Genomic DNA, 72,089 nt, shown 5'->3' with positions numbered 1-72,089 from the left:
AAAAAAAATAAAATAAAAAGGAGAGGGAGTACTAATTTCATGATGGTTCCACTTTTCCCTCCAAATGGGGTAGAGTATACCATTCATTTCAAATCATGTGAAGGATAGGGTCATTTTGGTCTTTTGATCAAACCATTTTTTGAGAAAAAATTATCAAATCACATGGGGTGCCACCCATTTTCCGTTTATATGGTTGGAAAAGGTAACAATTTTAGATAAGTCCAAAATAATTGAGGTGGTATCTAGAATGGCAATAGGTCGGGTGAGACCAGGATTACACTCTCCGTTTTCGATCTCCAAAGGTATAAAATTCTCAATCTCCGCCCCCGATTCTTGATAGGGAACCCATCACCCCCCTGCCCCGTCTCTTAAAGGGGATCGGGCTCTCTGACCCCGAAAAATCTCCGACCCTTTTTTTTTTTTTAAATTTTGCATATCCCATTTTATTTATTTATTTATTTTTGAGACAAATAAAAATAATATATATAAAAAGATAATCTAGCAATGTCTAAACATAAGCATTCAAACAACAACAACATGACAAAAAAGTCACAAAATAACACCCACACCACCAAAAAAAAAAAAAAAGCACTTGTGAATTTTTCAAAGTAGCATGCACAACCAATATTATTACTTAAACCTTACAATGGGTCAAAAAATCCCTAGAGAAACACACACACGCGCGCGCGCGCGCACACACACACACATATATATATATATATATATAGGGGTATAATAGTAATTTCAGGTCGAGGCGGAAACGGAAACGAGGAGGGAGCCGGAGCCGGAGCCGGAGCCGGAGCCGGAGCCGGAGCTGGAGCCGGAGCGGGGGCCAGGGCGAGGGAACCTATCACCGTCCACAGCCCAAAAATTGTTGAGGATTCATTTCGAATACTATCCCCAGCACATTTGGGGCATTTTCAGAGAAAAATCGTTTTAATCAGGGTCGAGGGGTTGGATCCCCGTCGGATGGGGTTTAAATTGCCATCCCTAGTAATATCTGCATATTTTTAAATGTCAGGAAGTCATCTACAACATTTATGTACGAGCACGGAATAATTCTTCTCGTATGGTCCTGTTGATCAAGTTTGCACTTCTCCAAACAACGTTGCTTTGCCACCTGAAAACACAAACGTGAGCTAACCGGCGGGTGTGTGCCGGAAACCCCTCTGATGCCTAAGTCAACAATTAGACAATAGACAATAAACTCTGTGTATTCTAGAGTAAGAATTGGGATACCTGTACAAAGGTCTGGTCATGAGCTTTTATAGACTCTGCTTAGCACAATCCTAGTAGGATTCCAACTCTCCCTATGAGAGTCCTCCTAGGAATCACACACCCTACTCACTACCAACCAAGTGAGATGGTTTTGCACAATCCTAATAGGACTCTACTCTCCTTAGCAGAGTCCTCCTAGGAGCCACACTCCTACTCACTGCCAACCAAGTGAGATGGTTATCTCCTTTATATAAGCTGCTGCAACCACACCGAGCTAAGTTACCTCGGTCACACACTTAGGTAATGATGTAAATGGCGCCTGGTCGTGCTATACCAAGACCAGCCGAGCTATACCAAGTCTGACATCCTTTCTCACCAATACCTCTGTTAACCACCAAGCCCACTTATTTCGGTTGACTCCTTTACCTCGGCTGACATCTTTACCTCGGCTGACACCTTTACCTCAACTAACATTGCGGTCAACTAAGTTACTCCGGCTCTGTGATACTTTAAGCACCACTGTCAGTCTTGACTTTGAGATGACGCCCTGCAGAGCTATCCTTTAGCTCGGTCCTCCTTCTACTGATACCTCGGCCCATAGTTCGGCTCAAACCCAAAATATGAGATGTCTTCTTGGCCTAAGACCGAGCTATACCAGCCCTTATCTCGGCCCATTATGCGGTCCAAGTCCCAAAGAAGAGTCTTCCTAGCTCGGCTCAATTTGTTTACAAATTACCCTCTCAATTTCAAAACCACAAGGGGTTAAATATTTTTTTTGTGCTTTATTAAAATTAACAAAAATATGAATGATTCAGTTCTTTTTTTCTGTTGTTTTCAACTTTAATTGTAAATTGAACCGTACTAATCAATAATATAATTTTTTTGAAACACAATCAAATTGTTCTTGTATAAAAATATTTAAATATATATATATATATATATTTTTATATTCTCATAATGTAAATAAAAATTTTAAAAAATCAATAATAGTTCAGCACTTGAGACTGCTATCTTGAGTTTAAGTTTGGATTAATAGATGGTAAAATTTGTAGATGAAAGTGGTCTATAATGAACCACAAGAAGTTGATATAATGGACAAAACTTGCGGTTTGCGAGTGTGCTTTTCTTTAGATTTTAGATTTAGGCCTCGTTTGGCAACAGATTAGTTTAGTTAAAAAGTTAAAAAGTTATTCAAAAAGTCAAAAAGTCAACAACTCATACTAAAAAGTCAAAGATTCTCTTTTCTCTCTACTTTTTGCACATCTTTTCGTAAAAAATCAAAAAATCATCCCAAACATACTAATTTGTTTTAGCTCATATTTTAACCAACTAACCAAAAAATTATTAAATTAGTCTGTTCCTAAACGAGGCCTTAATACTCACTAGTTATAATATGTTTTTTGAATTTAGCCCATACACCATGTTTGTTTTGGCTTTATATGGAGTTCCGCAAATGAATGGTAGAATTAGGGTTGTTTGGTTTTTGAGTTGGGCTAAATAATCGCAAAATGATTAAAAAATAAGTTAAAAAATTACAAAAAGTCAAAAATCACAAAAGGATAAAAAAAATTCATTATTCCAAAATTAAAAGCCAAAAAAATCATTTAACAATACCAAACGAACAAAAAAATTTCAAGTTAAAAAAATCAAAAAATTAATTTAAAAAACCATTGCCAAACGAAAGTTTAGTCTCTCAAGATTATGGACTGGACGTTTATTTTGGCTTGAAATGGGTCCCATAAGTAGATGATGTGATTAATTTTTTAAAGTCAAAATACGTACAAATCCATCCAAACATGTAATTATTAAAAAAAAAAAAAAATGGTCGATAGTGTGGATGTCCGCGCAGCCGATAAAAGCTCGTAACGCGGAAATTCGATATTTTTCAGTTTTTTCATCATTCCCAACCTTATCCTTAAAATTTCATGTCTATACAAAAAAAATATATATAGAGTACATAATTTAGGTTGGTATATGTCGGACTCCTACCCCACTCTGTTCCACTAGAGACAGACCCTTCTTTCACCTGTAAAAAATGGACTTTGCTCCAGGCCCCAGCACTGCCAGACCCACACACATTTGTGGGAGAGGGAGGAGAGAGAGGAAAAATAAAAAATAAAAAATAAAAATAATGTGTGGCTATAAATTAATTGTTGATTATGGAGGTCAAAAATTATGTGGGTCTCAAGTATTTTCCGTAAAAAAATTGAGGGTTGCTTTGGCAACTTATTTTTTGGTTAATCTTTTAATTTATTTTTTTTAGATAAAAAAATAAGGTTTTTTTTTTTTTTAACAAGATTTGGAGAGTTTACAACTTAACCAAAAAAAAAAATTATTTTTTTAGTTTAAAAAATTAAATAAAAAAAACTATTTCATACATAATAGTTATTTATATTTTTATATAATAAAAAAAATTATTCTTAAACACATTAAGTGTTTTTTATTAAAAAATATTAAATTAAATAAAAATAAAACAAATATTTACTATATATTTTGTGCTACTTAAATGGTAAGGCCCTGTTTGTATTCAGAGATAGAATGGAGAGGATTCATAGTGAGGGGATTGTTAGTGAGGGGATTAATAGTGAGGTGATTGATAGCGAGGGGATTAATAGTGAGGAATTGTTAAATTATTTTTATATAAAATAATAAAACAAATAAAAAAATATAAAAAATTAAACATTATATTTAAAAAAAATTCTCAATATATAAAAAATAAAAAAAATAAAAAAATTTCTAATCCCCTCAGGCCCCGCTTGTTTGGGGTTATAGGAGGGGATTGGATTTGGTAGTGAGAAAGGGATTGAGAATGGAGTCCGGATCCTCTGCCATACTTTCCTACCATGCTTTCCTGCCATGCCCCAAAATGACGTTGTTTTGGGGCAAAATTTCAAAAAAAAAATAAAATAAAAATAAAACAAAACAGAACCAGAGAAGGGGAAGAAGAAAGAAGACAAGAACGACGAAGAGGCGTCTGCTGGGTTCTGCTGGGTTCAACAAACATCAAAATTTTGCAGATCCAGATGACGATGATGAACAAAATTTTGCACTTTTTTTTTCTTTTCTTCTTCGTTCTTTCTTTCTCTCTCTGCTTGTATTGGAGAAGCTCACTCTCCTTCTCTGATTTTGATGCACATAATAGGAGAGAGAGAAAGAGTGAGAGAGAGAGAGAGAGAGATTGGGACTTGGGAGGAGTAGTGTACAAGTTTTACACACAGCATTCATTCATTCAAACCCCCAAAAAGAAACACAAGGGACTTGGGATCTTTTCTGCATTTGGGTATTTTTCTCTCTAAAATTGACCAAAGGAGAGAAAACCAGGTGGGCATTCCTTTCAATCCTTGTTCCACTGAACCCTATGATATATATGCATTTCTCAAAATTTTCTTGGGTTTCTTGTAATTGATGAGTAGGATTTAGCAACAAAGCTTGGTTTTCTTTTTACTTTTCATCTTCATTTGCAAAAACTCTCATTTCTCAGAACTTTAATATGTGTATCATCCATGGAGTTTCCCCATCTGGGTTATGATGCATCTGTGTAAATTTTGGTGTATGTGTTAATACATATTTAGATAAAGATGATCAAGGGGTTTTCCCATTTGGGATTTTGGGTATTACAGAGGATCTTCACATTTTTTATTATATTTTTTAGCCTATGATTTGTAATATATATATATATATATATATATGTATGTATTGTAGATTTGTATAGATATAAAGATATATATACATATATATATAGGGATGGTTTCATATATATAGTATAATTTTTTATTTTTAACAGTTGAACAGCTTCAACAATGGCGGATCTGGTTCTGTTAATTTGTAATATATATATATATATATTGTAGATTTGTATGGATATAAAGATATATATACATATATATATATATAGGGATGGTTTCATATATATAGTATAATTTTTGATTTTTAACAGTTGAACAGCTTCAATAATGGCGGATCAACAATGGCGGATCTGGTTCTGTTTTGTTTTATTTTATTTTATTTTTTTTGAAATTTTGTCCCAAAACGACGTCGTTTTGGGGAATGACAGGAAAGTATGGCAGAGGATCTGGACTCTTGAGAAAGGGGTGTTTGTTTTGAGAGATAGGGAAGGGATTAGTAATCCCTTGGTATTAGTAAGGAGGAGGAAGGGAGATTGGTAAGGAGGAGGTAGAGATGGTATTAGAAAAATAGTGAGGGATTAAAAAAAATTATTATTTTTTTATTTTTTATATATTGGGAATTTTTTTTAAATATAATGTTTAATTTTTTATATTTTTTTATTTGTTTTATTATTTTATATAAAAAAAATTTAATAATTCCTCACTATTAATCCTCTTACTATCAATCCCCTCACTATTAATCCCCTCACTATCAATTCCCTCACTATGAATCTTCTCCATTCTATCTCTGAAAACAAACGGGGCCTCACTATTTTTCTAATACCATCTCTACCTCCTCCTTACCAATCCCCCTTCCTCCTTACTAATACTATGGGATTACTAATCCCCTCCCTATTTCTCAAAACAAACATCACATTATCAATTCTCTTCTCACTACTAAATTTAATCACTTTCCTATAATCCCAAACAAATGTGGCGTAAGACTCTTCTTCAATGGACACAAGGTCCAAGGTTTGAGTCCTATCAAAAGTTTGGAGACGTGGTACAATGAGAAGCAAGTAGGCTTAGACACTCCCTCACATAATGGGGCTGTTTGGGAAGTGATTTGGCCGGCTATTATAGCCTAAAAAAAAATTTTAGCCAAAAAGTCATTTTGCAATCTTTTTTTTAAAAAAAAAAAAAAAAATAGGCTTGCACAGCGGCAGTGTAGGCTGTGCCTACACTATCAGCTACAAAATTTGATTTTTAGATGGTAAATTACGGTTTTATCCCTTGACAACAATTTAAAAATATATATTTTTAGGGGCAAATTTGTCATTCTAATTTCAAACATCATTTCAACACATTTTTCAATACAACAACCCAAATAAAATTCATCTCAACTTCCCAAACACAAAAACTAAAATAGCCTACTAAAATAGCTAAAAAACTAAATAGCCTACTAAGATAACCACTTCCCAAACGAGGCCAATATAGGGTAATGCTAGCGACCTGTAACATTTTCCCTTAATATAATAGGGTAGATATTATGTCATTATCATTATTAATTAATAATAAAATTGAATACGAAAGGTCAATTATATTTTTAAGATATAATTATAAAAAATTCTATAATACAACCTTAAAAAACGTGTATCACAATGACTTTTGTGATCTTTTGTAAAATTATAGTATTGGTTATGATTTGATTATAATTGATTATGGTGTTAATTATGACGTCTTGTGATTTTATTTTGATTATGATCAAAGAGATTTTTAGTTACACCTCAAATGGTGTTTGATATTGGTTATGATATATTGTGATCGTTATTTTGATTATCATTAAAAAAAAAAATTGATTATGACTTAAATCGTGTTTGGTTATGATCCATTGTTTTTAGTGAATTTTTTTTATTAAAAAAAAAAATTAGGTAACTTTTGGCTTATTTTCAAAACTCAACTTTATTTTTAAATCATGATTTGGATGAAATATGTTAACTAAATATATTTTCAAAATATAATTCAAAATTACTTCCAAAACTCTTCTTTTCTCTCTCTCTCTCTCTCTATATATATATATTATTAATCAATCAATCACTTTTTTTTCTCTCATCTCTCCTCTTTCTTCTCACATTCTCTCACATTTTATACATTAATCAATAAAAAAATATAAATTATCTCAAAATTATTTTTAAAACTCATAACCAAACAAATTTTCTCTTTTTAAATCATGATTCAAAAACTCAAAACTCGAAACACAACTCCACACTCAAATCATAATTCTAAAACTAAACCAAACGAACCCTTAGGTTTTTAGATTCAACTTGACAAGACAAACTGAAAATTTATAATTTTTTTCAAAAATTTCAAAAAATTCTAGAAAGACAAAAATAAGCAATGTTTTTTTTGCTTATTTTTGCTTTTTCAAATTTTTTAAAAAATTAAAAAAAAAATGCTTTTAGATTTGTCTCGACAAGACGAACTGGAAAAGTAAAAAAAAAAAATTGAAATAATTTTTAAAAAAATTACTAAAGACAAAAAAAAAATTAGGAAAAAGAGGTGGCTTTTTTCGAGTTGCCAAAAGGGTGATTAGGTGTAACATTTGTGATATTAACACCATAAATATCATAATTTGCATATAGTATGCACTCCAAAAGAAGTGTGTATCAGAAATTGACCCTATAATTATATTTTCATAATAATTTAGTAACTACTAATGATATCTATTGCATTCAATTTGATTTCCTTTATTAATTTCATTTTGTTTAATTATATATATATTATATTCACAACATTGAATTCTACAATGAGCACTTGATCTATAAATTTAATTTTAGATTTTTTTTGTCCAAAGGTCTGCACTATATTCATAAGGACAAACTCCTGCAAAATAACTACATTACCTATGTGTATATATATATATATATAAATGGTTTACATGGTGAAAACGGGACAAACCAAACTCTCTCTCTCTCTCTCTCTCTCTCTCTCTCCATTCACAGATCGTCGTCTCTATAATGTCGCTAGAGTCCGACACCAACATTCCTCTCTACCGACTGCCATCACCAACGATCAACTACCTTCATCACATCATTTTTCATCTCTCTCTGTTGCCGCCAATCTGCTACCGCTCCACCATCCCTTGCGATTCTCTGAGACCCTTTTAGATCTATCCTCTTAAACGCTCTATTGTACCTAACAGCGATGTCAAACATTAAACCCTAGCACCGATCGAGCTCAACCGATACACTGCCGCTCCATCATTCCCGTCGATCTGTCGATTTGAATGAAGTGAAGGATGAACAACATGAGAAACTGCGATGGCGAAAGCCTGAAGAAGCCCTTGAAGTCAAATCTCTTCGCCATATTATCAGCTCATACCACACTATCTCAAATCAATTAAATATGCATAGCAGTTTGAATTAACATCAAATGAGAGTAATTCTAGGGTATATTATTTTCTACTGGTTAAACATGGTCAGGTCAAAAACTAGGGTTTTGTTATAGGAACTACCTAGATTAGAGATGATAGGAGAGAGAGGAAATACTAGAACAAAGGATAAACTAGGGTTTGATCATTGCCTTTTTGGCTATTTCTCTTCTTCCAAGAACAAGAAGTAGCAATTCATATGCCCAAATAGATCACAACATAGATCTATTTGAAGTGCCTTGAACAGATTTGATCTTGAAAAAAGGATTTCAACAGATAAGATTTAATAAGTTTTTTTTTTTGTTTTTTTGAACAATTGTAGTAGTAGTTGTTATTGTGATTGTGGTCGTCGTGGTGTTAGATCTGGGAAGCAAAGTATTCTAATAGATGGTGCATTCAAAAAAATTAGACAGATCTTTTTAACAGATAGAAAAAAAAAATTGAATGGATAATTTTTTTAACAAATAAAAAATGTGATGTCCCGGGTTTTGGGTTTGAATAATTATGTATAGTGGAGTAGCATGTAGTTCTTTCGGTGTTTCGTTCATAGTTTTGAGTCGTTAAAATTTCTTTCTACTTTTATTTAACCTCTCTTAATGTTTTCGAGTTGAAAATTTTGAGTTTTGGGAGTTAAAACTTGCTTTGGGGTGTAAAATCTTTTTCTAGGCTGCCTGGCAAAACCGCTCGTACAGATTTGTGGAATTGCTCGAGCGAAACCACTCAGTGAACAGGGTTTTCTAGGCAGAATTTTCGCTCGTGTAGAATTAGGAACTATTCGAGCAGATTTGGGTGAATTTTCTATGTCGTCTCTGGACCATTCTGCTCGTGAAGAGTAATACCAAACCGCTTGTGCAGATTTAGGATTCCACTCGTGCAAAATTTGAATTGCATATGCAGATTTCGGTGCGTCAGTCTCGAATTTTGTGTCATTTTCTCTCAAAACTGAAGTCAGAAAAGATATTTTGACCACTTTTTTAGCTCTCTCTCTCTCTCTCTATATATATATATATATATATATCCATCTTTGCTCTCCCTTCTCTCTATAAACCCACCACATTTCAATCTTCTCTCTAAGATTTAGCAAGATCTACCAAGAATTTGAGAGAGCTACTTATACCAAATCGAATAGGGCGACGAGGGCTACGTTCTCACTGATCAAATCGAGTTTTCATCAACAACCATTTTTTAGGATTTTTCTCTCTTTCCTCTTCCAAACTTGAGGTAGAGATTCTCTTAGAGTTATATATATATATTTTTGCAATTTTACGTTGATTTTGAAACTTCCGCTTTTAGTATTGAACTTGATTTTGGTTTATGAGTTCTTGATGATTTTAAAAGTGGGTTTTCTCAATATTTTCTAAAAACTCTTGAGGGTATGAACTATATTGTTAAGGAGAGACGTTGTCTTGGAAAAATCCTTTCAAAAATGAGGAAAAACCTAGTTTTGTGGAAACCCTATAAATTTGGGAATTTATTTTGAGAAATGATAAGATGTTGTGAAATCTATGGTTGTTTAGTCTTATGGTGAATATGTGATTGAGATATTCATATGATTGTGTATAAAGAGGAAATTCTAAGGAAAGAAAATGAGAAATGTTAAAATTGAAACTTGTTGTATAGCTTGTTATTGGTTGGTCTTGAAATGACCAAGTGGAAAAATAGAGATTAACATGTAGAGAATACATGAATGTTGAGGTTGTTATATCACCTTTTAGAGTTATATTATGATGATTAATATATGAAAAATGCTTGAAGGTTAATGTTGTATTATTTATCTCTTGTAATATATATGATATTGCATTGATAAGAGGTGTGGAAAGTGATCACAAATGGAGCATTGTGTAGGGAAAATTAAAAATGAATCATGTTAATGCGTTGGACATTTTTGCATTGCCATGTCATTTTAACATTGATGTAATTGAATTTAATTATAGCATTGGAAAAAGGACATTGTTTTGTGAAATATTATCATATTAATTGTCTTGGGGTAAATATATTGGTAAGTTTGGATAGGGAGTATAGTTGGTATTGGTTAAGTTGGCCTGAGTGTCCACGGTAAAAAAACCGAAAATACGTGTAGAGGAGGTACCACGTGCCTTCCTGTTAGCTACAGGTAAAGTGGGGATTTAGTAGTGCTTATTCTGCCTACTTGTAGACACCAACTGAGGGATTACCTAAATCATATTTACTGCCACGTTAAATTACATTGAAATTATTGAATTACTAAATTTTTCAAGATTACATTGTGCACAAAGTTTTCAAAAGATAAAGATATATGTTTTTTAATATGGTTTGACATATGCATTCATTCCATGAGATTGTATAAAATGTATATACTTTGTTAAGATTTTTTCACTAGGCTTTGTGCTCACCCCTATGGGATTTTGTGTAGGAAAGGATGTGGTGGTTCCTCCAAGTTAGAGGCGTGGAGATATGTTTTGAGAGCACAAAGATTTTTTCTTTTGTTATAATTATTTTTGACAAGCCAAGGGCTTTATATGTATGGGTTTAAAAAAACTCTCAACAATCATTGTGATAAGCCTTCGTCAGTTTGTAATACCGATGAGTAAACTACATAATATCGGTGACTATACAAACTAACGAAGTGACTACAATTTGTATGTAATAGTGGCCAAAAACTAATTGTTCATTATCGGTTTACCATTATCTCTGCTGTGAGTCCACCATCATCTCTATTGTCAGTCTACAACTAACCTTCTTTTTCAAAAGTCTTTTATAGTATGACCGTATTGTAAAATAATGGTGGAGAGAGATTATTGATTAAGTGAAACCCTCGAATTCAGGGGGGAAAAAAAAACACTAAGAATAATAATCTTCTGTCACGCCCCAAAAATTTAATCAATAGAGATTCAGTAACTTCCATTGTTTAATGTAAACAAAAACCAAATCTCAATATTAACATTATCCTCAAATCTCTAACATTTGTAGTCATTAAGCATCAAGAGATATACAACGAATGTTCCACATGTGGTTATGTATTCAACATTTCCAAAATATGAATCTATAGCATGTAGTAAGGAAGTATAGTATGAATTAATGCCCTAAAGGGCTACAAATTCCAAGGCTTCGGCCTGATTACACAAAAGTGGTTTCAAACCCATACACATAAAGCCCTTGGCTTGTCAAGAATAATTGCAACAATGAAAAGTGTCTTGTGCCCTAAAAATATATCTCTAGGCCTCTAACTTGGCGGGACTACCACATCATTTCTTGCACAAAATCCCATAAGGGTGAGTACAAAACCCAATAGAAAAACCTTAACAAAGTGTAACATCTCATGGGATAAATGCACATGCCAAACCATGTTTAAAAACATATATCTTTATCTTTTGAAAACCTTGTGCACAATGCTATCTTGAAAATTTAACAATTCAATAATTTCAATGTAGTTCAACAGAGAGGTAAATACGATTCAGGTAATTCCTAGGTTAGTGTTTGCAAGTAGACATAACAAGCACTACCAAATCCCCACTTTACCGATAGCTAACCGGCAGGCACGTGGTACCTCATCCGCGTGTGTTTTCAGTCTTTCACCATGGACACTCAGGCCAACTCAACCAATACTAACTACACCCCCTATCCAAACTTACCAACGTATTTACCCAAAAAAAAAAAAAATCAATATGATCTTTTTTCACAAAACAATTTCCTTCCTAAAAAATAATACATTTCTTTCAATGCAATATTCGAAACCAATTGTATCAATGACAAAATGACATGGCGCTGCAAAAATGTCTAATGCATTAACATAATCCATTTTCAATTTCCGCCAACACAATTCTCCATTTGTGATCACTTTCCACATCTTTTATCAATGCAATATCTTAATATATTACAAGAGATAAAATAATACAACATTAACCTTCAAGCATTTTTCATATGTTAATCATCATAATATAATTTCTAAAGGATGATATAACAATCTCAACATTCATGTATTCTCCACATGTTAATGTCGTTTTTTTCTTTTCCACTTAGTCATCTCAAGACCAACCAATAATAAGCTATACAACAAGCTTCAATTTAACCATTTCTGATTTTTTTTTTTTCATGGAATTTCCTCTTTATACACAATCATAGAAATATCTCAATCACATATTCACCATACTACTAGATAACCGTAGATTTCATAACATCTTATCATTTTTCCAAAATAATCCCCAATTTCTGCGGTTTCCACAAAACTTGGTTTTCCCTCATTTTTGAAAGGATTTTTCAAAGACAACATCCCTTCGTAGCAATATAGTTTATACGCTCAAGAGTTGTTAGAAAACATTGAGAAAACCCACTTTTAAAATCATCAAGAACTCATGAGCCAAAATCAAAGTTCAATATTACAAGAGGAAGTTCCAAAATCAACATAAACTTGCAAAAATGTATATATAACTCTAAGAGAATCCCTACCTCAAGCTTAGAAGAGGAAATGAAGAAAACACCTAAAAATTGATGTTGATGAAAACTCGATTCAATCGGTGAGAATGTAGCCCTCGTCACCCTTTTCGATTCGGTATAAGAAGCCCTCTCAAATTCTTCATAGATCTTGCTCAATCTTAGAGAGAAAGTTGAAATTTGGTGGGTTTATAGAAAGAAAGGAAAGCAAAGATGGATATATATATATAGAGAGAGAGAGTTGAAAAAGTGGTCAAAACACCCCTTTGGCATTAGTTTTGAGAAAAAAAGGGCATGAAATTCGATACTAACGCGCTGAAATCCGTGCGTGTGGTTCCAATTCTGCACAAGCGAAATCCCAAATCCGCATAAGCGATTTGGTATTGCTCTTCATGAGCGGAATGGTCCAGAGACGACCCAGAAAATTTACCCAAATCCGCTCGAGCGGTTCCTAATTCAGCACGAGCAAAAATTCTGCCCAAAAAACCCTATCCACTAAGTGGTTCCACTCGAGTGATTCCACCAATCCGCACGAACGGTTTTGCTAGGCTGCTCAGAAAATGATTTTACATCCCAAGGCAAGTTCTAACCCCCAAAACTCAAAATTTTCAACTCCAAAGCATTAAGAGATGTTAAGTAAAACTAAAAAGAAATTTCAACGACTCAAAACAATGAACGAAAACCGAAAGAAGTACATACTACTCCACTAGACAAAACTATTCAAACTCAAAACCCAAGAGATCACAACCTTCTCCCTTGAGGAAATTTCGCCCCCGGAATTTGGTTACCTCTTTCGCTAACAAGTCCAAAGAACAAGAACAAAACAACAATAAGACTCCGAGTGGTAGCAACCACATAGGTGACAAAATGAATCCATAATAACAATAAATCAACTATAACATGGAGATCTCAATCTCAACAACATCATTTTACTATCATTATCAAAATCTTTCCATGGGCTAGGGCCACAATCCAACAACCTCTAACATGATAATCATAAGCACGAGTTCAATAACAATTGTAACAATCCTACAATAGTTCCCATGCTCACAAGACAATAACAATTATAACAACAAATGGTTTACAATTTCAACTATTTATTTTCAAACACAAGAGATATTACAATTTAGAATAAACTAAGTGTTCTCAAACAAATCCAGATACTTGGAGTGGACTTCTGCTTTCTGTTCCCAAGTTGCCTCCTCCACTCCATGGTGCCTCCACAACACCTTCACTAATGGTATGGTCTTGCTCCTCAACACTTGTTCTCAGGTATATAAAATTTGAATCAGTCGCTCTTTATATGAGGCATCCATATCTTCCTCCAAATCAACCCAATCAAGTACATGTGAAGGGTCGGGTTCATACTTCCTAAATATAGATACATGGAACACGTTGTGAATCCCAGAAAGTTGTGGCAGAAAGGCCAAACGGTATGCCACTTATCCAATTCAATCTAAAATCTCAAAAGGCCTAATAAATCTTGGAGATAATTTACCACTCTTATCAAATCTCATCAAACCCTACATCCATGAGATTTTAAGAAACACATAGTCACCAACCTCGAAAGATAGAGGCTGTCTTTTCTTATCGGCATAACTATTCTGTTGATTTTAAGCTATAGCTAACCTCTTTTAAATGAGAGAAACTTTTTCGGTCATCTCTCTAACAATCTCCTAGCCCAACATCGGTGCATCAACCATCTCAGCCTAACAAAACGGTGATCTACAAGGTCGGCCATACAAGGTCTCAAACGGTGCCATCTCAATACTAGCTTGATAACTATTATTATAAGCGAACTCAATCAACGGTAGGTGCCTCTTTTAAGAACCCTTGAAATCAAGGACACAAGCTCTAAGTATGTCCTTCAAAATCTGAATAGTACACTCCGACTGCCCATCAGCCTGAGGATGATAATCGGTGCTAAAAGTCAACTAAGTTCCCAACTCCTCTTGAAGGCTTTGCTACAACTGGGCAGTAAAATGAGGATCTCTGTCCGAGAGAATGGTCACAAGGACCCCATGAAGTCAAACTATCTCTCTAATATACAACTCTTCCAAATGCTCAACTGAGTCGTCGGTGCACATCGGAATGAAGTGTGTAGACTTAGTCAACCTATCAACAATCACCAAAACGGCATCATTGCCCCGTTGTGTTCTACGAAGCCCAACTACAAAATCCATGGTAACATGTTCCTATTTTCACTCGACTATCGGTAAGGGTTGTAGCAAACTTGCTGGCTTTTGGTGCTCGACCTTCACTTGTTAACAAGTAAGACATTTTGAAACAAATAAAGCGACATCACGCTTTATTCCCCTCTACCAAAACTGGCGACTAAGATCATGATACATTTTTGTGCCTCCCGGATGTAACGCAAGGCGTGAGTGATGAAACTCTCGGAGTACCTCTTCTCGACAAGATTCCAGCAGAAACAAACGGTCTAGATATCTCACACTTAAGTTTGAATGTATGTTCAAACCCTTATCTTCCTTCCCGTTGGAGATCCTATCAAGGATTGTCTCCACCTCATGGTCACCCTCTTGTGCCTCGATGACTCTACTAATCAAGGTAGGTTGAGCAATCACAGTAAACAAGGTAGCACCCACGCTAGACTTGCCCAATTGCAAATTAAACTCACCGATATCACCTAGCATAACCCATTTCCGAATGGCCACACTTGCCAAACTACTCACGAATTTCCAACTCAAGGCATCGACCACTACATTAGCCTTTCCCAGATGATAGTGTAATTTGAAGTCATAATCCTCCATAAATTCTATCCATCTCCGTTGGCGTAATTTCAAGTCTTTTTAGGAAAACAAGTATTTTAGCCTCTTATGATCGGAGAAAATATCAAACTTCTTACCATACCAATAATGCCTCCAAATCTTCAAAACAAAAATTACCTTCGCTAACTCTAAATCATGGGTAGGGTAGTTTTTCTCATGAAGTTTCAATTGTCGTGAACCATAGGTCACAACCTTCCCTTCTTGCATCAATACAAAACCAAGTCCATCCTGGGACGCATCACAATACACGGTATAACCCAAACTTCTTTCCGGAATTATCAAGACCGGTGTGGTGGTCAACCTAGTCTTAAGTTCTTGGAATTACTTCTCACAATTCTCGTTCCATACGAATTTGACACCCTTCCTTGTTAACTTGGTCAACGGTGTGGCTAGTCTAGAGAAGTCCCTTACAAAATGACGATAATACCCGGCTAACCCCAAGAAACTCCAGATTTCAAAAATATTTTTAGGTTGTTCCCAATCTTGCAAGACATCTATCTTAGAAGAGTCTATAGTTACTCCTTCTCTTAACATAACATGCCCTAAGAACTTCACTTATTTCAACCAAAACTCACATTTCTCAAATTTAGCATATAGTTGGTGTACCCAAGCAAGTCAAGCACTATCTGCAAGTGTTCCTTGTGTTTCTCCTCGGAGGTTGAATAAATCAAGATGTCGTCCACAAACTAGTCTAACGGGGTGTTTAGGAACTTGGTTTGTGAGTTATTTTTGGTTTTTTTTCACTACAAGACAAATGTTTTACAAAACCAAAAAAAATAAATCCAAACAAAGTATCACATCAAACCCCATAATCATTTCACTTTTTCTTTCACAAATATCACATCTAACCACAAAAAAGCTCAACTATCTTCCCAAACACAAAAAAAAATTTCTCCAATAATATCCTACAACTAAAAAAACCTACAAAAAAACCCACTTCCCAAACACCCACTAAGAATTCTTGGAAGACTCGATTCATTAAGTCCATAGAGGAAGCAGGAGCATTGGTTAAACTGAAAGGCATTACAAGGAATTCATCGTGGCCATAACGCGTGCAAAAGGCTATTTTATGGATATCCTCATCTCGCACTCTCAAGTAATGGTACCCTGACCTTAAGTCTATTATCAAAAAGCAACGAGATCCCTTAAGTTGGTCAAATAAGTCATCTATTTTGGGTAAGGGATACTTGTTCTTAACGATAACTCAATTCAACTTCCGGTAATCAATACATAACTGCAACGATCCATCATTCTTCTTTGCAAAAAGAGCCGGCGCTCCCCAAGGTGATGTACTAGGGCGAATAAAACCCTTGTCTAAGAGTTCTTGGAGTTGAATTTTTAACTCATGCAATTTTGCGTGTGCGGTGCCATTAAAATCGGTGCCATGCTAGGCACTAAGTCAATGACGAACTCGATCTCCCGGTGGGGCAGAAAACTAGTAAGATTCTTAAGAAAGACATCCGAGTATTCACAAACTACTCTCGGTAATTCTACTCGAACCCCATCACTCTCACTATCCAAGAGAGTTGCAAGAAGACAACTAAGCTCGTCTCGACCATGAGAGTTATAAACTGGTGATAATACTTTATCAGCTCGGTCTCCTAGGAAATAAAAACAGTCACCACTCGAGGTGCACATTGTAACCCTCTAATGGTAACAATCAATCACAGCACGATACGAAGACAACCAGTCCATGCCCAAAATGACATCAAAACCCGACATGTCTAGCAATACAAATGCAAAAAGGAAGTCGACGCCCAACAACCTCTATCTCATAACCAAGACACCCTCGATCCAAGTCCACCTTACCCCCAATTGGTGACTTTACTCTAAGTGGATACGCTAACTGAGTCATCTCTAACCCCAATGTAGAAGCAAAAACAGAATATATAAATGAATGCGACGCACATGTATCTATCAACACATTAGCCAAAGAACTGCACACAATAAAAATACCTCTCACAATAGAGGACCCTGGCAACTACTCTGTCACTATAACAGCATACACGCACCCATGTGGCCTTTGATCAACGTACTCATCTCTCGGAGCATAGGCATGCTGAACTGACTGAGCTGAAACGACTCCTTGATTAACTCGTGGACTCTAAACTGAATGAGCCTGCTGATGGCTCTAAGTTTGCCTTGACCTTGATGCGCCAGATGCGCCTCCCAACTGTGAATAAGCTCTCCTATGTGCCCCGACTGACCACACTGAAAACAAGTATGTCCTTGTCCCCTACTTTAGGACTGACTCTAAGATCGGTTAGGCGGCGGTGGTGGTAATATTTGCTGTCCTCCTCCCTTCTGTGGGCAGGAATTGGCCTTGTGACCCTATTGGCCACATTTGAAACAAGTAAAACTCCCCTGAGCATTCCTCTCCGTGCCACCATTGGCAATGGAAAAGTATATCTAGACTGTTGTGACTGGGGCTAGGATAAAGAAGTGCCCATGTTCTTCTTGTTGGGTCTAAAGTCCTCTGTGACTCTTGGCCCCTAGATCTTGAACCCCAAAGTCTCTCCTTCTCAGCCTGTACGATAATCTCTACATGTGTAGCTGCCTCCATAAGATGGTCATAGTTCCCGATCATATTCCTGGCAACCTTGAACAAAATATTTGTTCTCAATCTCTTCTCAAACTCTATGCAACGACACTCCTCTGTTGCCACCAACTCTAGTGCAAACCGCGACAAACTAGTAAAGGCCACCTCAAACTCGGCCATGGATAGGTTAAGTTGCTTAAGTTTTTGGAATTCTTGCCTCAACCTCTCCTTAGTAGTGGGAGGTAGGTACTTGTCTTGGAAAGTAATGACAAAAGCTTCCCACATCAGTTCCACTCTACCATTGGCATACTTCCAATATTGACCTATATTCTCTTTGAGATAATAACTCGCTAAAGTCACTCTTAGCTCACCATCATCAATGTGAAGCATCTCAATTGTCATCATCGTTTTCTCGAGTATCTCATCCGCCTTCTTGGGCTCGGGGCCACCGTGAAACTCATCCCGCTTGGCCCGCAAAAAGTCCCGAGTAAGAAAACTCGCCCTTGACTCCACGGCATTCTCTCGGGCTTGGTTTTCCGCCCTCAAAATGTTCATTGATTCCTTCAAAGCCCCCGTCATCTCTTGGGCTAGGGCACTTATTGTGGCTTGACCCACTTTGTCTCATGACTCTTGCTTGTTCCATTTGCTTGGCCACATTAGCTTGCCCTGCTTGCTCGGCTGCATTAGCTTAGCCGAACCTTTCCTTGTGCACCGGAACCTCATGAACCGACACTTCATGCACACTTCGGCAAGGCCTATCGGGCCTCTGCCTCTGCCTCTGCCTCTGCCTCTACCACCACGGGCTTGACCTCTCCTTGACATCCTAATCAAAGATAAAAATGAACAATTTAGCACACAAATTCAAATGTGCTCACAACTTATCTCACACATCTTATCACAATAAATCTATATACTTCCATATCACAAAACACTTAGTTTCATTCCACGTAAGCACGTAGTAACATAAGCACATATGGATCACTTCTTTATGATGAAATTTATCCCACGAAATACCAAGAATTCTTAGTAGAATGAGTATTGATCAAGTACCCTTCTAATAAGACCTCAAGGAATTTAATAGGCGCAAACTACATCCCAAAAGTTCAATCTTATACCTATCTAGTCACATAAACATGTTATCACATAACACCTAATACATGGAACATCTCCTAATTAAGTGAAATAAACCCATTGTGGATAAACAAACAATTCTCGTGAACCCCAAGTATTCAATTCCGATAGCTCTGATACTAAGTTGTCATGCCCCAAAAATTTACACAATAGAGATTCATTAACTTCCATTGTTTAATGTAAATGGAAACCAAATCTCAATATTAACATTATCCTCAAATCTCTAACATTTGTATTCATTAAGTATCAAGAGTTATACAAAAGAATGTTCCACAAGCGGTTATATATTCAACATTTCCAAAATATGAATCTATAGCATGTAGTAAGGAAGTTTAGTACGAATTAATACCCTTAAGGGCTACAAATTCCAAGGCTTAAACTCGGTTACACAAAAGTGGTTTCAAACCCATACACATAAAGTCTTTGCCTTGTCAAAAATAATTGCAACAACGAAAAGAGCCTTGTGTCCTCAAAACATATCTCCACGCCTTTAACTTAGCGGGATCACCACATCATTTCCTACACAAAATCCTAAAAGGGTGAGCACAAAGCCTAGTAGGAAAACCTTAATAAAGTATACACATTTTATACCATCTCAAGGGATGAATGCATATGCCAAACCATGTTCAATAATATATTTCTTTATCTTTTGAAAACCTAATGCACAATACATTCTTGAAAATTTAACAATTCAATAGCTTTAATGTAGTTCAACGGAGTGGTAAATACGAATCAAGTAATCCCTAGGTTGGTGTCTGCAAGTAGGCATAACAAGCATTACCAAATCCCCACTTTACCGGTAGCAAACCAGAAGGCACGTGGTACCTCCTTCGCGTGTGTTTTCGGTCTTTCATCAAGGACACTCAGGCCAACTTAACCAATACCAACTACACCCCCTATCCAAACTTACCAACGTATTTACCCAAAAAAAAAAAAAAAAAAAAAATCAATATGATCTTTTTTCACAAAACAATTTCCTTCCTAAAAAATAATACATTTTTTTCAATGCAATATTCGAAATCAATTTTATCAATGACAAAATGACATGGCGATGCAAAAATGTCTAGTGCATTAAGATAATCCATTTTCAATTTCCCCCAACACAATTCTCCATTTGTGATCATTTTCCACATCTTTTATCAATGCAATATCATAATATATTACAAGAGATATAATAATACAACATTAACCTTCAAGCATTTTTCATATGTTAATCATCATAATATAATTTCTAAAGGATGATATAACAATCTCAACATTCATGTATTCTCCACATGTTAATCTCATTTTTTTTCTTTTCCACTTGGTCATCTCAAGACCAATCAATAATAAGCTATACAACAAGCTTCAATTTAACCATTTCTCATTTTCTTTTCATGGAATTTTCTCTTTATACACAATCATAGCAATATCTCAATCACATATTCACTATACTACTAGACAACCATAGATTTCATAACATCTTATCATTTTTCCAAAATAATCCCCAATTTCTACGATTTCCACAAAACTAGGTTTTCCCTCATTTTTGAAAGAATTTTTCAAAGACAACATCCCTCCTTAACAATATAGTTTATACCCTCAAGAGTTGTTAGAAAACATTGAGAAAACCCATTTTTAAAATCATCAAAAACTCATGAGCCAAAATCAAAGTTCAATACTACAAGAGGAAGTTCCAAAATCAACATAAACTTGCAAAAATGTATATATAACTCTAAGAGAATCCCTACCTCAAGCTTGGAAGAGGAAAGGGAGAAAACACCTAAAAATTGATGTTGATGAAAACTCGATTCAATCGCTGAGAATGTAGCCCTCGTCATCCTTTTCGATTCGGTATAAGAAGCCCTCTCAAATTCTTCGTAGATCTTGCTCAATCTTAGAGAGAATGTTGAAATTTTGTGGGTTTATAGAAAGAATGGAGAGTAAAGATGGATATATATATATATATATATATGGAGAGAGAGAGAGAGAGTTGAAAAATGGTCAAAACACCCCTTTGGCATTAGTTTTGAGAAAAATGGGCACGAAATTCGAGACTAACGCGCCAAAATCCGCGCATGGGATTCCAATTCCGCGTAAGCGGAATCCCAAATCCGCATAAGCAGTTTGGTATTGCTCTTCATGAGCAGAGTTGTCCAGAGACGACCTAGAAAATTCACCCAAATCCGCTCGAGTGGTTCCTAATTCCGCACAAGCAGAAATTCTGTCCAAAAAACCCTGTCCAGTAAGTGGTTTCGCTCGAGCAATTCCACCAATCCCCACAAGCGGTTTTGCTAGGCTGATTAGAAAATGATTTTACACCCAAGGCAAGTTCTAATCTCCAAAACTCAAAATTTTCAACTCGGAAACATTAAGAGAGGTTAAGTAAGAGTAGAAAGAAATTTCAACGACTCAAAATAATAAACGAAACACCGAAAGAAGTACATACTTCTCCACTACACAAAACTATTCAAACCCAAAACCTAGGACATCACATTTTCTCTCTCTGATATATAGTATAATCTATATATATAAGGAAAAAGATTTTTTAAAGATCAATGATTGTGGAAGCTCCAAACTCCTAAACTAATTATGTTAATTTGTTAATTTTTAAAGAAATAAAAAAATCTATTGGTTAGTTCCTTAAGTCAAAAATCCAAAAACAAAAGAAGTTTTAATTATCTCCAATTTTGAATTTAAAAAATTCAAAACAATAAGTCATCCTCACTCTTTTAAAAAATAATGTTGATCAAAACAATTCAAATAAAAAAAAAATACAGACACTAATTATTTATGATTTTGAATATTAAAATTCAAAATAATATGGTAAGCCACCTTCATCTCACTCTTACCTTTACCGAAAATATTATAAATCTAAAATTTTAAAAACCCAATCAAATTAAAAATTCAATACAATTCTCTCTTTAAAATACAAAATATTTGATTTTTTTTTTCCTAGCCCGGCCAACTCCTCCCCAAATGTAATGATACAATGGTTATTCTCTTTATTTGCCAATAGTCCAAACTTGTTTCAAGTTTTTTTTGTTTGTGGTTGTTTTTTATTTTAATATATATATATATATATATTTTTTTTTGTGTGAGTATTTTGTTTTCTTCTCTATATGACTTTTTTTTTTTCCAATGTATTTATTTTCCAACTAAATTGATAATAAATATATATTTGTTAACTATCTTTGTTTTGGGAGTTGATTTGAAGTTTTTGTTTTTTTTTTTTGGTGGATGTTTGTGTATTTTTATATTGTTGTTATTATTTTTTTTGACATATGTGAACTGGTAATATAGTTATGAGTTTTTATTTTTTATTTTATTATTATTATTATATAGAATAAGGCGTCTTATATTGTTCTTTATGATTTGGCCATTTTTTAAATTTCTTAAACAAAATTTTCAAATTTTTTATTTGTAAAAATTAAAAACATTTAATTGACTTGTCCATCAAAAAATAAAATTTTAAATAATGAACACTATTCTATAATTTATGGATTAAAAAAAAAAATTAACACCCATCCATGGAATAAGAAAACCTAAAAGCACGTATTTTTTTATTTTTATTTTTATTTTTTAACTCTTTAAAACTCTAACCATACCTTTTTATTTCCACAACATTATCTTTTTATATTTACAAAGATAAAAAACTAGACCGGAGTTGCATAATAGTTAGTGAAGATGGTGAGCATGGCAACAAGGGTGATAATGAGCTCACCCAGAGTATTGTTTGGGTAGATTTTGGAAAGGTAAATATTAAAAAAATAGTAGATAGTTTTGGTGATGAATTGATTTAGAAAATTAATGTGTGGTTGAGATTAAATGTGAATTTTACCATATAAAGATTGAATATATATATTATTTTTTATATATAATTTTGGGTACTTTTGTATAACTATAAAAAATTATTGTGATCACGTATTGCTTATCATTTGATATATTATTATTGTATTATCCTAATGAATTTTATTATTAATGTCTATCATTAATGCAGTGGTGAGACGTTACATGATCAATAAAAATATATTTTGTTATTATTATTATTGATAATATATTTCTTTATTTACCTTTTTACTTTATGTTTATTGTTAGTTTTTGTAGATGAGAAGTCAAAAATAAATTTTAACCAAATTCAAGTTATAACTAATTTGAGATTGAAAATGAAATTTAATTTTAAAATATTTTTAAAAAAATGCAAGGAAAAATTGGAACTATAAATTAAAATTATCAAGCAACTAATTCTATGAAAAAATTTAAACGAAAAATTGATCAAATTTGAATTTACAATTATTAAATATTTTTAATAAGTCATTAATTTTTTTTATTCAGGTTCTGCCTTGATCTGGTCTTAAATAGTTTTTAGATATAAATATATCTTAATATTGATACAATCAATATTAGACATATTTTAAGAAGGGTAAATTATATTGATAGTCCTCTCATTTTGTCTCTTGTGTCAATTTGGCCCTGCAATTTCAATTAGTTTGATTTTTATCCATAATTTTAGATTTTGTATTAATTTGGTCCAATTGATCATGCCAGTCAATATTTTTGAAAAAAAATAATTATTGAGTTGGTTGAGATTAACTTATTGAGTTGAACAAGTTTATAATTTTGTCTATAAAAATATAACAGATGCTACTCATATGCGTATTTTCAATAAAAAAAACACTAGCAATTATAACAATTAGACTAAATTGAGACAAAATTATAAATTTAGGGTCAAAATTGAACAAATTAAAATTGCAAGGACAAAAATAACACAAGAGTTAAAATATAAGGATTACCAATGTAATTTATCCTTTTAAATTAATTTTGAAATTGTTAATAAATATACCAAACAAATATGTACATATTTCCTATTTTTGTTATAAATTTAAAAAATATATATTTACTAATTAAAAATTAAATAAATATGTAGGTCTATTAACTCATGGATTGGACATGAACTAGACGATTATTTAAGGACTAGGCTTAAATAAAAAATTATTGGCAAAAAAAATCGACATGAACTAAATTTTTTTGGCTACTTTTTAGTGTTTAATCCAATATTAGAACTCCCAAATTAACTCATATCAGTCACGAACTGATAAACTATGATATAATTTAAATATAAAATTTAAATTTATTAAGACTAGAATATGACCTACAATTTAGGGTGGCTTTATCTTAAATAATTTTTTTATACATATATATATATATATATATATAACTATTCATTTAATTGTTTTAAACATAAATATATAGTTTTTTTTTAAACTATAGTTCAAATTTTTTAATAAGTATGCATAAAATAAGTCCATATTTCTTATTTTATTATAAAAAAATATTTACAAATATTTATTTACTAATTTAATAAATAGATAGGTCAAATGATTCAAATAAGTTGGGAACAGAACAAGACAATTTTTAATGATTAAGTGAAGAACAAGTTAGCGTAAATCTAATATTAAACCCAAATTTAATATCACAAGTGAATTCTACTTCATTTTTACGTAAATCTTATAACATAAGACATATTATAATTTGAAGACTTCAAAAAACATGAAAAAATTACTATATTGACAACTATAATTTACCACTATCATATGATAAATTAAATTTACGAAACTCATAAGATGAAATGTATTTATATTTTATCATAAATATAATTTTTGTGATTTATTTTTTAATTTTTACCACTTAAATTATGACGTATATTTGTTATTAGGAATTTAGTGCATACAATTAATGACATAAGAATAAAATAAGGGGTTGGAATTTGGATTTGAGTAAAAAATAGGAGGTGTTTGGTGTATATGAATGATGGTTGTGGTACATAAACCTATTTTGGCAACATGGTTTGTAGTCACTTTTTTTGGTTTGTAGTAAAAGTCAAAAGTTAGCTTTTTTGTCTTTTTTTTCATTTAGGATGTTGGTTTTTAGCCAACAGTGAAATTATAATTTTACCCTTCATGGGTCAAAATGTGTTACATATGTGAAGTTGTAAATATTTTAAATAAATGGGGTAGTTTGGTCATTTTATTATGATTTGACATCATAAACAAACATTAATCAAAAAAGTAAAAAGTCACTTTTTACCAATTTCTCAAATCATTTGTCTAAAAAAGCCAAAAATTTTGTTAAAAGTCAAAAAGCTACTTTTTACCAACTTCCCAAAATAAAGGAATACTAAAAAGTTTGAGAGTGAATTTGAATAAGAGAAAAATAAGGGGTTGGCATTTGAATTTGGATTTGGATTTTGCAGTTTGAGTTTTGAAAAATAAGGTACATAAATTGATTTTTGAAGTAAATTGAGAAAAATTATAAACAGTAAGACTAATGTAAAAAATATATATATAAAAAAAAATTAAAGACTAGAGTGAATCTTATGTAGGGGAAAAATAGCCTTTTTTTTAATATAATAAATTGCAAAAAAAAAAAAAAAAATTACGAATGTTTAGGGCTAAAATAGAAAAATATTTCGGTGATTACCGAAATTAGACGATCAGAGCTTTCTCTTTGCATGGCTGTCAAGTTAACCTCTTGGTTGTTTACCTTGAAGTTCCTGTTGGGCTCTTGAATTTAGTTTTGAAGGATTTGGCAAACTAATGTTAGAGTTCTTTATCCTCTTATCTTTATATATATATATATATATATTTTAAAGACCAAAAAAAAAAAAAATGCTATAACTGAAGGAGCAAAAAGAAACTTTTATCAATAAAGAAAAAAGATAAATTATTAATATATTCTCTGAAATTTTATTAAAATGCGAATTGCTTTCTATAGTTTTGAAAATTACATTTCGCTCTTTGAGGTTTCTAATTTCATAACAAATTGTCAATTTTATTAATAAATTATCAAATCAATTAACAGTTTTTAATGATATTAAAAATATATTTTAATTAATAATTTAAATAATTTTATTATCGTATAGGAGAGTAATTATGAATTTTATTTTTTTAAGTTAATTCTGTTAAATAAAAAAATTTTTAAAAAATATTCGTAAGTAAGAAATAATTTATAATTGAAGCAAATTTCAGAAAATATAATTGTAAATTAAAAAGAAAATGAAGATGTATTATTATTAGATAACAGGACAAAAAAAAAAAAAAAAACAAAAAAAAGCGCCACGTGCTCCGTTATGTGGAAGCCAGCCATCGACTGAGAGTCGACATTCTTTTAAGGCAGTGGCTTGCTTCAGCATCATTGGAGGGTCTAATTTGGCCCACTGAGTTTATTTTTAGATTTATTTTTTAATAATTTAAATTGTTTATATTTAAAAATTTGTTGAGTACATTATTTCTGTAAATAATTGCATTGATCAGATAATAAATATTATCTATACGGATTACTTTTTTTATAAATCGTTACTTTTTTGACCGTTTATTTTTTTCAGACAAAAGTGATCCGAATACATAGTATCCGTTATTCAATTAAAGTGATTTTTTTACAGAGATAATGTACTCAGAAAACTTTAAAATATGAATTGTTCAGATTATCAAATGGAGTCCAATAAGTCAAACAGAACTAGACTATCCCAGATCTGAACTGGATAACGTTCAGGCCTTCTTTTAAAACTATTAATTAATTAAAATTTGACACACAAAAAAAAAAAAAAGAAGAAGGAAATAAATTTACTATTTTGCATCGTTTGGAAAGTGGTTTTGTAGGCTTTTTTGGCTATTTTAGTCATAAAAGACAAAATAGATTATTTTAGCCACAAAAAATAAAATATCAATAAAAAAAAAGATAAATTATAAATATATTCTCTGAGATTTTATTAAAATACGAATCGCTTTCTATAGTTTTGAAAATTATATTCTACTCCTTGAGGTTTCTAATTTCATAACAAATTGTCAATTTTATTAATAAATTATCAAATCAATTAACAGTTTTTAATGATATTAGAAATATATTTTAATTAATAATTTAAGTAATTTATTATTGTATAGGAGAGTAATTATAATTTTATTTTTTAAAAATAATTCTGTTAAATAAGAAAAATTTAAAAACATATTCGTAAGTAAGAAATAATTTATAATTGAAACAAATCTCAGAAAATATAATTGTAAATTAAAAAGAAAATGAAGATGTCATTATTATTAGATAACAGGACAAAAAGAAAAAAAAAAAAAAAAAGAGAGAGAGCGCCCCGTGCTCCGTTATGTGGAAGCCAGCCATCGACTGAGTCGACAATCTTATAAGGCAGTGGCTTGCTTCAGCATCATTGGAGGGTATAATTTGGTCCATTGAGTTTATTTTTAGATTTATTTTTTAATAATTTAAATTGTTTATATTTTAAAATTTGTTAAGTATATTATTTTTGTAAACAATTACATTGATCAGATAATAAATATTATTTATTCGGATTACTTTTTTTTATAAATCGTTAATTTTTTGACCGTTTATTTTTTTCAGGCAAAAGTGATCTGAATACATAATATCCGTTATCCAATTAACATGATTTTTTTACAGAGATAATGTACTCAGAAAACTTTAAAATATGAACTGTTCAGATTATCAAATTGAGTCCAATAAGTCAAACAGAACTAGACTATCTCAGATCTGAACTGGATACCGTTCAAGCCTTCTTTTAAAACTATTAATTAATTAAAATTTGACACACAAAAAAGAAAAAAAGAAAAAAAGAAGGAAATAAATTTACTATTAACTCTGAGGCACCGTTTGGGAAGTGGTTTTGTAGATTTTTTTGGCTATTTTAGTCACAAAAGACAAAATAAACTATTTTAGCCACAAAAAATAAAATATCACATTCAATCCATAATCATTATACATTTTTTCATAAAAAAAATAAAAAGAGCCAAAAAGACTAAAAAAACTCTTCCAAAACTAAACTTTTTAACTCAAATTAAAATAATCAAAAAAAATAAAAAATAAAAAATAAACCCACTTTCCAAACCAACTCTCATTGCCGAGAGAGTCACATAAATGACACATCTTTCGTTCTGATGTCTTGGTAATTGCTACTTTCTCCTCTATATAAACACCCTCAAATAATATACTATAATATATAATATCTCTGCAACCCTCTTTGGACGGTTATGATTCATATATCCTAGCTATATATGAATAAATGTGTGAATATCTATATCTTTATATTTATGGTTATGTCTCCTCTATGAGTTTATATGAGTTTAGTTTCCTTGTTTGTTTTGCTTTCCCGGAAATTTGAAACATGGGTTTCAGTTGAAGAGATGGGAAAGTTTTCCGGGTCTCTAACATTTTGTTTGGTCGCCTAATTTTATACGTTTTTCCGAACTTGAAAACATTCTCAGCATTTTCTTGGGGTTTCTCTTTCTCATAGATTGCGTGAATCTCGGTGGGATTTGCGGGGAATTTGGCAATCACATGTCATTTCCCGGGAAAATATAAGTTTGTGAGATTTTTGCTTGATGGGTTATTTTGATTTGGTTTGAATCGTCGCTACTTTTTGTGAAGAGGGAGGGTCTTTTGACTTTTGGGTGTGCTTTGAGTTTTATTCAAGGGTAAGTAGAAAAGAAAATTGAGAATTTTCTGGTTTATAGTTTTTCATGAGAAAATCTAGCCGGAACCCGAAATTTCAGGTGATCGGAAAAGGGTTTGAATTCATGACATTGCCAACAATGAACTCTTTTCTTTCCCATCAATTTAGAAAAGTTTAGAGAGAGAAATTGAAATTTTTGTCCTATAAATTTGCTGTCTAAATGTCAAAAAATAGAATTATTGGAGACCGATTTGCATCTCTCTCTCTTCAAGAGGGATAGGCACATCCCGACAATCTCTCCCCCCCTCTACCATCTGTCTCTTTCCCTCCCCTCCCTCTGTTTTTCTTTGTTCTGTGGGCTTCCTCTGTTTTCAGGGTTTTGAGAGAGAACCAGCGAAATCTCTCTCCCCCTCTTACTTTCTCTCTGATTTTCTTTCTCTTTCTCACTCAAATTATGATTCTCGACAAAGGGTCAGTGCAATCGAACCTTGATTGCTTCCTCGATTGCACAACACCAGTGGTCCCATCCCAGTTCCTACCGAAGGTTTGTTTTCTCATTTCAACATTTTCCTTAAATCTTTTTGATGCAAATGTGATAATGATTGTTTCACGTGTCTAATGATTGATTGATGATGTTTGTGTAGAGCGAGATCAGAAACCTTAACAGGCTTTGGCACCCTTGGGAGAGGGAAAAAGTTGAGTATTTTACATTGGGTGATCTTTGGAATTCTTTTGATGAATGGAGTGCTTATGGTGCTGGAGTTCCGATCAGTGTGGACAATGGAGAAACCCTAATTCAGTACTATGTGCCTTACCTCTCTGCAATCCAAATCTTCACGAGCAATTCGTCGGCGAACAGTTTAAGGTATCAAGTTCATTCTCTACATTTGTATATAAACATTTTTAATTAGTTGGAGCTTGTGCACTGGGTCGGTCTGGCTTTTTATTTGTAATTTGATGCAATTTGGAGCAAAGATTATTTGTTGTGATTACAAAGTTGTTTAAACTAATTAATTGTGAACTTTTATTCTACTTTGCCATCATATCTTATTCTATTATAGTTGGTTTTAAGGTTGATACAATTTTGTTATTTAATTGCTTGGAACCATCATATGGCTCAGTCAAAAACTTTTCCCAGTTTGGTGATTTTTTTTTTTAAATTTTTGGTATTAATTATAATTGTATTGAGATGCACCAATCCCGTTGTTGATTGTTTGGTGTTTATTGACATTGGTAATTAAAAAGGCATTTATAATATAGTATTGTTTGGTTTATTCACTTCTAAGTCTTGATATGGAGTGGCTATGCTGAACGAAATCGCGGGGAGCCTTTTTCAGGGAAGAGACTGAGTCGGTTTGTGAGACGAGGGACTCATTCAGTGACTCATTCAGTGATGAGAGCGAGAGCGAGAAGCTATCGAGATGGGATGGATGTTCCTCTGAGGATGGAGTGTTTGAGCAAGAGAGCTTTTGGCATCTGAATGACAGACTGGGTTACCTATATTTTCAGTATTTTGAGAGATCAGCTCCTTATGGAAGAGTTCCTCTCATGGATAAGGTACTCTTTTATATGTTTATTTTGCTATACATAGCAATTAACTTATTTAGGTTCTTTGCATTCATAACATTTGCTCTGTTTTTACCTTTCTTTTGGGTATATAATTTTTTTTATTAACATTTACTCTGTTTTTACCTTTCTTTTGAGTTATTTAATTTCCATCAATAATTGAACATAGGAGTAAGGAAAATTGTTCTGGATATGTTAGAATCATTTGACATTCTAATAATGACAAGCATCTCATAAAGATTTATTGAAAATTTTGACTTCGAATCAACAAACTTGTTTTGCTCCTACCGGTTGGTCGCAATTATGTTTCATTTTGATTCTATTATCTCTCTCTCTCTCTCTCTCTATATATATATATATATATACGGTGTGAATAAAAATTAGTGAACAAAAAGGACAAAATTAAAAAAAAAAACAAATAGATAAAAAAATAAAAATGGGAGAAAATAAAAAAATAAAAAGAAATGTGGAAGGAAGGTGGAATCAGGGAATTATGGAAAGATGGGTGAGAAGAGGAAAAAGTAAGAGAAAAGCGGGAAAGTAGAAAATGTACATGTAAGATATTTTTTGAAAAATATATCTTAGCCATTGTTTTATAATTTAAAGAGATCTGAGCCATTCAAATGACCTAGTAGGACAAAAATATGTTAAAGATTTAAAAACTGTCATGTTTTATTTTATAGATATGTATATATATATATATGCACACACTAGTAGAAAACGCCCGTGCAAGGCGCTTGCTACTATTGTGGTAGATTTGGATTTAAAAAATACAATTGTTTTTAGTCTTTGACTAAGAGTATTCTCCCATAAAATTGAATGAAATCTAAAAAGTACGAACACTTCTAAAAAGGCGGCGTGCCCATGTGGTGTTCGTGTCGAACACTTCCCAACATGTGTCCGACACTCATCCAAACGTGTCTTTTTTTTTTTTAAAAATTAATTTTAGAGTCGGACACTTTAGGACACACATGTCGGTTACTTAAATACATGTATCTATTGATTAGACACACAGTTAATTATAAGTTTGAACAAAATAACTTAGAATATTATGATAAAAGAAAAACAATGTCAATTTATAAAAATTAGTATTATATTGCATTTATTTATTGTATTGGAATGATATAATTATATATATGATACATAATATATATATATATATATATATTATGTGCGTATTCTCCAATTGTCATGTCCTACATTTTTTTAAAAAAATTGTCATGTTGACTTGCCCGTGTTATGTCATGTCTCCATTCTTCTTAGAATGAAATAGAGGATTAAATATACGATATAATTATGGATAGTAATATATAAGATAAGTTGTACCGTGGGATAAATACACGAGATAAAGAATTATAAAAAAAAGAATAAATCTTATTATATTATGCGGGTGTTTGAAAAGTTGCTCTTTTAGTAGGTTATTTTAATTTTTGGTTATTTTAGTAGGTTAAAATTTTTGTATTTGGGAAGATGATTGGATTTTTTTGTAGTTGGATATGATGTTTGTGAGAGAAAAAACGAAATGATTATGAGTTTTATATGACATTTTGTCTTATTAACTATTTTAGTCTATTTTATCTTTTTGTAAATTTTAGCTTAAACCAGACTATAATTTTTCTTGCCAAAAACCCCCTATGTTTGATTAGGATGTGATAAAAATATTTTACTTTCTTCTATTGGATGGATGCGGGAAATAATTGCTTAAGAGCATCTCCAGCCAATATGTCATTGCTTGGTGGCAACCCAAAGTAACAATTTTTGACATCTATACGTACTGTAAATCAAGTTCTCATTTGAGTAGGCAACATTTGATATTTCTCTACCCATGTTGAATTTGACATACGGAGGAAGTAAAATGTATTTATTTTTTATTCTCTTATTATGTGAAACCCATATCAACTGATTTTTGTCAAAATTTTGAAACATGAACTGAAATAAAAAAGGATTAGAATTAAAAATATAATAAAATAATTAGTTTGAAATAGTGATTGGAGTGTTTATTTTTAAGACGTCAAATTAAAAGATATAAAGTTACCAAAAGAAGCCAAAAAAATAGAAGAAAGAAATCAAAAGTCAAAAAAATGGGCGATTGTTGTAGATTATAGATGATAGATAATAAAACAAAAACTGAGTATTTGGGGTAAAAATGGTCCCAAAAAGCTGTCATGAACGGACCGTCTATCTGCACGCCCACATCAATATCTACCAAACAAAAAATTATTGTTCCATTAGTTGATCTGAATAAATGATTTTTGTTCATAGGCCTCCGAGAATATAAGGGAGGCGTACGAAGGTTCTCTCTTAAATAACAGTGGATTTTTTCTTTCGATTTTTCCCCCTAGATAGAAGACAATAAAATTTGTCCTGTAGTTAGAGGGTAATTTTGACAAAAGAAAGTAAAAAGCGTGAAGCTATTGTAGTAAAGAGGACTTGTTTCCTTAATTAAAAAGGAAAAAATGGACTAAGAAACTATTTTTGCGAGTCTCACAAAGCTGACATTTAAAACAACTTCAACTTGATTTTTCACCTCCCAAAAACAATTCACGTGCACCGTCACTAGTATCCATAAATGAATTACTATTCAATTCATCTTTTCCTTTTAATTATGGATTATATGATCATGGCTTATGAGCATATGTTCTTGCCTTTGATGTGGTGTTGTGTTGTTTCTTACATGTTTTGGTTTTAGAAAAAACAAATATCTCATTTCATGTGAAACCCAAGGATTTGAATTCAAATGATAGTGACCATTTCTAACTTAAACTTCTTGAGTCTCTTTGGCATATAATTACACGGGTCCCTTGTCCCTAAATCCTTCTATCCTGATGCACTCTCAACTATAGAATCATGTTTCAAGATTCCTATATCTCGAGTTCGTTATGTGATTCTACAGCTGTGATTTCATGGAGATAGAGAGATGTTTGGGGACTGAGGATCTTGGCTGCATATAATTTATGTGATTCGGATTGACACCATTTTTTGTAACGGTGGTTTCAGATCAGTGGATTAGCTCAAAGATACCCTGGATTAATGTCGTTAAGAAGTGTGGATCTTTCTCCAGCTAGTTGGATGGCAGTTGCTTGGTCTCTCTCTCTCTCTCTCTCTCTCTCTCTCTCTACGTGCACATGAACTTGACAAACATGGTTTCCACTTAAAAGGATGCAAACTCATGTTTTTTCTGTCAAAGAATCTAGAAAGAGATCACACATATTGGTGTATCACCTTAAACCAACAACATATTGGCAAATACACTTGTGCTGTGTTTTAAATTTGGCTAATATTTATGTCATTTTTTTTGAAGAATCTAAAAAAGGAATAAATAATCAATTAATTTAATGGTGTTGATAATTTCAGGTACCCAATTTACCACATCCCGATGGGAAGGACCATCAAGGACTTGTCCACATGTTTCCTCACCTACCACACCCTCTCCTCTTCTTTTCAAGGTATTATTATTCTCCTTGGCCCTTTTGACTCAACTTTGATACATTATCTTTCATTTTCACCTTTCCTATTTAATTTCCTTTTCCCAAAATTCAATTTTGTATGTAAAAAAATAAAAACTAAATATGCATCGTAAACGTCTCTCTCAAAATTGGCAGATATGGAACTTGAAGATGACATGGTGGGGAGTGGCGAAAGGAAGCGAAAGGAAGGTGAGTGCATGTCACTCCCTCCATTTGGTTTGGCCACTTATAAGATGCAAGGGGGCAGCTTGTGGGTATCGGGCAGGTGTGGCCGGGACCAAGAGAGGTTAGTGTCACTTTTGAGCGTGGCTGATTCGTGGCTAAAGCAGTTGAGGGTCCAACACCATGACTTCAACTACTTCACGGGGATTCGGCGTGGCTAAAAAAAAAAAAAAAATATCACATAAGCTTCATGATTCACTCTCAACCCCACCAAAGTTTTTTCAACTGTTTGAGGAATCCTTTGGTTTTTTGGGCCTTTGGTTTTGTGGTGTTGTTTAATTTGGAGGAATGGCCTTAAAAAAAAATTAAAAAAAAAAAGAGAAGAAAAGAAAAAGAAGAAAAGAAAAAAGAAAAAAAAAAAAAAAAGAAGAGAAAAAAAAAAAGAAAGAAAAAGAGAGTGGGTTTAGAGTTGATGTTTTTTTCTCTTTGTTGAGCTTCAGGAATGGGCATGTTTACACAGCCCAAATCCATCTCTGAGATCTCTTTTCATCACAGCACATGATCAGACTAAAAGAGATGGAGGCTTGTATCTTTTTCTTGTCTCTGCTTTAAGAGTTTGTTGTTTTTGGTTTGTGGAGAGATTAGACAGTTTGATGAGATTAGAAATGGATGAGGAGAGAGGAAATAGTCCCCCCGGGGGGGCTCTTAAAGACTCTGAACTCTTGTCAATGGTGTAGTATTACATTCTAATGACCAATGATGGAGTCCTTGTATATGATTGCCTTTTTTAGGTTTTGCACAATTTTGTCCTACTCGTATGTGGTCGGTCATCAGCATGATCCATTTTCTCTTATATCTTTTAAAGTAAAATTTTTTTATGAAAAGTATTTTTCGTAAAAAAAATTATCGTATATTTGATTCCGACTTTAAAATTAATGTGCAGTTATGGGGTTGGGGTGGGTGGGTAGATTGAGGTGGTGGCGGTGGGGGGATGGAGATAGGTGTTGGCAAAAATTTCTAAACGGGGGAGAGCTGATTTAGGTGGCGGCCATGTGGTGATAGATACGGGCATTGACAAAAGTTTAGGAGTAAATTATATTTTACATCCTTGCACTTTGTACTAAATTTCATTTTGATCCATACACATGAAATCATGACAATTAACTTTATGTATTTTTGGTCAAATTTTATTTTGGTCTCTACACATGAAATCGTGGCCGTCAATCTCTTGCATTTTTATTCAAATCTCACTTTGATCCCTATACAAATGTTTATGTCCTTATTTTGTTATTTCATTTTTAAATCTTTAACAAAATTCATTCATGTGATAAAAATTTGACTACGAAATGAGGGTAAGAGGAAAATGATCTATATTTCTTATCAATACACTTTGTTATACGTCATAAGTACATTAGAGTTATATATATATATATATATATGAGATAGAAATCAAAGAGAGAGAAAGATGAATAGATAAAAAACTGTATTACCATGAAAAACAGAATTTCGTGATTTCAATTCATGCAAAATCTTAATATATTTTTTTAATTGTTCACAATTTGCGTTTTGTTTTAGCCTAATATAGTCATATTTTGATGTAAATTTTGAGATAAAGTGTGTATTGATAGAAAATGTAGATGATTTTCTTTACTTACCCTCATGTCATAATCACATTATTATACATGACTAGATTCTATTAAAGATTTAAACAATTAAGTTTCAGAAAAGGGATATTGACACTTATGTAGAGATTAAAATGAGATTTTGCCAAAAGTACAGAAGATTGACTATCATAATTTCATATGCCGGGATTGAAGTGGAATTTGACTAGAAGTGTACAGATTAACTATAATGATTTCATGTGTAGAGGCTAAGGTGGTGTTTGGGAAGCTAAACTTGGGTTAAAATAGCCATGTCACGACAAATGTGGCTTTTTTAGCCACATGGGGACAAAACCTTCACAAGTGTAGCCCAACAGTCAATGCCAAGATTAATTTACAAAATTACCCTCACATGTTAATTTTGGGCATCACCATCAACTGCAGCACACAAAAATTAATAAAAAAAAAAAACCTTTTCCCAAAGCACACCTTTTCGTAATTTTAACAGAGAGAGTTGAAAAAAAAAAGTTAAATTTTTTTTTTGTTTTTTGTTAAAATATTTTATAAAAATAAATTCAAACTCTATTTATAAAAATATTTTTAAATATTTTAATTTTTTTGTTATGTATTTGGTTATTTTTTTAATGTAGAATTGTGAAAGTAGTATGGAGTTTCGAGTTATGTGTTTTGTTATGATTTTCAAAAATAATTTATTAATTGAGTTTTATTTTATGTGTTTGGTTACGATTTGAGTGTAGAGTTGTTTTTAAATTTAAAATATTAACATTTTAAATTATTTAAATTTTTTTATTAAAATAATTTTTTGAATATTTAAATTATTTAAATTTTTACGATTTAAATTTTTTGAATATTTATTTTAATTTTTTTCTTATTAAATTTTTTAGATTATTTACATTATTTAAATAATTTAAAATAAAATTAAAATTAAAATAAAAATAAAAATAAAATTAAAATTAAATTAAATATTTAAAATTAAATTAAAATTAAATTATTTAAAATACACAGGACAATAAAATAAAACCTCACTTTTTATCATTTCACAGAAAATGAAATAAAAATTAAAATAAAAAACACACAAAAAAACCATTTGCAAAAAAAAAAAAAAAAACTTAAAATGAAAAAAACATAAATTAAAAAAAAATAACGAGAACAAACTTAAAAAATGAAAAAAAACATAAATTAAAAAAAATAATGAGAAAAACACGCCTCATTCAAAAATATTTAAAAAAAAAAACATAAAAACATAAATTACCATTCGCGACGTAATTTAGAAATAAATAAAACACATGAAAACTCATTTTCGAAAAACAAAAAAAAAGTTATTGTATACCAATAAAAATAAAAAGGAAAAAAAAAACATAAATTAATGTGAGTGAATAAAAAAATGACAAAATTGTAGATTTTAAAAAAATAATGACAAAAATATGCCTCATTCAAAAACATTTTAAAAAAAAATGAAAACATAAATTACCATTCGCCACGTAATTTACAAATAAATAAATAAATAAGTTATTGTATACCAATAAAAATAAAGAAGGCAAAAAACGTAAATTAAAGAATAAGAACTAATTAATGTATAAAAAAAAAGACAAAAACATAAATTTTAAAAAAAAAATTTAAGCAAAATATGCCAAATCCAAACCCAAAATAAAATAAAAAAAACAAAAAAAAAAAATGTACGCAAAATATGCCAAATCCAAACCCAAAATAATAATAAAAAAAATTTAAGCAAAATACGCCAAATCCAAATCCAAAATAAAAAAATAAAAAAAATAAAAATTTATTAGCAAAATACACCAAATCCAAACCAAAAAAAAAAAAATGTAAGCAAAATACGTCAAATCCAAACCCAAAATAAAAAAAAAAAAATTAAGCAAAATACGCCAAATCTAAACCGAAAATAATAAATAAATAAATAAATAAAAAACATTTAAGCAAAATTTGCCAAATCCAAACTCAAAATAAAAAAAAAGCCAAAAAGGGCATATTGGTAATTTAACAGGAAGACACCTCACCAAAAAATCAAAAAGCCCTTCCCAAACCAGGCTTTTTAGCCACAGGCTAAAATAGTTAAAAAAGCTAAAAAGTCAAAAAGTCAAAAAGCCAACCCACTTCCTAAACGGAGGCTAAAGTAAGATTTAGGCCTCGTTTGGCAAGAGGCTATTTTAGTCAATTAGCCAAAAAGTTACTAAATTAGCCAAAAAGCTAACAACCCATACCAAAAAGTCAAAAATTCTCTTTTCTCTCTACTTTTTGCACATCTTTTCGTAATTAACCAAAAAGTCATCCCAAATATACAAGTTTTTTTTACCTACCTTTTTAACCAAATAGTCAAAAAGTTACTAAATTAGCCTGTTCTCAAACGAGGCCTTAATGCAAAATGTAGAAAATACAAAGTGTAGTTTATCCAAAATTTAGTTTGGAAAGTGTTATTAATCTTTTTAAAAATTGAATTTTTTTGTTCAAATAAATTTTTTTTATTGACTATGTGAAATGTTTTTTTAACTTATTATTATTATTATTATTATTATTATTTTTTGTGGTATTCCAAATGACAAATAAACGGTGGGTCCTTAATGTTTGACAAAATGAGGGTGATTGATGATATCTCATTATCTTGTATGCTCACAGCCCCTTGTTTTGTTCCATTACTAAAAACTAAAGCTGAAGTTAAAATGCAGTTGGCCTTATGTGGTAGCCGGCTTGTTTTGGGAAGTTGACTTTTAATTATTTTTTTGGGTTTGTAGAAAAAATTAAAAATTAATTTTTTTTAATTTTTTTTTTTATTTGGGAGGTTGGTTTTTAGTCAATAGTGAAATTACAATTCTACTTCTCATGGGTCAAAATATGTTACATGGGTGAAGTAAATATTTTAAATTAAATGGGAGTAGTTTAGTCATTTTATTATAATTTGACATCATAAACAAATATTAATAAAAAAAAGTCAAAATATACTTTTGTAGACACCCCATTTTTGACCGCCCTTAAGACTTGGCCGTTACTGATGGTTTACTTGGTGGTAAAAGGTGTGCAGGGCAAAGGTTCAAATTCGTCAGCAATGAGAGAGTCAAATCCCAACTTCATACCCATTTTGGACCAAAACAATCTTGACCAAAAGATTTTAGATCTTAAAATCCTCTCTTTCAAAATGTTTTGAAAATAAAATTCCTACGATGTTCCGACGCTCACATTTCGGTAAATGTTGCGCTTTTCGGTAAACCGAGCAAGGACAAGTTGGAGATGAATGAAAGAGAGATGAAATCTTTGAAAAATCTTTCAAAACACTTTGTTTAGGGGTTTGGAGTTGAAGAAAAGAGGAAAGAAGAGGAGAAAACTAGTTTGGGAGAAGTTCGGCATGAATCCGAGTAAGAGAGAGTTGAGCAGCCCTCGCTGAATCGGGCTTATTCATTTGCATACTTGGATTTTAGCTATGAGGCCACCAGCGTTGGAAAGCTTACTTCCAGGGCTTCATTTTGCACTCAAGAATCTCCTAGAGCCAAGTCCGGGTGGGCGAGATATGACTGGTTGAAGTTGGGTATCATCCCGGTTGGATCGAATCTGCGCGGCTTCACCAAAATGGGCATAACTTTTTTCACAGGAGGAATTTTAATGCAAGGTTTGCGCCATTGGAAAGCTAACTTCCGGGGCTTCAATCTAGACACCCACCGGCCACTTTTTGGCCTTGGCAGCCACCACCGGCCATCAATTTATCCGACCGACCATTTAAAATAGCCGACCGACCAATTTTGCTGGCCGACAACCTTCCGGTGTATTCGACAGATTAAATGGATGCCAGCTGTGCCAGCTGGAGGGCGTAGACTGGATCCTCCATACACTATGGAGGATCTTTGCTCTTGGTTTGAAGCTTCTAAGAGAAGCTTTAGTCTCTTGGCTCTATAAAGGAAGCCCTTCACCTCCATTTTCAAGGGTTACAAAAACCAGCTGAGGCATTGATACATACACCCTCTATATCTCTCATTCAACCCTCCAAACCCTAAGATTCTTGCACCATTTCCACTACAACCCATAGCACCACACCACCATCATCCATTCCAGTCTCTTGGAGGCCATTTTCAGAGGTTAAGAGCCCACTTTCTTGAACCAAAAGCTGCTGGAAACCTGTGCTACAAGGGTGAGTCCCTATTTCCTCTTTTCTTACCCCATTTTGCATGCTATCTTAGCTTTTGTTGCTTACATTTTTGGGTCCCGACCTGAATTGGAAATAGTCTTAGTTTGAGCTAATCTTTATGTTTGATCAAGAACTTTTCTCTGTTTGAGGTCTCCTCCTCACCCTTTGTGTTTAATCTCTCTTTTAGGGCTTATCTTGCATGGTATTTTAGCCCTGTTTTTAAGCATTTCTGGGCTTCGAGCCAAACTGTGAAGTACCTTATTTTGAGCCCCTCTTCAACTTTGTTGAAGGGCTCTTCACTGTTTGAGGCCAGCTACTGCCCCTTCCCCTTTATCTCTCTTTTAGGGCCATTTTTGCATGATAGATTAGCCCTACTTTTGTTTGTTTTTGAGAATTGTCATAAACTGAAAAATATCTTGTTTTAATCTCATCTTCAAGTTTGTTTAAGGTTCAATTTTTGTTTGAGGTCATATGCTTCCTTGTATACTTGATTGTCTCCTATTTTGAGCCTTACACCTAAGCCCTTGTTGCATGCTTTGTTTGGCTTTCTAGACACTGAAATCCAGTGGATTTTCAGTGGCTAAGACACTATTTTGAGCTTCCAAATCAGAGGGGGGTGACCCCCTCTCACCTTGACTTGTTTGGTGGTCATTTTGGCCTTCCAAAGAGACCCTATCTTGCATGCTTTGAAGTCACTTTCTAGGGTCAATTTGGTGAGTTTTAGGGCTACCATATTTGATTTCCAGATTTAATTTTTCCATGCCAAGTGTCCTTGATGTATGTGCTTAATAACCCCTTGTATGCCCTTCCAAAGGAGCCCCTCGGTTGTGCATGTGTTGGCTGCATTTCCATGCTTATTTGGACATATTTTGGCATGTTTTATTCACTGATTTTTGCTGGCTTGATGAGTTCTCACCTGCTTCATGCACATGCCATGTAACTCATGTTTACTAGTCAAAGTTGCATGCTATTTTAGTCCATCTTGCTAGCATCTTTTGGCCATGCTTTGAACTAAAAATGTTCATGTTTTGGGACTGCCTTGGCTCTGTCTTTAGACCTCATGATCGAATAATGCATGCTTTGTATAGCTATAAGTCATTCCATGTGCCTAGTTTTGAGTTTCGGGGTTCATCTCATGCATCGGGTGCCATTTTTCCATGTTTCGGGGCTGTTTAGCATCATACTTCAGTGCTTGAACATATGCCATTGTATGCCATAATTCATCCTTTCAATGCCTTTGTGGAGTTGTGCTTTGTGCCTTAGACTCGGGGCCATTGCATTGTGCATGTTTGCATGCATTTTGGTTGCCTCATTTTCATCACATGGCCACTGATTTTGGCATGCTTGCGAGCTATCCATGTTAGTTTAAGTCCATCATCGCATGTTGTTGCATGCCATGTTTGCTTACATGTTTAGGTTGCGCGCCTAGTATATATTGCTCATTTGCATGTTCATGTTGCATACTTAGCCTCCATGTCTAGGTTGCATTTCATTGAGCATGCATCCCTTGTCTCTTGATCAACCATGATAGGGGTTGGGGCCCTTTGATGTGTTTTGTGCTTGCATTTCATTTGATATCGAAGTTGCACACTTGGCTTTTAGGCCATCATGCATTGAAATGCGTGATTGATGGCTCGAGGGTCGAGGGCCATGCTCCCTTGAGTCCCTTGCATGATAGGGAGTGTGGTTGGTGCATACATTTGCTTGAAATACATTGCCATGCCTTGTCTGCCCTCTGCTGCTGTCAAACAGGTTTTAGTAGGAAGAATTGGCCGGCTGGCAGTGTTGGGTGCCGACCGGCAAAACAGGTTTGGCCGAGAGCATAATGTTTAGCCGATGACCATTCTAAATGGCCGGTGATGATCTCGCTCAGCCGGTAGTGTCCCACAACACTCAGAGAAGCAACCTTGGGAGTTGTGCAATTTTTAGAGAAGTAGAACAGTCAAAGCAGAGACAAACTTGTGCATGGCAGTGACTTTCCAAGCGAAGCCGAGCGCGCATTGCATTGGACCCTCTTCCCGAGGCCGTTTACTACTTTCATTAGATTAGTTAATTCGTTAATTAATTAATTGGTCTGTAATAATTAATTAGCTTGTAGGTTAATTAATTTGTATTATTCTTTTGGTCCCTCCGAGCGAGGGTGAATTTGTAATAAGTGTAGGTGCGTGTGTGCACGTCTTCCAACCCTACTTCTTTCTCCCTTTTACTTATCTGCTTTTGATGGTTAGTATTAGGACATGTTTACTTTAGCATACCTTATGCTATGCATGCGTGCATCATTCATCAGTATTGCATGCACCAGGTTCGGCGCATCATACTAACTGCATAAGTATTTCAAATCTAACTTGAATACATGCTACTTGTGCATTTTCACATGTCATTTATAGACTAGCCGAGCCTACTCTAGTGACATTCCGTATGCGTTGCATTAGGCACTTAAACATGGACTTGGATCATGCATGATTGCTAACATGTTCTTGTTTTGGTACGGAGTACTAGGTAAGCATTTATACTTTAGCATACCGCATGCGTGTGAGTGTTACCATAATAGTATGATTACCATGAGGCTAGATGCTTATGTGATATAATTGCTTGAGTGCCTGTGGGTGGAGGTTGAATTAACTAAATTGGGATAATGCATTGAAACTGTGAGTTTTAAGCCCACTAGATAGTAGCAAAACCATCTTTTCTAAAGCCCACTTGAGGGTGGCAAAACCTGCATTTCAGCCTACTTGCGAATAGCAAACTATTTTCAAAACAAGCATGAAATGTTTTGTTCCAATTTAGGTGATTTGGTCTATACTTGTTTGCTGTGCGCATAACATAGGAATTCTAGGCTAATAACCGGAATAAGAACACATAACGTTTTCAAAACTGGATATCATGATTAGTAGAGGCCGATCTTCGGATCGGGCGAGAGGGGGTGCTCATAGCTGACGTTCCCCAATCGTACCCAAGTTCCCGAGCCGAGACAACTTTGGTGATGACGAACATGTGGCCTTTGGCACCGAGTCAGGGTTTCCTAAATTTCGCAAAACAAAATATTTAGGTGGCGACTCTGTATCTGGCAAAGCAGTCCATGTTTGACACTTCTTTTTTAAAATCTGTTTTCTCAAAACGATTTGCCGGATTTGGACTCTTTGGTTCAGATTTAGAACTGTGACAAATTGAGAGTCCTGAACTGTAGTAGACTCGCAAAACGAACAGAACGGGACTTGTCCTCCCGAGGCGTTCGGGGACGTCTACAACTTTTTACCAACTTCTCAAATCATTTGTCTAAAAAAATCAAAAGCTTGATTAAAAATTAAAAAATCAATTTTTACCATCTCTTCAAAATAGGCCTTTGTCCTGTTGGAGGGTAAAAATGTCAACATGTGTCCAAATCCACTCTCTCTCTCTCTTTACATATATATATATATATATATATACATATATGACTCGCCGTTATCCACAAGTAAAGCCACTAGTCCTGTATTTATGCAAACGTTACAAGAAATTATTCTTCTAAAGTAAGATAACAGTAACTCATTTCAGTATAGTTTGGGCTGTGATTGGGGCCTCGAATTTGAGGCTCGAAATTGCCTCAAATGCTATTTTTTTTTTTTTTTTTTTTTTTTTTTTGGGCTTATACATTAAAAAAAAAATAAATAAAAATAATAATAATAATAACAAGCAAAACATCAACCCAGCAAAAAAAAATAAAAAAATAAAAAAATAAAAAATAAAAATTCGAGCCAAATTTGAGCCAAAAATTTGAGGCCTCAATCTTTTTCCATATTAAGGCGCGGTTTGGTTTGGGATTTGGGTTTGAGTAAAAAATAAAAGTTATTCTAAGGCTTCTTTTGGAATAAGTTTTTTTTAGCAATTTTTTTAATTTTTTAATTAAAATATGGCATAAAAAAAATTAATATATTTAAAATAATTTTTAAATTTTTTACAAAAAAAAAAAATGTGTACAAAGAATTTTTTTTCTTTTTTTAACTTTTTATATAAATGATTGACTTTTTAATTTTTTAACAACTTTTTGATTGTGAAGCTAAAAAGTGACGTTACCCTCTCTCCTTTTTATATATCTTTTCATATAACATCACTTTTTTCTCTACTTTTAAAAAGTAAGGCTTAACATCACCTTAGATGTCAAGATAGATGAATGGTAGCCGTTCAAAAAAAAGATAGATGAATGGTAATATCACAATTAACGAAAATATAGTACAAAAACAGAGAGCCTTTTTTTGTTCAGCTCCCTAGAAAATATTTTATATTAATTTAAGGACAACTCAAATGTATTTATTAGTTTAAGGGCGTTAATTTCTTTTTTTTGACAAAATTATCTTGGGAGATTTGGTGAAAACTCTCTTATAATAAAACTTTAATTCATTAAAGACAAGCATAAAAGGTTTTTCTTGAAAAGTCTAATACATACCACTATTACTAAAATATTAAACTGTAAAATAATATAACTTTTGATCTACATGTCAATTTTTAATAAAATTAGTATTTTTAAAATTTTTTCATCAAGATCTATGTTAACTATGAAATTCTTAAAATAAAAAAAAAATTATTACTGTTGAAATTGATGTAAATTGTAACGTATTATTTTATTTGACAATAACATATTACTCTGACAATATTATCTAAGAAAAAAAAAGATATTTTACTTTGTCCTTATTCAATTATATATCTCTTCCTTGGGGGATTTATGAAGCAAAATAAATTGAATTGTCATTTTCACCAAATAAAAGTCCAATGGAGGGGTTTTAACTAAATTTCCCAATTACATGTAGCTAAGTTTTGTTATTCTACCATCTCCAACCAGCACTGCCACTGCCACTTTTGATTGCCACCTCCAGTTGTTAGCGACCACCTCTGACCATCGGCGACAACTTTCAATGATCATCTCTAGTTAGGGGTGAGCAGCGGATATACTGATCCGCAAAAACTGTGAGAACCTGAATATACAAATCAAGTAAATAATTAAATAATAATAATAATATTACAATCCCAAACATTTTGGTGGTAAATCCTAAAATGCAAATTAAATATTTGAAAGGTCTTTTAATTAATTTTTAAACCTAAAATAAATTTATGGTAAAAGTATTTAATTTAGAAGCAAGATTTATTATTTAAAAAAAAATAGAAGGTAAGTTTGAAAGTATATTTTGTTATATTAATAGTTATATTTTATTTAAATTAATGGGTTAGAAAATTAAATAATATAAAGAGATAATAAACTAGAGCTTTTTGTTTAGATACATAACCTAGGTTGCCTAATACATTCTATAGCAGCAGCAGCAGGAGGCAGCCACGGGGAGAGAGAGAGATTGAGAGAAAAGAAGAAGAAAAAAAAGAGGTTGCAAACAAGGATGGATTTTTGGGTGTGTACTAGGTCTTTATCTTTCTTCTTCCTTTTGGTTTTGTTTTTATCCTTATTCCATTATTATTTTATTCATTCATGGAGGTTGTAGGTTTATATATTTTGTATATATATATATATACTGTTAAGAAATTTGAGGAGTTAAATTCATGTATAAAGAATGGGTATTATTCTTAGTTAAAACATTCTGCGCATAATCACGAACTTTAAAAATCAAGAAACCATATCAAACGAATGAATTTTGAACTGAAAATTTTACAGTAGATCAGTTACATATTGAATTACATCTCTAAATGTTTTCATAATTTTTGGGAGTCAAAATCCATATAAATTGAGGTATTCAAATCTGTCTAGGAAACTAGTCCGAAACAGTAAATTCGGGAGTGTTGTTCTCTTTGGGTATAAATCCAAAAATTATCAAATTAGTGTCATTAGAACTGGTTACGAGTTTAGTTTCGTACGTTTTTGGCCTTGCATTGATTGCTCGTGTATATTAAGAGAACCGTCAATTTCTTTAAAGTGCTGCAGAAAACAATCTGTTTGGATATAATATATTGTAGATAATTATTTTGATAAGCAAATCAAGTGAAACCAATTGGGTTTGAAACTTAGGATATATTAGATCATATCTGGAGGTTATTGGAATTTTTCGAATAGCGTGGAGTGGGTTTTTTAATTTTCAAAGTTAGCGAATAGGTTGGGAAGGCTTGTTTGAAATTCTGTTTTATCTTAAAGTCACAATTAATTAAGTTTTGACTGGAACCCATATCTTGGGTGATTTTAAACCTTGAAGAACATGAACTTAGGTAATATTTAAGAGTAACGGTAAGTTGGGTTGAGCCGTGTTAGTGCGCTTTAGTTGAGGTTACTTAGTTCCTATTTTTTTTGTATTTTTAAATTAGTTGTGACGTGTAGTTTTTATACTTGGTTCAGGGCGCCAGTTGGACTTTTACACTCTATTCGAGGATTATATTATTTCGTTTTCAGGTGAGTAGTTTCACGTTACATATTTTTATAAATGTTCCCTTATCCTGAACTGTTGGAAAATTAAATTGTTGTTTCAAGACTAAACTGTTTTGATAAATTATTATATTATCGATTGAATCAAATTATTTCTGAAACATGTGTGAACTTGGCATACTATAAACTATTTGTTTTAGTTTCATGTTTATAATGATGAACTACCATGTTTTGCGAAACTGATGTGTATTGATTATTGGGACCATGTGTGTATTTAGTCCAGGGAAATTATTCCACCGTGTGTGGTGACTCTGGCCACTAGGGAACAGATTCGGGTTGGGTCGTGATGACTCTAGTGCTCAACGATTGTACGAAAAAGACCTTTAAAAACAACTAGGTGACCTTCAATCGGATCATCTTTGAGAAAAGGTCCAGGTGCCACCCTGAGGATGACTCTTAGTTCGGTATTGGATCCAACGGGGCTTATAGCCTTGAGAAATGTGTGGCATATTATTTGTTTTTCTTGGTACCTAGAAAATTATTGGTGTTCATGTTATAATCTGTTTTAAGTGGAAAATGTCGTTTATCATGTTCTTGCGAGACATGAGTATTTTAAGTGTTGAATTGTGGAACCTTCTTTTTGAAATAGATTGTATTTACCAAACTGTATACCAATCTAGTTTCTGTGAAATACATTTTATTTTGGAATTGAACCATGTTTTCAAAACTGTATTTACTATCCATGTTGCTACTCATTGAGCTATCAGCTGACTTAGTTGTTTACCATTTTCAGGTGTTAGAAAGACTTAGAGTGGGCTCATGGCGTAGCGGTGACTCAATTGCATGGACCTCTAAGATATTTATTTAATTTGTGTTTAGGTTGCTTTGTCGGGTTTTATGCATACATTGTGGTTGAGTTTTATTTAGAATTATTTTATTTTGTGGGCGGTTTGTGTCCCATTTAGTATATATATAATTTTAGGAAGTTGGTTATGACTTGTTTTTCACTTGTGGTATGTCACTGGATTGAGTGTTGATTTATTTATTTCTGGGCTATCATCACATTTATTCTTTATGGTTTTGGATTCATGATTAGGCTTACGTGTGCCTTGGGCTAAGTCCTTGTGGGCCACGGCCGGTCATGCCCGGATTTGGGGTTCGAACGGAACCGATCCACCGCATTTTGGATGGATGTGTGATGACGAGCGGATGGTTGCAGATTGATTTTCTCCAATCTGTCAATCTGGCGGGCGGATGGCAGATTTGAGATTTCTTTGGCCGTAACCGAATCGCCAAACCTCGAGCACCCATAGTAATTTATAAGATTTTGTGTTTTCAGCTTGTTTAAATATTCTATTTGTGCTTTCAATTAAAAGGAGTTTAAATATTCTGTTGAAATTTTTTTTTCAACTTGAATATATTTTTTGAATTGAAAAAAATAAACGTATTATTTATGTATATTTTTTGATTTTTAAATCTATCTCTAAAAATAATAAATAGAAAATATGATATATGCTGGTTGGTTTTTGTTTTCAAAAACAAATATAGATGTAGCAACACAGAGACATACAATCTCTGCTACTGCTCTGTTCATAGTTTTGGTAGTTTGAATTGTTTTTATATTTTAAGAACCACATATTGTAATACTTTATGTGGATGAGGCATGCTGTGATTGTAGTATGTGCATAAGGCATGCAATGATTGTAATATTCTAAAGTTTCAAACTTTCTTACTTCGGATGAGGCATGCAGTGATTATAATATTTTTTTAAGTCATTGACTGTAATACTTTCTTCTTCTTTTTGTTTTGAAGAAGTGCATAAGTTGAATTATGTTAAAAATTTATAAAATTTTAGATCGCCAAACCGATTCGCATTCATCCGCCAAACCGTCAATCTGCTCAATCCACATCCACCAGATTGGTGGACGGATGCGAATTGATTTTTTCCAACCCACCAATCTGGCGGACGGATGGTGGATTAGAGGTTCCGTGGCCGCAACCGACCGGCGCCCACCCTTACCACTAGTCCATTTTCTAGCAACTCTCTCACAAAGTGAAATTTCTTATAGTAAAATTAGAATTAGAGAAATTTCATTGAGTAAAATTTACTGAGTGAAATTTCTTTTAGTCTAATTTTATTGTCACGAAAAAATTTCATTGTGTGACAGCGAAATTGAACTATTTTGAACAAAAAATAAATAGAAAATAGGTGAAAGAGATAGATGATGAATATAAATCAAAGATCTAGAGTGTTTACAAATGGGAAGACTTGTTTTGGATCTGGACGGTCGTAGTGATGGATTTGGAAGTGCCAGTAGCCATCTGAAAGAGGCAGTGATGGGTAACTTCATTTCTGAAACACAAAATTGTCATGGAAACCCAACCCAATGTTGGCCTAACCCAACATTTGTTCACCCCTAACCGCATCACATTGTTTTCATATGTGGAATGGATTCAAACTTAAAAATTTAATAACTTTTCATCAATGTCTCCATTTTTTTTTATTATAAAATTTTGAAATTTTAGAGAACTCTCTTTGGCATCTATCAAACAAGACTAATGATGAATACAAAATTATACCTATAAAAAAAATTTCGAAATTAAAATTGATAAAATCCTACCTAAGTTTGGCTATGTCATAAAATAAAATTAAATGGATTAGTTATTTTATCAATTGAAAATGTCATAATAAAAAAAACTCGATTGCAAAAAGTTTAATTAGTAATTTTGTATCACAAAAAAGAATAAAAATCAATTTGAAATGAAAGTAAAATACGAAAGATTATTATTAACATTTATAAATATAAAATGCCTCGCTTTAAAATTTCACCATGCCCTCAAAAAATGTTATTCCAACCCTATCTATTCTCTTGGGTTTTATTTCTACTGTTATAATTTAGTTTTTAGCCTCCTTTCAATTTGCCTTAGATGTTTATTTTTCCTTATTTATTTATTTTTTATTTATATTGTTGATGAAATTTTATTTAATCATTTGCTATTTTATTACTTACACTTGTTTGGTTGCTTTGTAGTTGGGTATTTTTCCAACCCATTTCTCCAAATAATGGACCTATTTGTTAGAGCTCACACCCACAATGGTCCAACTCATAATTTTTTGGAATCATCTTAGCATTTGAAAATCTTTAGAAGGCAACTGTGACTCTCTTCTCACTGTATAGTAAACTATAACATACTCAGCATTTATTAAGGGGTAGAATGGAACAAAGTTTAGTTTATTTTTCATCCAATTGTGACATGTTACACTAGCTTGGACAAGATCACCTAAGTTTGTGTTTGAAATTTTCATTTATGAAGAGATAAAATTAAACAAATAAACACATTGCAAGTGAAAATTGACATAATAATTGTGACATCCTTTCTAGTTTGAGTCGCCAGTTGGATTCAAGTCTCCAACATCTTGCGTTGATTTTGTCAAACATGAGGGGATAATGTCACTGTCCCTTTTAGGCCTTGCTTGGGAAGTTGATTATTTTAGCAAGTTATTTTAGTTTTTGGCTATTTTAGTAGGCTAAATTTTTTATATTTTGGAAGATGGTGGATTTTTTTGTAATTGAATGTGATGTTTTTGAGATAAAAAGTGAAATGATTATGGATTTGATGTGACATTTTATCTTATTAGCTATTTTAATTTTTTTTGTCTTTTGTGAATTTTAACTTAAAAAGTCAATTTATAACCTTTCCCAAACAGGGCCCTAATATCTCTGTTAGTAATGGGCGCCCATGTGGCATGACCATTTAAATTTAAATTTGATCCTTATCCAAATAGGTTTTGAATTTGAATTCAAACCTATTTAGGATAACCACTCAAGATACAGATGTTATCAGTTTTAACTGATATGGATAGATATTATAATATATAATATATCTGATATATGGTTATGGGTAATCAAAGTGAGAAACAACGTATAGTCTGTTTCTACCCATATACTGACTCTCTCCCAAAAACACAACGATCAAGTCTTTGACACTGTGGTTTGTGTGGGTGATATTCAATCTGTGATATCACTCCACTGCTGGGTTGGTTCATCAAGAAGTTTCCTGGAAGCACGTGATTTATCCAAGAAGGTTTTATCATCAAGAAGGTATGATCTGATTATTTTATCCGCTGCATATTCTGTGTTTTAAGTTTACATTGGTATCAGAGCCTGTTTATGGATATTTTCGTGTTTCCTTTAATCATGTGTATACTTTTATATGTATATATATATATATTATACACATGAATATTTGTAGAGGAAGGAAAATATTTTTATCAGATTATGAGCATAAAAATATTTTTTTATGTTCATTAATGTCTTTTTTCATATCATAAATAGTTTTATTTTGAAAAAAGGAGTCCGGCAGTACAAAAATCGGACCAGAAAACACCCTGGAAGGCGGCGCGTGGTCTGCACGCGCCACCTGACGCCGTGGGCCGTTTCCACGCGCCCCACGCGCAGCCACGCGCCAGCTGCTCAACCGACGCGCTTGCACGCGCTCTCATGCGCGCGTCAGCGGCGCAGCCACGCGCGCGCCCTCCGCGCCACGCACGCGCGCCGTGCTCTGAGCCGCGGATTGAGCCGCGCACTGAGCCGCGAGCCGAGCTGCGCGCTGAGCCGAGCCTCGAGTCGAGCCGCGCGCTGAGCCGTGAGCCGAGCCGCGCGCTGAGCCGCGAGCCGAGCCAAGAGCCGAGCCGCGATCTGGGCCGCATGCTGAGCCGCGCCGTTTTCCTCGGCTGGCTTGGCTGCTGGCGATTAGGCACTGTTTGTTTTGTTTTTAATTCTGAATTGCGTTAAATGGTCATAATTAATTCATTACATATTTGTTTTATGCGTGGCTTATACTGTTAGACTCAGAATTAATTTTTCTACATTCTGTAAAATTTTGAAAATTTTCAGAAAATATAAATTATTTTTCCTGTGTTAATAATTCATTTTTTATGCTTTAAAATGATTCTGGTATTGCATAAATAATTTTCTGGGGCTGAAATATTTATTGTAGACTTTTGAAAGGTTTTATTATTTACTGGTAATATTGTCTCATTTTATCAGTTTCTGGATTTTTTTATTTCTAATTTTATGTGTATTTATTAGTCATTTAAAATTCCAGAATATTTCAGAAAAATTTCAGAATATTTCAGAACAATGTACATTTTAATTATGGCATAATCTGAATATTGTTTCTGTTTACTAGTTTCTGGTTTTTTTATTTCTAATTTTATGTGTGTTTAATTAGTTATTTAAAATTCCAGAAAATTTCAGAAAATTCCAGAAAATTTCAAAAATGATGTACACTTTAATTATGGCATAATCTGCATATTAAATACAACTTTTTTTTGTTTTTTTAATATGTTGCAATTAAAGAAGCATGATTATTTATTTATTTATTTATTTGAATTCCATCATTAAATAAATATAGCATGAGTTGTTTGCAAATTTATATTGAGATGCTATTGTATGGAATTTATCATGCTTTGTATATGCCATAAATAGTGGGAGATTGTTTGATTATTTTTTACGCATGGAATGAAATTAAATTTTGATAATTATCACTAGAGGCGCAAGAGATGATTACGAGCATAGCAAATTTTCGATCTTGAGACATGTGTAAAATTATCATTATTTAATTTAGATTCTTTTTGCTGCAAAATATTTTGTTTTGTGTTGCTATCATTAATATCCCCTGCGCATTTTATTTACTCTGTATGTAGAAATGGCTGCTAAGACAGTGGTGGCAGACTTAACTAAGGGAGAGAAATTGGATGGCGACACAAAACAAAATATTTTGCAGCAAAAAGAATCTAAATTAAATAATGATAATTTTACACATGTCTCAAGATCGAAAATTTGCTATGCTCGTAATCATCTCTTGCGCCTCTAGTGATAATTATCAAAATTTAATTTCATTCCATGCGTAAAAAATAATCAAACAATCTCGCACTATTTATGGCATATACAAAGCATGATAAATTCCATACAATAGCATCTCAATAAAAATAATCAAACAATCTCCCACTATTTATGGCATATACAAAGCATGATTATTTATTTATTTATTTATTTGAATTCCATCATTAAATAAATATAGCATGAGTTGTTTGCAAATTTATATTGAGATGCTATTGTATGGAATTTATCATGCTTTGTATATGCCATAAATAGTGGGAGATTGTTTGATTATTTTACACATGTCTCAAGATCGAAAATTTGCTATGCTCGTAATCATCTCTTGCGCCTCTAGTGATAATTATCAAAATTTAATTTCATTCCATGCGTAAAAAATAATCAAACAATCTCCCACTATTTATGGCATATACAAAGCATGATAAATTCCACTAGAGGCGCAAGAGATGATTACGAGCATAGCAAATTTTCGATCTTGAGACATGTATAAAATTATCATTATTTAATTTAGATTCTTTTTGCTGCAAAATATTTTGTTTTGTGTTGCTATCATTAATATCCCCTGCGCATTTTATTTACTCTGTATGTAGAAATGGCTGCTAAGACAGTGGTGGCAGACTTAACTAAGGGAGAGAAATTGGATGGCGACAATTATGATATATGGCGCCGTAAGATCCAATACCTCCTCAATGAGCAAGAAGTGTTGACCACACTTGAACAAGTAATGGTTGAGCCAGAGCAGGGCAATACAGCTCAACATCGTCGTGATCTTGAAGCCTTTCAGACTTGGTGTAACAAAGATCGGTGTGCGCGCTTTACTATGTTGAGCAGCATGCACAACGACTTGATTAGTGAGTTTGAGCATTGCCCGATTGCATTTGAGATGTGGGAAGCTTTCAAGCAAAAGTTTGGTATTACCTCTTTGGCAAAGCTACGTGGGCTGACTATGAAGTTTGACTCATATCAGAAAAGGGCGCATCACTCGATGAAGCAGCATTTGAGAGTCATGTCAGCCATGATACGTGAGCTTGCGGCTGCTGGGCATAATTTGACTCAAGAGCAGCAAGTACAGGTTGTGATACGCTCTCTGCCAAATTCTTGGGAGCAGATGAAGCAGAACATGATGCATAATGAGAGTGTGAAAACATTCGAAGACATATCGCGTCATTTGGAGCTAGAGGCTGAGCGCCTTGAGGCGGCTAAGTCTGATGGTTCTGCTATGGTGGTTGAGTCAAGATCACATAGGACTTCTCAGTTCAAACGTGGAAAAGAAAAAGGTGCCCCTAAGAAGCAAGCAGCGGCTGCGCTTAAGCCCAATGGCGCTAGAAATTTCAAGCGTAGGGGCAAGAGAGGTGGTAAGAAGGCAAAGGCTAAGATGACATGTTTTAACTGTAACAAAGAAGGACACTTCACTCGGGATTGCCCTGAGCAGAAGAAGGTACTCCCTTACTTAATTTCTCGCATTCAATGCTTTGTGTCTAGTCAAGCATTAATTGCTCATTCTCCTCATTTTTGGGTTGTAGACTCCGGAGCAACAGACCACATCGCGAGGGACAGAGTAGGGTTCGTTGAGTATCGCCGAGTACCTGCTGGGAGCAGAAAAGTTTACATGGGGAACGAGTCCAGTGTGGAGGTGCTTGGCATTGGCACATTCAAGCTGGAAATGCGATGAGGGCGCACCTTGTATCTTCATGGTGTTCTTTATGCTCCGGATATTCGGCGAAACTTAGTTTCAGTTATTAGCATAATGAGCCTTGGTTTTAGCTTTTGTTTTGAGAATAATGGTGTTAGCATTTATTTGGGAACAATTTTTTATGGTTTTGGTTATCTTTCAGATGGTTTTTTAGTTTTGGATGTGGATGATTCTAGTATTAATAAAAATGCCAATGGCTCTATTTCTAATATTGCATCTTTTTGTGATAATGATTCTATGAGATGGCATGCTAGATTAGGCCACATAGGGCAAGACAGGATGACTAGATTGGCTAGAGAAGGTCTTTTAGGCCCACTCGCTAGAGTCACTTTGCCTACTTGTGAGCACTGTCTTGCTGGAAGGCAACAAGAAAACCATTTGGGAAAGCCATAAGGGCATCTATCCCATTGCAACTTATTCATTCTGATATATGTGGACCAATGAATGTGAGGGCAAGGCATGGAGCCCCTTATTTCATCACATTTATAGATGATTGCACACGTTTTGGTCATGTCTATCTGATTTCTCACAAGTCAGAAGCATTGGATTGCTTTAGACGGTATGTTAATGAGGTTGAGAATCAGTTAGACAAGAGCATTAAAGCTCTAAGGACTGACCGAGGACGTGAGTATCTATCTGAGCAATTTAAAGTGCTCTGTGAGGAAAAAGGAGTTATCAGGCAATTGACAATTCCTAGGACTCCGCAACAAAATGGTGTAGCGGAGAGAAGGAATCGCACATTGCTTGACATGGTTAGATCAATGATGGCGCAAGCTAATCTTCCAATTTCTTATTGGGGAGATGCTTTGTTGACTGCTGCCTACGTCCTTAACCGTGTGCCCTCCAAATCAGTTCCTTCCACCCCATATGAGATGTGGACTGGCAAAAAGCCTGATTTGGGCAATTTGCGACCTTGGGGTTCGGCAGCTTACATACACAACGCTTCTCATAAGTTTGGGAAGTTGGGCCCTAGAGGAAAGAAGTGTATCTTCATTCGCTATAGTGAGCATTCTAAGGGCTATGTGTTTGTTGGGGAGCATCCGGATGGAAGTGTGACTCAAATTGAGTCGCGAGATGTGGATTTCCTAGAGGAGGATTTCCCTAGCAGAGGTGAGGTAACTAGAGAAGTAGAATTCTACGAGATGGAGGATCTACTTGAAGGCGCACCTAGTAGCTTAGTAGAGAATGAGGAAATAATTCCTCAAGCTCCTAGGGACAGTGGGAGCGATCTACTTACCCATGGATTAGATCCAATGGATGAGGATTCTCAACTACGTAGAAGCAAACGTGGAGCTATACCCCGTCGTCGTTTTGAGATTGAAGGGGAAGCATTCATGATTGCTCTGAGTGATGAGATGGAGCCTAAGAATCTCAAAGAGGCTCTCTCATCCACTGCTAGTAAAGAATGGAGTACTGCAATGGAAGAAGAAATAGAGTCTATGAAGAAAAATCATGTCTGGGACTTGGTTGATTTGCCGCTAGGGCGCAAGACTATTGGGAACAAATGGGTTCTCAAAATCAAGCGCAAGGCGGATGGTTCCATAGAAAGGTATAAGGCTCGCCTAGTGGCGAAAGGTTACACCCAACGAGAGGGTGTGGACTATGAGGAAACTTTTTCACCAGTTGTAAGGTTTGCCTCTATTCGCCTAATCCTGGCCATAGTAGCTCAGTTGGACTTAGAGCTATATCAGATGGACGTTAAAACTGCATTTCTCAATGGAGAATTGGATGAAGAGATCTATATGGATCAACCAGAAGGCTTTGTGGCAGTAGGTCAGGAGCGCAAAGTTTGCAAGCTTCAACGATCTATTTATGGCTTAAAGCAATCATCCAGACAGTGGAATCTGAGATTTCATCGAGCCATTGTTTCAAATGGGTTTACGATGATTGATGAAGATCACTGTGTGTACGTTAAGCGGTCCAAGGACATTTTTCTGATATTGTCATTATATGTAGATGACATATTATTGGCTGGAAATGACAAGGAGATGATTGTCGCCACTAAAATGTGGTTGTTCTCTACATTTGAAATGAAGGACATGGGTGAGGCGAGCTATGTGCTTGGTGTTAAGATCCTCAGGGATCGCTCTAGGAGACTTCTTGGTTTGTCTCAAGAGACTTACATTAAGACTATTCTAGAGCGGTTCCAGATGCAGAGCTGCAAACCCATTGACACTCCTGTTGCAAAAGGCGAGAGCCTAAGCCTTGATATAGGTCCTAAGACTCAAGAAGAAAATGAAAAGATGGCCCGTGTTCCCTATGCAAATGCTGTTGGAAGCTTGATGTATGCTATGATGTGTACACGTCCTGACATTTGTTATGCAGTCGGATTGGTGAGTCGTTACCAATCCAACCCAGGACCAGCTCATTGGAAAGCAGTTAAGAGGATATTACGATATCTTAGAGGAACTGCAGATTACACACTTTGCTACCAGAGTTCAGATCTACATCTAGTTGGCTATTGTGATGCTGACTGGGGAGGAGACCTAGATGAGCGTAAGTCTACTTCAGGATATGCTTTCATGCTTAGCGATGGTGCTATTTCTTGGAGCAGTAAGAAGCAATCCTGCATCGCCTTATCGACCATGGAGGCTGAGTTTGTGGCTTGTTCATCTGCCGTTCAGGAAGCCGTGTGGTTAAGGAGATTCCTTCAGCATTTGGATGTTGTCACACACACTTCAGACCCTGTGACTATCCATTGTGACAGCATGGCTGCACTTGCTTACGCTAAGGATCCTAAATACCATGGCAGAACCAAACACATTGATGTGAGGTTCAACTTTATCAGAGATATTTTGGCGCAGAAAGAAGTGATCCTGGAGCACATCCCTACGAGTCGCATGGTTGCGGACCCTTTGACTAAGCCCATTGCTAGAGATGTTTATCTTACTCATGTTAGGGCTTTAGGACTACGTAGGTGGTGATATTTTTTTTATGTGTATTCAGTTGAACTCATTTTTTGGGGATATTTATGCCATTAGTATTCATACTTGTTTCTATCACACATTTATGTTTACTACTTTTAGTAATGGTTTGTGAATTAGCATACACAAAACAATTAAATTGATGTTAGCAGGCAAGATTGGCTCACTCACACGAGCAATCGCCCTTAGCGCTGGGTAGCGAGTAAGGATGAGACTAGAAGCTAAAATTATCCACTAGCTATGTCGCCTTGGTTGGAGCCAAGATGAGGTCTTGTTAGAGACCGACCATGGATATGAGAGTACCCACTTTTCCATGATATGTCTGTTATGGATAGCCAGATGCGAGATCTCATTTGATGCCTGAGAGGCGAGCAAATAGAGAATTCGAGTTAGACGCTAGGAAGCGACTCGTGTGCTTAAGAGCGACTAGACTAAGATCTGTATGGTGTGTGAGTTTAACATCACTCTTTGGAAGAGTAACTCCACTATAACATGCATTCATACTGCATGTGCTTATTGACCCGTTAGCGAGGTGAAAGAATGGATCCCTGCTTCTTCACCGTGTGAGTCCTAAAAGTCATTTTTTCCCTAAATGACTTCACTTTGCGCCTTTTGTGACCTTTGATTATGTCATAAGATGAGGAGTTGATGTTCAGCTACTTTGGTATGTTGCCTGCGGTCATGTATGATTCGGCTTTAAGGGACATTACTGGGAAAGCAGTCAATTTCAAATTGAATGATATGAGGGTGAAGGGAAGATCATCTAGTTCTACATCTTTGCTCTATATTCACTGTCGACAACTCACATCGCTCTTTATAGGATGCTGATTGGGTGTGAATATAATGCGGGACCTAGGAGAGTCAAACATGCTCTTTGAGGGATTAGAGATGTTTTTTGGACTGATGTAGCTAGATGGGTCTGGGTACATGAGACACTATTTCTGTTCTTTTTGGGTTGATGTCTCTATGCTGACTCATATTGAGTTTCTAGTATAGAGCTCCCACTTGCAGGTGTTCTCAGCGGTCGCACGGTGCATTGGCTAGTATGAGATTGTTCTTTTTGGGGAGATTGAGATAGAGATGTGGCAGTGTCATGCCAACTCATGTGCGAGTGGGAGATGTTAGTAATGGGCGCCCATGTGGCATGACCATTTAAATTTAAATTTGATCCTTATCCAAATAGGTTTTGAATTTGAATTCAAACCTATTTAGGATAACCACTCAAGATACAGATGTTATTAGTTTTAACTGATATGGATAGATATTATAATATATAATATATCTGATATATGGTTATGGGTAATCAAAGTGAGAAACAACGTATAGTCTGTTTCTACCCATATACTGACTCTCTCCCAAAAACACAACGATCAAGTCTTTGACACTGTGGTTTGTGTGGGTGATATTCAATCTGTGATATCACTCCACTGCTGGGTTGGTTCATCAAGAAGTTTCCTGGAAGCACGTGATTTATCCAAGAAGGTTCTATCATCAAGAAGATATGATCTGATTATTTTATCCGCTGCATATTCTGTGTTTTAAGTTTACAATCTCTAAAAAGGATTTGGACAATGCTGATTTCAACTGGTTCATGAATACATTATACTTTTGCAGGTGCCTTTTACGGTTTTCTGTTACAAATAATTATTAACTAATCTAACGGAACGTATATGATTTTAATTATTAAAATTTTTAAAGTTTACCATTAATTTGAATTTGTTTGAATAAATATACATTGAAGTGTTAATTCTCCTATTTTATTTAAGAGTCATGCAATACACACTTAAAAGAGTGTGTATCTTATGTAAGTTATGACATTTGTGTAGTTGATCATCACAAATGTCATAACTCCATCTTAAGATAGTCATAACTAAGAAATAAAAATAAAAGAAAGAAGTTAACAACTAAACATCATATAAGTTATAACTAAAATAATGTCATAAGTAATATGACAATGAGTCATAATTAACACTACAATATCTATAGCTAGTCATAACCAAGTTATAACTGACACCAAAATAGATCACAACTAAATATCTAAAAAATCATAACTAAGGCCTCGTTTGGGAATAGGCTTTTTTAGTAATTTTTTGGCTAAAATGTGATGTAAAAAAATCTAGTATGCTTGGGATGAATTTTTAACTTTTTACGAAAAGATGTGCAAAAAGTAGAGAGAAAATGAAATCTTTGACTTTTTGATATGAGTTGTTGGCTTTTTAATTTTTTTAGTAACTTTTTGACTCTTTGACTAAAAGAGTCAGTTGCCAAACGAGGACTAAGGTGTGTGTACCATACAATTTTTATTTTATTTAACATCTTAATCTTATTTTTGCTTATATAAAAAAATATTTATTTATACCAACCTCCGTTCAAGTTTTTGATACATTTAGGATAAATTACATTTACAGTCTCTGAATTTGCTTAAAATATAGATTGCTTTCTATAATTTAAAAAGATTACAAATATCTCATTGTCATAATTTTTTATCTAACAGAATTAACTAAACAAATAAACTTTTTAACTGTTCTCCTATATAACAATAAATTACTTGAATTATAATTGAAATAAATTTCTGACGTTATTAAAAACTGTTAATTAACTTAATATTAACAAAATGGGGCTATCTGTTATGAAATTAGAAATTTTAAGAGGCGAAATATAATTTTCAAAATCACAAAAAGACAATTCATTTTTTAAGCAAACTTCAAGAAATATGTTTATAATTTGGTCATAATTTTTTATAGTCGGCTATTTCATGGACAAAAAACTTCCTTTTCATTTTGTGAAGCAATGGAAAGGTGTGAAAGAATATAAACATGGAAATACAACTCTTGACAATGGTTTTTTCATCTTTAATTTTAAAGATGCGGAAACAGTTAAGGTCTTCACTACAAGAAAACATGGCTATAACAACGTTTCTTAGACAGCGTTTCTTGGACAAACGTTGTGAAAGACGCGTTAAACACACGCGTTAGATTAAAATGCACCAATTAAACACGCGTTTCACTTTATAACAGTGCTCTGTCTCCCATTTCTCTTTCCGTCTCTATCATTCTCTCTCTATCGTTTGCTCTCTCCGTCCTAGATCTAGGGTTTTCTTCATCTCTCTCATGCTTCTTGAGAGATTCACCAGTTCGATTACGATTGCTTGGTCAGATTTAATTCTAAATCCATCGATTCTGGAATCGATTTGGTTGAAATTTCCAGACAATTTTTTGTTTTTCTTGATTCTGATTCTGATGATTTTGCAGAGGAAGATGGACCGGTTGAGTTGCACGAACGCCAGGTTACGAGACTGAGGAGTGAAAAAGGATCGAGATCATGGATCGGGATCGAGACAGGGATCGAGACCGAGACCGGTCGAGTCGAAGCAAGAGGAGCATGAATACTAGGTTTCTGGTAATCCTCCTAAGGTCTGGTCCTCCCGTCGCTACCGCCCCTCAGGTCTCGTCCTCTCTCTGTCTCTCTTTCTCTCTCCCCCTCTATTGCTCCATCAGATCTGGTCTCAAATACATGACTCACTATCTTCCTCGCTCTTCATACTGGATTTCGAAATTTCTTATTCAATAACATATGTTTCAGATACGAGATTTCTCATTCAAAAATATGTTTTGAGATTTGAAATTTTTTATTCAAAAACATATGTTTCAGATCTAAAAGAGCTTTGGGGATGGTATATTTGGAAAACTCTAGTGGTCTATCTCTTTCAAATTCGAATGCTTCAACTGGGGAGAACTCTCGCAAAACTAGACAACTAACTGAAGGTTCATATCTATCTCTATCTCTATCTCTCCACTGTAACTTTGAATTAATTCTTTCTTACAATATGTTACTGGTTCTGTAAAATCCATGAAATTCGGTCAATATTGCTTTATTTACTTTTCATTCCTTGTTTCCTTTTTCACAACCGACTTAATAATCTCGAAACTGCAATTTCCAGAATCAGCGGAGCACTTAAACACAGTATCAACCACAACCAATGGCACAGGAGATCGTCATCCTGAGGAGAAAAATCCAATTAGGCAGGTGACCGAACAAGGGCACAAACCTGGGTTAACCGACCAAAATGAAAACAAGGAGCAAGAAAATGTCAAGGACAAAATGGGGAAAGTGGGGGTCTCTGAGGATACCTCCACCTCCACCTCCAATAATGCTGCTGTGAACCTGGTAAATCTTTTATTACTAGATTCATTCTGATTTGTTGTGTTGTCATTTTCTTTCATCGTGTCAGCAGGTGGCAGAAGATTTTGCTATCTGCATTTTGGTTATTATATATATATATATATATATGTAGTCAATTGGATTTGGTGGTTGCTTGGATGATTTCATCATCTAGTTTCTAATTATTTTTTCAGTGTGTAATGGTCCTCTTGGAAACAATTACTATTCCTTTTGAGCAGTTCAATTTAGCTGATGCCAGGTGGTGTGGAATCTCAAGTTTGACAATTAGAATATTCTTAAGGTATGGATTCTGAGAGCCAATGCATACTTTGTGCTGAATTAGTTAACAAGAGATTGTCATGACCATGTTAAAGTGGCAGGAGTATATGACATACCGTAGCATGTGATTTGACATTATGCAAATTTATAATTATGAGTAAAGCCCATAAACCTAAAATTACTTACGTGCTCCAGGCTGTTGAATTTACCATATTATGCCAGTGATTACAGGGTTTTTGGATTAAAATTCAACTTTTGCATCAATAGTCAGTTTTCCATTAAATTTTCAACCAACTACCTTCCAGTGTGATCTACATCTGGTTCTGTATGATTGACTTGGTAAACTTGCTACTTATTCTAGGGTGGGGCGGAATTGTGTTATTCAAATCTTGAAAGATTGTTATATTTTGATTTTGTACTTTAGGAAACAAAACTTGAGAAACAATCTGCTAAAACCTCCATCAAATTTGGTGCGGGAGAACCCATAAAGACCCAAATTGAGAAACAAAATGATAAAACAGTTATGCCATCAGATGCTCGTGTTCGGCATCTTAAAGATTAGCTTATCCAGGGAAGGGTGTACCTTTCCCTTACAGCTACAAGAAACAATCCCCACTTTATAAGGGAGCTTCGGCTACGGATGAAGGAAGCTCAACGATCACTTGGGGAAGCAATCAAGGACTCTGAACTACCAAGGAAGTAAGTCTTCTCTCTTTATATTGTTGTTGCCATCTGCTTTTAAAGTAGTCTAGCTTCTCGCCAAATGCCTAATTGATGTTTCTGCTTGTTGAGTCTTTGTTTGGCAAGCAAAAAGTTTTCATATTGTATGATGTAAGTTATTGACCATTTTTTCTGTCTTCTTTTGTTCTAACCTACAATCATGATCTGTACTTGAATAACAGTTCTGTTGAGAAGTTAAAAGCATTGGAGCAAACATTGGCCAAAGGGAAGCAAATTCAAGATGACTGCACTGCTATGGTAAAGAAGCTTCGTGCTATGCTTCACTCGACATAAGAACAGCTCCGGGTCCACAAGAAGTAGACCTTGTTTCTAACGCACTTGACTACAAAAACACTACCTAAAGGTCTTCACTGTCTTCCCTTGCGCCTTTCAACCGAGTACTTTAGTTTGAATTCTTCAGAGCGGAACTTTCCCAATCAAGAGAAACTAGAAGACCCTAGGTTGTACCACTATGCACTATTCACAGATAATATATTGGCAGCAGCAGTTGTTGTGAATTCCACTATTTCTCATGCAAAGGTGTGTGATTTGTTTGCCTGTGAAAATTTCACTTGCTCATTATGATAGTCTTAAGAATTCTAATTTTTCTTTTCCTCAGCAAATAAATGAAGTCTAATCAATCTTATCTTTTGACAGCCCAAACTTCGTTCTTCTAACATGTCATTGGATTCTTGGCAGGACCCTTCAAAACATGTTTTATGGACATCTCAAATATAGCATACTTACTGGCCTTCTCTTATTCATGGTGAGATTCTGAACTCTCTAGTATTCTATGGCTATTGTCTGCTAACTATACAGGACAGATACACAACTAGATGAAATGTGCCTGAAATTTTCTTTATGGACATCTCAATCCCATTTATTTACATACCAAATAGTCCTTATTCATTTGACTTTTGAGTCTTGAGTTCTTGCCAATGACTGTATCATGGGAATGTATTCTGCATTCATGACATTGTATACTACTCAATTTTTAACAAAGTATCTGGTTGTGCGTTGGTGTAACTGGTTGATTCACTTATTTCAATGAATGGAGGTTTTCTGCACCTTCTCTGCTTCCTCGTGCATCCGTGCATTCGTCTCCACTTTTATTTTAAATTTATTGAATGTATGTAGACTTGAGGCCACCAGGCACCAAGCATTCCTTTCCTGAGTGTGCTTTTTTTTTTTTTCCTTATTATTATTATTATTAATTTTTTCTGTTGTGCAGATGAATAACAGTCCCACAACTGGCAGTGTTACAACTACTGTTGCTGAAAAGCAGCGACTAGCAAGTCTAGTCTTGCTTTCAATTGTAAGATGTAAGTCTCTTGCAACACTCAAACAGTATTCTGCGATTTTCTTACCTGTTTTATTGCTCTTTCCATCGTCATCTGTGAGCCTACTACCACTATCGGCCACCTCTATTCCTCTCTCCGTCCCTCTCCTTCACCTTTGACCCTTGCCACATATGGCCACCTTTTTGGCATACATGAAACTACAGAGGCATGAGTAAGTCATAGACCTATATATATTTATTACATTATTGAGAACACGAAAACATACCAGTAATTGTATTTGCAGGAAATGGAATATACAAAACATACAAACCCTCATCTCAGTGTATAAAATTGAATGCTTTACAAATTACATTCTCTCTTGAAATATCACAAACCTTGGGGGTGAAGGAGACAGGTAGGTAGGTACACATTTTATGCTCTGCTTGACTGTCAAATGTTCACACAACATAAAACACATACAAACCCTCATCTCATTGTCTATATGCTTTGTTCTTTCTTTATTGTCCTACTCATTAATTTTTGTTTGGATCATCATAGTATGAACCAGTTGAAATCATTAATGAGGAACAGATTTCAGTAATAAATCAATATTTATTTTGCTAGTTTGAAGAATTGATCTCTGATATATGCCCCATTTTGAAAGGGCAAAAATTAGATTGTATTGTTTTCTTGAATTGATATCTACTGAGGCATGTATGTTCTCTCCATATGAAGAAATTTTAGCTAGAAGGCAACTTCCTCCTGAATGCCACCCTGAACTTCATACAGATTATGATGGTCCTTCACTCTTATGAGTAAATACATTTATGTGATGAACGTGAAGTTTTTTTTGAATGTGGGTGTTTGTAGGTGGTGGAGATGAAGAGTTTTAAACCTGTTTTTTGCTAGCTTTATTATTTGGCAATAATTATAATTTGCTAACTTTTTATTTATTTATTTTTGGGTTAGCTTCTCTATTTTTTTGACTGATTCCAGTGTTTTTTTGTAGGAGCATTGACCCATGAATGAGTTTTCCAATATTTTAATGGTTTTATTAACATTTTTTTGGGGTATGGTTTGTGGTTAAATATAAATAGCTAGGAAATGTTACAATGTTCTTGTGTTGTTTGTCAAATGTAAAATTGTAGTCATTTGGAAGAGGAATTAAACTTGTTTGGTTTATTTTTGTTTATGTGCTTCTATATAAGAATCCTTAACTTTCAGATTTGATCTTATTTAGCTAATAGTGCCATTTGACAATTAAATCCGTATTTTGCTAAATTTTTGTTTTTTTTTTTTTTTTTTGAGAAGCATTATTTTCAGAAATGAAAGTAACTGATATTTTTTTCCCCCATAAATAGCAGTGGAATTTTTTTTTTAAATAACAAGGAGAAAAGATGGCGTTTTTGAAAAACGTCACTAAAGCTAGTCATATGACGTCAGCGTTTAACTGTGACGGATTTCACGTTACGGATGTATAAGAATTTACAACGTTTTAAAAAGCGCCGGCTAACGTCATTAGTGACGTTTAATAAACGTCATAAACTTAAGACGGCGGCCGTATCTGCGACGATAATTATAAACGCCACTTTATCGTTTAACGGCGTTTTTATAACTTATAGTGGCGTTTTTTAAACGTCGCTAATGGCCAAAATTCCTGTAGTGCTTTGAAAATGGTCCTTAACACTTTGTTGGGAAGCTTTTGATAATTATAAAGTAGTATCCGCGGCTTTTTCAATTAAAGAAGCAAGAGTTCTCTAGTGTCTCTATTTGAGTAAATTTCTTAAATAAATAAATAAATGATTAACATAACATGTTTGTTTTAATATTGTTGGCTTTGTTCTTTGTAATTATATGAAAAAATGTTCGGAGCTCATCCTTATAGACTCCTAATAAAATTGTGTGGGAAGAATAATTCGTTGTATTATTCATAGTAGTCAGTACAAATATATATACAAGACTAATCCTAGACTTGCAAGGAAAAGATCCACAACTTAAAGCAAACAGAATCCTAAATTAGGAACTAAAGAAAAAGGAAAGAAATATTAGTGGGATGTTACAATATTCTCATATATTCTCTAACACTCCCCCTCAAGGTAGACAGTGAATGTTGTGAAGGCCCAACATGAATATATAGAAGTAACTTCAAAGTCACTACAACAAAATGTACATTTGGCGATCAAAATTAGCAACTAAAAGAAATTTAGTCGCTAAAAGTTGTGGAATTAGCGACCAAAAATTTTTTTAATCGGCAAAAGTAAAATATTTAGCTACTAATTTTTTTTAGTCGGGGTATATTGGTTTTTGGTGACCAAAAAAAAATTTAGTCGCTAAAAATGCTAGAATTGGCTACAAAAAAAAAATTTTAGTCGCCGTATGTTGAGTTTTAGCTACTAAAATCATTTTGTCGTTAAATAAAAAATAAAAAATTATTTTTTTACCTTTGGCGACCAAAATTTTGGTTGCCAAAAGTTATTTTCAGCGACAAAAAAGAATTTTAGTCACCAAAGAACTAAATTTTTTTGAAGGGAGACATTTCAAATATTTTGGAGGGATTTATAAAATACTTTCAGCGACTAAAAATTTATTAGTCGCTATTACTCAATCTTTGGCTGCAAAATATTTAGTCGTTATTTATTGTTATTAGGTGACAAAAAATTTATTTAGTCGCTAAAGGTTGTAGTATTTGTTTTAGAGGAAAACAAATTATTTTTGGCGCCCAATATATTTACACTTTGTTCTGCTTCTCTCTCTCACACACACACGATATACACTTTTGTCTCAGACACTACCAAACCTCACCCCCACTCACCATCAGCGCTCGCCACCGTCGCACTTCGACATCGCCACCTGCAAATCACCACCGTCACATAATCACAGGTATTTTTCTCTCTCTGTCGCTCTCGGGCTCTCTTTCTCTCTGTCGCTCTCAGTCTCTCTCCCTTTCTGTCAATCTCGATCTCGTTCTCTCTCTCTCTCTCCCTCCCTCTCTGTCCATCTCTCTCTCTCTCTCTCTCTCTCTCTTTCTCTCGGCTCTACTAGTTTCAAGTATATATATTGAACTCAATTTGTTCACGACATTAGCATTTCTTTGGTGTCAGCAAATGGAGACGAGCTTTTGGGACCAATGGGAAGAAGAGGCACTTTCCAAGTTGGAATCTCTGAAACTCCTCTATTCTCTTCAGACCCATTCACCCCTATCAATGAATAATTGAAACCCATCGATACCCAGATCAAGAATGCTTCAAAATACGATGAATTCGAGGTGTTCGACGGTTTGCGGCAATGGGGTAGGGCATCTGTTGAAGTAGTGATTGCTGATAGCACATTTCAGAGATGGGTTCGTGAGGTTCCGAGTTGTGGTACGGTTAATTTAATTGGGTTTCATTTTGTTTTCTTGTGTTTCATCTTTTTCTGGGTTTGTTTTGATTTGAATGAGTTCTGAGTTTTTGAATTCAGCACATTAACATTGTTTTCATTCAATGTTATTTGTGGGAAAATTGTATGGTGATGTTTGAATTATGGTCTGAATTATGGATCATGTGGTGCTTTGTTATGAGAATTTGTGGTGAACTTGGTTGTGAGACTTCATGGTGATATATATATAGATTTTTTAGTTATGATTCAATTTGATTTTGGTTATGCCTCTTTGTAGTGTTTGTTTATAAACCGAAGACGTCTTGGTTATGAGCTTTTGTAGTTTTTTGTTATAGACTGAAGTGGCCTTGGTTATTATGAGTCATTAGTGGTGTTTTTGTTTATGAACTAATGTGGTTTTGGTTATAAGTGACCCAAATTGATGAAATTTATTAACTATTGTAGTTGAAATTTTGAGTGTATACATGTATCATTTTGGAGGTGTATATAGTAGCACTTCCCCTAGCTAAATAAGGGAATTGTTATATTCAAATAAAACTGTAACTCTTTATCTGTGGTCGAAGTCTAGTAACTAAATAGGGGAATTCCTCACCATGACAATGCTACATAGTTTTTCTTGCTTCAAAGTATGGCAATATCTTTCTATACATTTTAGTTCCCCAAAATATAGAAGAATGGACTAAAGGGTTGGCCTAGTGGATGTGTGCTCCCTTGCCAAGTTCGATGCCTGGCTTCAAGTCTTACCGCTGTGAGTGCAGCTTCCCTTCCCCTATTACCCTCCTATCTAAAAAATAAATTAAAATAAAAAGTAGAATGATAAAACATCCTATTGTTTGAAGGTTATGGTATTTATCTTGGAAAATTTTAATGTGTATGAAGTGCATTGAAATGTGTAAAAAGCGTATAGAAATATGTAAAATTCTTTGGAGCGTGCAAAAATTATCTTGAGATTTTAACTTCTTTTTTTTTGGGGGGCATTTTCCTCTCTTATTGATAGCCTAATGAGCTGTTATATTAGTATGACCCTTTGATCTTTTGTATGGTTGTAGGAGATGATGCTGATTGTGGCAACCAAGAAGCTGAAAATGGGGCTTGCCCTCAGAAGTTTAGAAAGCTACTTTTATTTTCTGGAAATGATTACTTGGGCTTGAGTTCACATCCTACAGTTTCAAAAGCTGCTGCAAAGGTGGGTTTAATCATTAATGGTCAATAACATTTTATTTCCTTTGTTTGTATTAACTATTTTTTAGACATTTGCCTATGTTGTTTTGGCCGTCCTATTTTAGGCCGCCCTAGCACATGGAATGGGCCTAAGGGGTTCTGCTTTAATTGTGGGTATACAAGTTACCATGGACTCTTGAGTCATGCTTGGCAGACTTGAAGAAGAAAGAGGTATTGACTTTGTTCTGTGTATTGCAATCAATTGTTCATTGGGAGTCAAGATCGTTTGTACATTTTATCAATTTATTTTTACATTTACTTACTGAAAAGATTAATTTATTCTTCTCCGTTGTGTTAACACTTGCTGGTATGGGATAATGAAACATTACAATAGAGGGATTGCTATGTGGGACCCTTGTTCAAATGTCCCGAAAACAATGAAAGAAATTTGGGTTTCTGAGATTTTGGATGTTCTTTTTTTTTTTTTTTTTTTGAGAATTGAAGTCATCTAAGTTAGCATCCTATTTATGCAACTATGGTTTCTGAGATTTTGGATGTTCTTTTCATGTGTCAGTGTTTGTGAAAATGGGTTGGTCTGTTTTCCTGTGTTGGTGAGCAAACTAATCTTTTGATTTATGTTCACCAAGTGTATGTAAAAATGTCATAGAGAGGTTTTGAGGACTGGGTCACATCTATGGTTTCAAAGAATCTCCCACCATTAGATATTTCAAGTATGTACTACCTATATCTCAATTCTAGAGAAATCATTGCTTTAAGTTTCCATTTGTCTTTGTTACATGCAAATGAAATTCTAGTCTTATTGTATTGAGTTAATATTTATCATGGAAGTCCATGGTGAGCATTCCACCATTGTTTTGTTCTGACCAAATTTGCAACCAGTGAAAAAGACTTGTTCTTGAACCAGCAGTTTAAGAATAAGAATTGCATGGACAATTATGCATTACTATGATAATTCTTTTTACTTGTTCAGTTGGGACACGTGTAATTGTGCAAGTATGAGGTTTAAAACTTTGATATACATTGATGGTTGCGCATCACTACAAAACGCCATTTTGTAGATTTTTTTTGTTACTTTTACGATTAGATCACATACTATTACACTAGAATTCTTGTATTATTGCAAGGAAAATGGTGGCATTCCTTGTTAAAGCTATTTAATTGATTGTGAAGTCTTGAGCTTACTACAGGTCTTCTAATCTAGGCCATTGGGTCAAAAGGATATCTCCAAGAACAAGGTAGGGGTTCAAGACCCTTCAACTTCTTAATAGAAGTGTTATTATGATAATGTAATCATGTTTTTGATGATACCAACAGGACAAAAGGCCTCATGATTTAGTTAGTGCTGAAGTCATTGTATTATAGATCTACTTTGAAGAAATTGATTGTAAATTATGCATTTTGTTTCAATGTTTCATAAATTGCATTTATTAAATTTATTTTTGTTTATCTTTTTGGAGGATGGGAAAAATTATACAGAGTATTGTTTCTTTAATATATCCTTTTCACAAAGTATTTAATGCCTTTCCAATTATAATAAGTATAAGGACCCAACTCTAATGCAATGGAAATGATGAATATATAAAAAATTATGTTCTCTATCAATGTTAAGTTTTATATAGAGTAATGTTCAATTCTATCAATGTAATGGTTCATTTTTCTAGTCTCATGACTTCTTTGTACAAGATATTCGTGCATTTGTTCTGTAATAGGGATGTGAATGTACCTGTTTTTTTTATCCAAAAGTACCTGTGGACGCGCCCTTGAGGGCTTTATGCTACCACAGTTCGGACTCAAATGTCACGGTTCTTAATCTGATCTCGCAATATGCAATGCAAGACTGACAAATCACCAAAGAGTCCAAATCCAACAAATCGTTTTGGAAAATAGATTTTTAAGAAAGAAGTACCAAACATGGACTGCTTTGCCAGATATAGAGTCGCCACCTAAATATTTTATTTTGGGGGAATTTAGGAAATCCTGACTCGTGCCTAAGGCCACATGTCCGTCATCACCAAAGTTGCCTCAGCTCGGGAAACTTGGGTACGATTGGGGAAGGTCATCTATGAGCACCCCCGCTCGCCCGATCAAAGATCGGCCTGTACTAAACATGATATTTTGTTTTGAAAACATATGTGTTCTTATTCTGGTTAATTAGCTAGAATTACTATGTGATGCGCACAACACACAAGTATAGACTAGATCGCCTAATTTGGAACAAAGCATCACATATTCGTTTGTTTGGAAATGGTTCGAAGTTTGCTACTCGTAAGTAGGCTAAAACACGGATTTCAATGAATTGGTCCAATTCAAGCAACCCAGCCTTCACCCACAGGCATTCAGGCAGTTATATCACATAAGCACATAGTCTCATGGCAAGCATGCTGTCATGTTAACACTTACACACATGCAAGATGCTAAAGCATAAATACTCATAGTGTACTCTGAGCTAAAACAATGAACATGTTAGTAATCAAATGTATGATCCAAGTCCATGTTAAAATGGCTAATGCATCGCAGACAAAATGCAACTAGAATAGGCTCGGCTAATCTAAAGTGGCATATGAGATGCGACAATTCGATACATGTATTCAAGTTGAAATTTAAATACAATGCAATTAGTATGATGCACCGAGTCCGGTGCATGTAATATAGATGAATGAATGCAAACATGCATAGCATAAGGTATGCTAAATCAAATATGCCCTAGAACTAACCATCGTAAGCGGTTAAGTAAAAGGGAGAAAGAAGTGGAGGTTGGAAGACATGCATCACACACATGCACGCTTATTACATAATTGCGCCCTCTCGAGGGAGGGACTGAAAGAATAATACAGATTAATTAGCTAACAAGCTAATTAAATATTACACAATACTTAATTAATTAAATGAATTAATTAAGCTAAGAAAGCAGTAAAGAGGCCTCGAGAGGAGGGATGAATGCATGCACGCTCGGCTCTGCTCGGAAATCCATCGCCATACTCATGCTAGCGCTGTTTACACTGATCTGTACTTTTGAAAACTTCACAAGTCCCAAGGAAGCTTCAGAATCACTCCCTGAGCACTGTGGGATGTCACCGACCAAGAGGTGAGGCCACCGGCCATGGGGAACTGGTCATCGACCATTTGTGGTAATATCGGCTAAAAATTAATGGCTGGCCAGCATTAAATATGGTCGATCGACCATCTCTTCCTGCAGAATCCTGTTTTGCTACAGCAGAGGATAGACAGAATGTGGCAATGCATTTTCAAAGCAATTTATGCACCACCACCCTCCTTATCATGTTTGAGACTTAGAGGAGCATGGTTCTCGACCCTCGGGCCATCAATCACGCATTTCAATACATGATGGCCCAAGGTGCCGAATGTGCAATTTGATATCAAATGAAATGCACACAAACACACAATAGATCCTAACCTCTATCATGATCGATCAAGAGGCAAGGGATGTAAATATGCAAACAAAACTAATGCAACATGATCATGTTAAGGTAACAAGCATGCCAAATGCAATGTAACCTAGACAAGCATGCAAGATGCAACATGGACGTTCAAGCATGCAAGGCGAACATGTGACAACATGTGAGGGTAGGTAAGCATTAACAACATGTTAGGCAACTTAACGAGAGATGCATACTAAATGCAATACCACTTAAACATGCAACAACATGTTGATAGGCCAAGTATGCAACAACATGTCATGGATTAAGGACACAACGAGGCACAATTAAACTAGCATGTGTAGACACCCCATTTTTGACCGACCTTAAGACTCAGACGTCATCGATTGAGCGCTCGGTGATGACACATATTGTGCTCGTTCTGAGGTTACGGAGTCTTGGCTGAGAGCCTTGCCTTCGGGCTTCGGAACCTTTTCATGCCTTGCCTCGGTTTGCGAACTGGATCCTGTTTTCTCTTCTTGAAGGGAGGGAGCGGTCTCGTGGACCATCTCTCAGTGGCCGTAGGCTACGTTTCGTGGTCGTAGGCCATTTTTCCCATTTGGAGACCAATTTTCGATTTTTGGAGTCGTCGGCCGTGTGCCTCGGTTCGGGACCGCTTAACTACCTCCGTTTGCTCCGATTTTTGGCACACACTTTGTTTCCTCTGTCTAGAGGGACACTGTGGTCCTGGAGACCGCCTTTTTGGTCGCACGCCACCTTTGATGCTTAACAGTTAGTTTTTGGGGCCCCCAGCTGCGCGTTTTGGCCCTCGAACCTTCGTTTTGCATCAGTGTGGGTTCATTTTTGGTATGGACCCTAATTTCATTGTTAGGAAGGTGGTACAAGGGCGGGAGACCACCTTTTCTTCTTGGAGACCAACTTTCTCCTTGGAGACCACTTTTCTCTCTCCTCCAGCCAGTTTTCTTGTCGGGAAACTGGTCTCCCTCACTTTTGGGACACAATTTCGGGTCTCCCATACCACCATTGTGTTGCATTCATCTGGGAGGCCACCTATTTGGTATGGCCAACCACCTTTGGTGCTTGACCCTTTTGACCCCTTGGTCTCCCTCACTTTTGAGCCATAATTTCTGGTCTCCTACCATACCACTGAGTTGCATTCACCTGGGAGGCCACCAATATGGATAGGCCAACCACCTTTTCTTCTTGACCCTTTTGACCCCTGGTTGGCCGACCAGGGGGAGTGGTCGGTCGACCACCTAGACTGGTCGACCAGGGGGAGTAGTTGAAGCCAGCTGTGCCAGCTGGAAGCCTCAGAATG

General features: G+C 34.2%; 2 protein-coding genes and 1 long non-coding RNA gene across 3 annotated transcripts; all 3 read left to right on the top strand.

Annotated features, from left to right (window-relative positions):
- Positions 1-28,020: 28,020 nt before the first annotated feature.
- On the top strand, positions 28,021-34,541 carry LOC114307234 (uncharacterized). Its single transcript, XM_028252630.2, has 6 exons — positions 28,021-29,117; positions 29,218-29,438; positions 29,911-30,130; positions 33,137-33,222; positions 33,494-33,585; positions 33,742-34,541. The coding sequence occupies exons 1-6, from the start codon at positions 29,028-29,030 to the stop codon at positions 33,987-33,989; spliced, it is 957 nt and encodes a 318-aa protein (XP_028108431.1). The 5' UTR covers positions 28,021-29,027; the 3' UTR covers positions 33,990-34,541.
- Positions 34,542-60,025: 25,484 nt separating this feature from the next.
- On the top strand, positions 60,026-61,861 carry LOC145795250 (uncharacterized). Its single transcript, XM_082879059.1, has 4 exons — positions 60,026-60,137; positions 60,314-60,540; positions 61,238-61,512; positions 61,716-61,861. Exons 1-3 carry the CDS (start codon positions 60,044-60,046, stop codon positions 61,373-61,375), a joined length of 459 nt encoding a protein of 152 aa, XP_082735185.1. The 5' UTR covers positions 60,026-60,043; the 3' UTR covers positions 61,376-61,512; positions 61,716-61,861.
- A 3,722-nt stretch (positions 61,862-65,583) lies between these two features.
- LOC114307204 (uncharacterized) lies at positions 65,584-66,315 on the top strand. Its single transcript, XR_003645022.2, has 2 exons — positions 65,584-65,693; positions 65,915-66,315. It is a non-coding gene; the product is annotated as an uncharacterized LOC114307204 (long non-coding RNA).
- Positions 66,316-72,089: the final 5,774 nt, after the last annotated feature.

The sequence above is a fragment of the Camellia sinensis genome, chromosome 7, assembly GCF_055761805.1.
Source record: "Camellia sinensis isolate YWXY chromosome 7, ASM5576180v1, whole genome shotgun sequence".
In the NCBI taxonomy this organism is placed as follows: domain Eukaryota; kingdom Viridiplantae; phylum Streptophyta; class Magnoliopsida; order Ericales; family Theaceae; genus Camellia; species Camellia sinensis.
The sequence above is the reverse complement of the archived record's forward strand: the minus strand, read 5'-3'. Positions and strand labels throughout refer to the sequence as shown.

Bases quoted from the DNA above. Each gene is read 5' to 3' on its own strand.
- LOC114307234 (XM_028252630.2), top strand. From the start codon at position 29,028: ATGATTCTCGACAAAGGGTCAGTGCAATCGAACCTTGATTGCTTCCTC. The intron at 30,131-33,136 runs GTACTCTTTTAT...CGGTGGTTTCAG, and splicing joins GAGTTCCTCTCATGGATAAG to ATCAGTGGATTAGCTCAAAG. The intron at 33,586-33,741 runs GTATTATTATTC...CAAAATTGGCAG, and splicing joins CCTCTCCTCTTCTTTTCAAG to ATATGGAACTTGAAGATGAC.
- LOC145795250 (XM_082879059.1), top strand. From the start codon at position 60,044: ATGGTATATTTGGAAAACTCTAGTGGTCTATCTCTTTCAAATTCGAAT. The intron at 60,138-60,313 runs GTTCATATCTAT...TGCAATTTCCAG, and splicing joins AACTAGACAACTAACTGAAG to AATCAGCGGAGCACTTAAAC. The intron at 60,541-61,237 runs GTAAATCTTTTA...TTTGTACTTTAG, and splicing joins ATAATGCTGCTGTGAACCTG to GAAACAAAACTTGAGAAACA.